Below are 72,089 nucleotides of genomic sequence, written 5' to 3'. Positions count from 1 at the left end.
AACCAGTTGTCCCAGCACTAGAAGTTACGGCTGAACCAGAAGAGGTCAAAGAAAAATTAGAGGAAACGGGGCTAGAAGTGGAGCAGTTAGTTGATGAGGAGACTGATACTCATACGAAGTACCAACCTGTGGTACCTCATACTCCGAGCTCAAAAACCGTGGAACTGTCACTCCTGCCTGAATCAGATGTTAAAGAGCCTAATGTGGAGGCAGACTCTTGCAGTGGTATGATGATATGTACACCCGATAAAGAGGGTGACCAGTCTAGTGAGCATATAATTTTCAAAGAACCAGGTAAAACCTTTAATGTTAATTCTTCTGAAGAACTGCAGGTAATTATTCCGATCACTTTCTCTCAACCGTTAGTTCGTAAAGAAGCAAATTTCCTGGAAACGATGTTGAATAAAGACCCATTCTTGTCAACACAAGAGGGTCGACCTGCACACAAATTGTTTGGTATTTTGACACGCATTAATTTATCTGAGGTTGATTGTTGTGCAGGTATGAAGACTGATCCACTGTGGCGGCTCAAATTTGGAGAACCGCCGATGCAATTTATAGACCTGCAGCCACCAAACGAAATTTCCCCTGAGCCTCCGCCAGACAATTGTGATGTTTTTCTTTCCTTTATTTTCCTTTTATTTTATCTTATTTTAGTTTTAGTTATTTTTTAGGACCATTTTCTCGTAGTTCGATTTTTGTTATTTTGCCACTCAGGTACGCTTTACTTTTCCCGTGCACAGTCCTTTCTATTTCCCCTATGCTTTCACATTGAGGACAATGTTCCATTTTAGTTGGGGGGGGGGGGTGGGATAAGCATTCGCATGTGACATTGTGCACGTACACGTACCGAGTTTTATATTTCAAAAAAAAAATCAAAAAAATCAAAAAATCAAAAAGAAAGAGAGAAAGAAAGAGGAGCACTGAGGAATTACATTGCACTATGTCATGCTTAACACTGTGTATACCCTTCACATACTCATGCATAACTTAAGAATGACACACTTGAGTCAATCATGCGTAGTTTTCTCTTTATATGATTTTATGACTCCATGAAGAATCGATTGGTAGTACATTCGTGTTAATTTGGCTATATAATTTCATGTATTTACACGGCATCTCACGAGGCCGAATAAATATATTCAAGTGATTCATTGCACTTAGGGTTTCCTTTGAGCACTGAGAGAGCACCCGTGGCGACTATGACACCTTATGAGATATCCTTGAGCTATTTATCGTCCTTTTGAGCATTAATATCAAATCAAAGTTCATGGAACTCAATTCTCTTTTTTTTTTTCCTGGATGATTGCTTGTACACTAGTCTTTGTTTTGATTTGCTAGCCTAGAGGTGACACCTAGTGGGGAGATAGAAACCTAGGTCTTGTAGCCTACTCAAAATGTGAAGGCTGAGCCACCCCTAGAGATAGACTTAATTCATAAACTCCTATTCAAGCTCAATTCCCATTGATGGTATGAAGATTATAAAAGAATTGTTATGGTTGTCCTAATTGATCAAGAAAAGATAGAAAATAAAGAATGAGTAGAGAAAAAAAGAAAAGAATAAGCAATACACATGCGCATGAAATGAAAAGTCAATGCCGGCCCAAATACATATCACAAAAAGTCAAGGACACGACACGTATTTTCCACGTACGAAGATTCTTCAACTGATTAATGCCTCAGATGAATTCAAGACAAGTTTGTGAGTAAGTTGATCTAGGGTGGTCTCAGTTGGATATGGTGAGTAGGTGAGAAGATGCTAGGGTGAAGGACACGACACCTCAAAGATAGGCTAGATCCTTTCCAGACTAGTCCACTCCATATACTTAGCGTTGTTCCCTTTAATATGTGAGATGCTGGATCGCGACACTCCTCCTCACATATAATGAGTGAACCCATTTTCTTTGAGTGTTCTTGAGGGTATACCAGTTAGGCCGAGTCAAAGCGACTGTTCTATAGGTGTCCACTGGTATCCTAAGTGTACTAAGTCACACACATCACACACACCTCGAGAGTTTACCTGTTTATACTCGAACTTATATGATTGCATTAACTCTGAATGTGCCACTGATTAATTTCATGAGAGTATACTGCTCTTAAATGACATATAAACGATGAAACTTGCATAAGTGACGTGCTTTGGAGTCGTGTGCATTAAATATGAACGAGCTTGTGTGAAATTCAGTTATGTTCTTATATGTGAAATGGTATAGTTATATCACATGTGCATTGATTTCATGATCACCGGAGTTTGTAGTTGTAGGCACCACCCTGAGATTCATTCACGTCATTTGCTAGAGACTAGCAAAACGTTAATTTGGGGGTGTGATTATGCGCCGAAACTGCGTAATTGGATGTTTAACCCGGGTTTTACGATTTATATTTTTAATTAAATGTCCAAAATTTTTCAATATTTTAATAAAGTGCCAAAATCATCATTCTTGAACTTTATTGCACTATTTATGAAGTTTTGGTAATTTTTTGTAGCAGGAAAATTCCCGGGAACCAAAACCGACACCTATTCGTATTTCATGCATAACTTTTCCGTCCGAGCTCCGATCAAGACAATTCAAATTTTTAGAGAAAGAGGAAAGGATTATCTACAACTTTTGTGTTTTGAGTTTTGTGAGATACGGGTTCTAGAAGAGTCAGATTTGTGATGAACAGAGAATGAAAAAAATAAAAAAATATAGCAATTCGGGTCTCCTATTCGGGTCTAGGGCTTTCCCCCCTATCCTATTTAACCCTTCTCTTCCTCTTCCTGCATAGGCAGCCCCCGGGGCTCCCCATTCTCCTCTTCTTCTTCTTCTTCTTCTTCTTCTTCTTCTTCTTTAGTTTGTTTTTTTTTTTTTTTTTTTGTTCTTTTAAATTTTGCTTTGCTCTCTTTCTCTTTTGTCTATTCTCTGTTCTCCTTCCCTTTATCCCTCCCTCTCTCTCGCTCAAACCTCTTTTGCCCATTGTTGCCGCAGCACAAAAAGCTCCTGCTGCACTTTGTTGCTCTCTCCGGCGGCCACCAATAGCACCAGCAGATCCGTGAGCCACTCTCCCGCTGTTCCTTGCTCCATGCCACAGCCGCGAACCAACCCACACACAGCCGCAGCTGCTGCCACGGCTCCGTAGATTTGTTTCTCTCTCTCTCTCTCTCTCTCTCTTTTCCTTTCTTTCTTTCTTTTATTTACTTTTCTTTGAATCTTGGAATATTGAAGAAAGTTTAGTTTTTTTTTTTTTTTTAATGTTATTGGAGTTTTCTTTCTTTTTGTTTAAGTTGAGTAATGTTGGGTATTTCATTATTGTTAAATTAATCTCTTTGTTTATCTAATTGATAGTTATTTTAATTTAGCATTCTTAATTAAATTCAGATATTTTTTTTGTCAAAATTCAATTTAGTTAGGGTCTATGATTAGTAAAGGTTGTGTTTTTATTGTGTTCCGTTATTGTTTACGTTTTTTTTTTTAATTTCCGTTGAATTCATGTTTGCATTTAAATTGTGAGCCTTGATTTGATCTCTTAATTGTGCTAAAGGTTCGATTTTTAGTAGGTTCAGTTTTTTTTTTTAGTATGTGTCTAGTTTAGTTTCCATTGTGTGTTTTTAATTTTATGTTCTAGGTTACCATATTTCATTAACGCTTGTCTCAGTGTTTCCTTGAGTGGATTAGAGTTTCCATTTTTGCTCTTTAAATTGAAGCATGTTAGTTTTAGGACTTTAATTTAAGTTTTTGTTTAAATCCCCAAAATCTTGAAAAACCCGATTCTGAACTGAGTTCAGTGCATTTTTAATTTTGATTGGGAGAACATAAAATCTGAGATTAAACGCATTCCCTGAGGAGACGATCTAGCCATTGGGCTTAATATTACACGACGTAACTCCTATACTTGGGATAGCTTCCGAGCTGCTCATTTTTCGGGTGAGTCAAGTTACGAGCTGTAAGAGGGTCAAAAGTGGGCTTTAAAGAGGAGGGCAGTTCATGTACCTTTGAAAAAAAAATAAAATCAAAAAATCAAAAAAATGAGATGTGACCCGACCATGCAGCCGGGTCATCTCAGAAGGTGAGGCACTGGGTACATATAAAGGAAAGACAAAAGAATGGAAAGAAAAAAAGAAAGGAAAGAAAAGCAAAGAAAGAAAGGACAAAAAGGAAAGGAATGGAAAAGTCAAAGGAGGGTTTCCTTGTGGAGGGAGTTGTGTGCAAGAAGAGAGGAAGGGGGGCAGCGTGCGCTGGGCTAGAGGGAAAGAGGCCGGACCATAGGAAAAAAAAAAAGATTTTTCTTGGGGAGAAACACAAGGGAGGCCAAACCACAAAAAGTTTTCTTGGGAAAAATTATTTTTTTGGGGAGCTTTCTTGTGGTTTTCTTTTGGGGGTGCTGCAGAGATACACACACAGCCAGCAAAGGAGAGTTGGAAGCACGCAAAAATAATATCTTTTCAGAATCGGAAGGCGGCGAACAACGGCGGTGTTCGGGGTGTTCGTGACGAGCGACGGTGGTGCGGCGAGTGTTGATCTTTCCCGTACGCTCCAAATTGAAGAAAATATGGTGAAATCTGTTATGTTGGATTTAATTTTCGGAATGAACTAAATTTTTGAATTCTAGGAAAACGATGTAGTCAGTTTCGAACTATGCTTGCTCTTTGATGCTAATCTGAAGTAGTTTTCATTAATGTTTGTTTGAATTATTCTGTGCCTAATGCTTTTAATTAACTGGCCATTAATTAAATGATTTTAGTCTTGTGATTTGCTACCGAAAGGGAGGATTGTAGGATAGATCTTGGATATTTCAGCGTAGGTAAATATAGAGATCGAAAGACTTGTATGAACCTGCGTAGCATTAAAAATCGAGGGTCTTACTGCATTCTTGCGTTATTAATTTGCATACTCTTATGTTAAATAATAAACAAAAATAGGTTCTGATTGACTATCGAAAGAAGCTTTTGGAAAAATTGGCGATTTGCTAACAAATAGAGAAAACGAAGTTAAATTAGCTAAATGAGTAAAGCATAGTGAGGAACTAGGTGAAATTGGTTTCCTAGAAGTTTTCACCATCATCAATTTGACACGCGGTATCCAGTTTTAAATTCTCCTGAATAGTTTATTTAAAGTAGCTTTGTTTAAATTTTGCAGTCTAAAATTGTTAATTTTTCTAAATAAAATCAAGGTTAGTAAAATTTCGGTACTTGGTAAAATTAAGACATCAATCCCTGAGGACGATACTCTACACATCATTATATTATAAAACTACAATACTGTGCACTTGCAGTTTGCACCGGTCACTATGGATGTGATTTGCCAGCGTACGGGCTGTGCTATGATATGATTTTCCGGTGTATGGGCCGAGCTATGGATGCGATTTTTCAATGTACGGGCTATGCTATGATTTGCCAGCATACGGGCCGAGTTATGATAAAATGTTTAATATCGGCATACGGGCCGATGATTTTCATGACATATGTATATATGCAAAATGATATGATTGATTTGATAATTAATGATATGAAATATCCATGTATCACAGTTTTAGTATATGTTATATGATATCAGAACCTGGTTGGTTTGGTCTAGGCTAACACTTGCACGATACTGTTGCTATGTGTCCATAGTCTTCGTGATCATGATATTTGTGTTAATGCCACTATACAGAGTGGTGTGAGATTAGATGGTCGATGTGGTTTTTAAGAAGTGTGTGAGAGCCTCTGGTGTACGGGCCAGGTTAGTTAGACCCATTAGACTTACAGACTGTACTTTTGACTTGGCAGTGGTCGGCCAAAAATTGTCAGGTTTCGCCTTCGGGCCACACAACTCAGTCATGTGGGGGTAATACATGACAACAACCAACTAACCTACCAGAAATATTTTTGTATTATTATTATATGAGATGAAATATGTTTATGGAAATGCAGTATATTCTGCCATGTTTTAATGATGTATATATGTTTTCCCATATTTGATATAACAGTTATTGAATATGTTCTGTATGGTATATGTATGACACCGAATACTCATGTTGCCACACACTGGTATTAGTTTATTGCCCTTACGGAGAGGTGTCTCACCCCAAAATTTTATAAACTTTTCAGAAGCCCCGATAGGAGAGCGGGAAAAGCCCCACTGATCTAGAGCTGTTGTCTACCCCTTTTGAAGGATAAGTTTCAATAGGGACAGTTGGATTTTGTGGAAATGTCCCTAGACCTTGTTTTTGGGATGTATATACTGAGATACAGTGGATTTAGTGACTCTGGTATTTGTGGTAATGAGATGGATGTTTTTGTATTTATAATATTTTGATTATATGTTTTCTGCTGCTTAGGCTTCCGTTTTGTGTTCTGATGTATCCCTGGTACCCACGGGTCCAGGTAGACTATGATCTACTGAGCTGGAATATGTGATATTGATTTTTTTTATTATATATATATATATATAATGTGTGGAAATTAAGCAGGTCGTCACAGTGAACTATGGGTTTTTCATTATTACAGTTTTGGGAAAAAGGGGCGACGAGCTGCATCCTTGGTTTTGTTGAAAACTGTGCGTATATGTTGATTTGTACTGGATTATTGGGATGGTCGTGCGTTGACTTGTTTAAACTGTATTTGTTTGGAAAACTATGATTTAGATTACCAAATGGGTGTGGTTTGTTTGGTTATATGAGCATGCATGTGTGTATGATATGTTGAAATGCTAGTAGGAACGCAGTTCCGAAATTGTTCCAGGTACTGAGAGTGTCCGACTCTATATCCGAGGGCGTGATCCTAATTTGGAAAATCAGATCGAAGGGTGTGGATCCACCAGTTAGCGTCGGTACGATGCCATGGGAGTCGGGGACTAGCCATGTGCCGGTGGTGCCGTGTTTGCAGGTTGGCTACGGGCCAACGCCGTATGTCGCGGGCTGGCTTCGAGCCAATGGGTGTGACGACACTAGGATTGTTGATCATGTGTATGTGCATGTGTGTGTGTATGCACTGTGTAGTCTAGTACTGGATTATATTTAACTGTGTGTATGTTGCATCATGATAACACTCAAATGTCACACACCGATATAACCTGTGTTCTTCCTTACTGAGAGGTGTCTCACCCCTGCTGCACGTACATTTTTACAGGTCCTTCGAGTAACTGGAACTAGCGTCCTGGTGTAGGGAGCGTAGTGGCCGATGTACTATGGTTAGCGCTAGGTAAGCGCTAGGACTGTAATTTGGTGGGTTGCCATTTTGAGATGTATTTGGGCACTCGTTTGTACGTTTTGTTAAAGCCTGTTTTTGCTCTTGTATAGACTCTGGTATGGTACTGCATGTATATATAGAACGACCTTTTTCCGCTGCGTATGTGATTGTGTTTGGATCTGTTTAGGGTGCCTGGAACCCCACGGGGTCGAACCCTCATCCTTTGTACTGTATCGTTGGTGATTTGTATGATACAGGGATAGATTAGATTACATTTTCACCCTTAAGTCCCATTTTGGGGTTCAGGGCGTGACAAAAGGAGACCACCACTTCAGAAGTGTCAAGTTCAAATAATCTGGAAGTGTTAAATCACAGGGCTAATGCATCGACAAAACATGAGGTATATGACTCTTACTCTAGCTCAATTGATGATTCGTGTGTTGAATGCTGTGTTGTTTCATGTGCTGAATAATCCATTGAATGTGGTGATAATTCTCTTATTGATGCACTTGATGATTCTCATGTAGAATATCGGAATATATTATGCGATGAATCATCTGTTAAATTTTGTGATAATCCTACTGATGACATATGCAATGATTCTATAATGATTGTGTTAAATTTTGTGATAAATCATATGTTGAATTATATGATGAAAGCCTGCTCTTTAACGAAATACTAGAAAAAGCTTTATTTGAAATGCAAAAGCTTCTAGGTAGGATACCTAAACATAAAATCTTCCCGAGAAATGAAAATAAAAAGGTGGCAAAAAACTTAAAAGAATTAAAAGTATATCATGCCACTCTAGAGAGGAAAAAGGTTGAAATATTTTTGAAAATCATTTGCTTAAAAAGGAAAACTGAAGATTACTCTAAAATGGTTTTCAAATTCACAAGTGAGGAAGATCACCAGAATAAACCCATAGGAATCAAAAAGTAAAATCATTTCAAAAGGGGTTCAAAATTGATACGTAAAACCCATAGTCATTCGTCTAGCTCATCTTGTAGAAACCGAATAAATAAGCGTAATCTTTCATGCATACATAAAATTTGCTTATTCTATGAAATGTTATGGCACATTCAATTTACTTGTCCATCTAGAAGTGCCAGAGGCTTAGATACAAAGATGACGTGGGTAGTTATAAAAGCAAACCCCGTAGGACTTAAAGTGAAATGGATCTAAATTAACATTACATAAATATTTTTAATCTTCCTTGGTTCCTAGGTTTAAGGGGTAGTGATGACTATAGGCTCAAGAAGTGGTGAATGCTTAAAATTCCAACTCTTAGTATATGTATTTACTATACACTATTCCCATACTAAGAGTCAAAAGATAACCAAGTCAATACAAAAAAAATGAATAAAATCCACTTTCAAAATGGATTAAGCATTTTTGCTTGGTAAACAATTCAAAATGCTCAACTCACACTTAAATGTAAACACCTTAAGTTAAGCAACTGTTGTCCATTAGAAAAAGCTAAGCTTTAGGGAATTCGTCTTGCCATATATCATTTTACCCTAAACTCTTGAATCAAAATTGAGTCACCACTCTAGGCTTAAAGCACTATTGACCATAAATGACTAATATATATTGAGTGCTTGTCATCAAAAGACATCCTTTCTCAACCAAATTAGGGGGCATCTACTAAGGGAATCAAGACTTTATCTAGATATCATAAAAGTTTCCCTTTGAGTTTAAATTATGAATCCTCTATTTTGATTTATCTCATCCACAAGAAATCTTTACCATACCACGATCACATCAGGCAGAGATTTTACTTACCATTGGATTGTATCCTTGCCACAATTCATGATCTGACTCACTCTAAAAATGAGCAGCTTAGAGGCTATTCCAAGTGTAGGAGTTCTGTCATGTAATATTTAGCCCAAAGGCCAGATCGTCTTCTCAGGGAACGCAATTTAATCTCATATTTTGCATAGCTCTAATCGAAATAAGAAACAAAAGTCACTAAACACAGTTCAGCTTCGGGTTTTTTGAGATGTTGAGATTTTCTTTTGACAAATTAAAGTAACATGCAATTTAAGCTATAAGTTCTAACACGCACTAAATTTAACAACAAGAAATGGAAATCCTACGTTTAATCAGTCAAGAATTGAGATCCACGTTTGAACTTCAGATAAAACTAAAAACAATAACTTAACGCACAAACTTAAACATGCAATTAAGAAACTCAATTGAACGGAAAAAGAACTAAACTTTAACGCAACCAAGAACGAAATTTTAACTCTTTAACAATTAACGATATCCGGAAACACAGTAACAATTCAGACTTTAATTAAACTACACTTAAATTAAATAAAACTCAACAAAATTTGAATTTTAAAGAAACCAACTGATTTAATTTCTAAAGAGGATTTTTTTTTTCTTTTTGTATTTTTCTCTTTTTTTCAAGAAAACAAACCAAATGTTGATCAATTAAACAATTAATGTAAGCAAAAAGTAAATCCAATACTAATATTAATTAAGGGAGGATAAAGTAATAAAATTTAATAAAAACACCCAACCGATAATTAAAAAATAAAACATTAAAGAAAACTCTAATAAACTAACAATATTCAATAACTATTTAAACTACTTAAAAGAAATAATAATAAAAAAGAGGAAGAGAGGAGTTTTGTTGGCCCGTGGAGAAGAGAAGCAGCAGGAAGAGCAGCGACAAGGGGAGAGCTTCTTGGTTTGCACCACAGGCACGAAGGAGGAGTAGCAAGAGCTCTCGGCGGTGGCAAGGCAGCAAAGGAGCAGCCTCTCGGGTTGGTGGGTTCTCGGCAGCACACAATAGCAGTGGGGAGTAGTAGGGAGGCTTCTAGTCCTCGGGTTCGTGCAGCAACATAGCACAGCAAGGGGGAAGGCGTTGCAGCAAATAGGGAGAAGAAGAGAAGGAGGGAAGCAAGAGGGAAGAGAGGAGAGAAAAGGGAGAAAGGAGAGTTAGGTCGAGAGAGGGAAAGGGAAGAGAATAAGGGAGAGAAAGAGAAGGGAAACCGAGGGGAAGAGAGAGGAGAGGAGAGAGTCAGAGAAAAGAACAAGAGTTGAAAAGGAAGAGGAGGAAGGAGAGGGAGAGTGAGCGAGAAGAGAGTTCTAGAAGAGGAGAGTTAGAAAGGAGGAGAGTTATGGAGAAGGAGAGTTAGGGAAAGAAAGGGGTTAGTTCCTGTGTAGTGAGGAGAAAAGAAAAATATAAAAGGAGAGGGGGGCGCCACTGCCCTATGCCCTACACCCAGTGCACGGAGGACCCAGCTCCATGGCCGTGTCAAATCAAAAAATATTTTTTTTCTTTTTTTTCTTTTCTCCATTTCTTATTTCTTTTTTCTTCTTCGTTTTGTTTCCTAGTGAACAAGCCCACTTTTGACCATTCTAAAACTCGTATCTCTCAAAGCTTAAAACATGAAAGTTGTAGATAATCTTCTCATATTTTCACAACATTTCAAATTGTCTTGATCAGAGCTCGGATGAGAAAATTACGCACAAATTACGAAGTAGTGTTGATTTTAGCTTCCAGTAATCACCCTACAATAAAAAATACCAAAAATTTATAATTTAATCAATAAAATCCAAATATTATAAATAAGACACGATGTTGAAACATTGAGAATAATTAGGTATTTAATTAAAAATATAAGTCTCAATGCATGAATTAAACCACCTAATTACGCAATTTAAGCACGTAATCATGATCATATCTAAAGGATACCTTCCAATCACCAAAGAGCTACAGTCAAATATAATCATATACTCATAGCTGCACTTTGTCAAAAAGGTGTGGACATATTAACTAGCATGAGAATATTTTGAAAAAATGTCCTGCTACTTCTAAAACACTCTTCTGAACTTAATAAAAATTTAACTATTAAGAGTATTTTTCCTTTACTTCTTTCTCAAGATCTCAAATTTTAAATCAAATCAGTTAGAGCTTCATATCCTTAGAATTGTGTTCAATGGCTAAGATAATTGCTTAGGTTTCAATTTAGATGAAGAATCATATTTCAAAGGAAACCTATACACGAGTAGTATAAATGGAAAGTCATTTGAACGTGTGTCTCTCACACATTTTGAGATTCATAAGAAAAGAGGCAAGGTAGGCTTATGACCTTGAAAAATATTATGTGTGACTTTTTGGTCCAATGAGGCTAAAGCAATCATAGCCAAGCTTGAATCATTAAAAATATTAAGATCCTTGGTTTAGACATTTAGAGATGAAAAAAGCATAAAATGATTAAGTGCATAACTCAGGGGGAGCATTTCTTTTTCATAACTATTTATATTAGATGCTCTAATGATTATAGTTTATATGCCTTAATGAATAACAACCTGTACTGAACTCAAATCTAACCTCTGCTCTTTACTATTTATATTCTTTAATGGATAGAATATATTTTATGAATTGTTAATTACTTCTGGATTGCATGCTTGTATTGAAAGCCTCCTACATGGCGAATGCAGTTGATGTGAATTGCATGCTGGTAATAGAACTTAGGTTGTTGTATGTTATGTACGATCTATCTTTTGAGAACAACTAGTTATCAGGTACAGGTTTTATGGGAAAATGTCCGATTTACAGACGACATGTTGCTGAAATTTCGACAAGAATTTTCCCAAAGTAAAACCTTGTACAAAGATGATTATGATGCAATAAATGTTAAAATCTTTTTGAAAGGATAAGTGAAAGCTAAAAATATATTAAACTTCATCCTAGCATAATCATCAAATGTTTAGAAAGGCTCAGCTCCATCCCTATAGAAAGAGCACAAATGATCTTCATGCATCACTTTTGTTTATTGAAATATTGAGGCACTTCTCGAATCCCTAAACATTTTATCTGGAACTTAAAGCTTTATGATTTGATATGGAATGTTCTTGGGACATAAACTCTATAGTATGCCTTAATATATATTCTCTGATGCATCTATGGTCTATAGGGACAACTATGCTAATCAGGCGAAAATTATAGTTGACAAATATTCAACATAGTTGATTTAAGGAGTGCAAAAATAGTTGCTTATACTACTAGGCATAATCAAATAAATCTCTGATTAGTATAAGCATTTCATTCATCTAAACTATGTTTTTGATCGATATGGGGAGCATCAAAAATTAAATCCTATTCTATTATGCTCTTCAACATGTTTAGCTTAGATCTTAAATGAATTCTTTGTGCCATGTGCTAAAATGTATTGATTTCATTGAAAATCTGTAGTTTATATGGATGCTTTTGTCTGGCTATATTAAGAATGTTCTTAAATGCTTAACCAGATGAATGTTGCTTGCTTGAGCTTAAAAAAATTAATGTTACTTTTTCAGCAAGCACCCCGAGTATTTCTTAAAAACATCAAAGGGGGATATATATTTATATACACATATATAAATATATGTACATTTTTATTTTACTTTTTTCACAAGAAATAGTTTTACGTTAAATATATTTTATTTCTTGCTTATATGCTTAAATGCAATATTTTTAAAATAGTTTAAAATTTTTACATGCCCTTTTGCTGATGCCAAAAGGGGGAGAATTGTTTGAGTAAAATGTTGCATATATTTTATACTCACAATTTGAATGGTCTGAGCTTAAGTGTGCATTAATGATTGAAACTAAATGCATAATTAATTTTAAATGTCTTCTTTATTGAATATGCTTGTGTTGTACTGTTTATCTTTCAACCTTGCATATTCTTAGGGGGAGCCTTTTTAGGCTAAAGCCCATTTTACTCCGATGCGTTTGTCATAAAAAAAAAAAAGGGGAGATTGTTGACTTTTTGAGTCCGATCCCTAGTTTTGATTATGAAAAACTGCATGTTACTAATGTGTGTGCCTAAGTACTTGAATAGGTTAATCATTCAGATCACACACATGAAAGTGAAGTGGAAGCCAAAAAGGACTTAAAAGCACATTATCCTGGTTGATTCCATGAAAAGTCAAAAGTAAAAGAAGAAGATATTTGTTTTAATTGTATATGTATTTTTGTTTCATTATTTGGTCCGTAATAATTTATGGTCTGTAATAATTGCATCACATGCATAATAGGTATTTATGCTCATGAGCGTAGATTGACCATAGGGAACCAAATGACCATAGGGCACTCTTCAGTTGACCTTCGGTCGACCAACGCCATATTTTTAGGGTTAGCTCAAAGACCTTAAAGAGACCCTAAGTCCTTGCATAATCACCTAGGAAAATCCCCTCTATCCTATAAGTCATCATCTATGCAATAAGGGGTAAAATTATGACTTAGGTTCCAAAATGAAAGGGGTTCGGGTGACAGAACTTGTGCGTTCAAAACACCTCGGTCGACTGAACGTGTGAAAAGTCAAAATGTTGACTGAAGGTCGGGCAACCGAACAGAAATGAACTGAACGTTCTCGGTCGACCGAACTTTTATTACTGACTATACCACCTTCCCTGGGTGTCTGAACTTCACGTTTATTTTGACCTCGGGTGACCCAATGTTGAAGTTCGGTAGACCAAACTTAGAACCAGGTGACCGAATCTTGAGCACTTTGAAAATCGCCTTGGTTCAGCCACCCGAACTATTCACCGGGCACCTAAATGCATAAAATGCACTTTTCATTCTATGAGTGTGCGAGCGACCTACCCTATGGTTCAAGAGACCGAAACTTTTGGGTTGCTCAATTTTTTAACTGCGGTAAAATGGGATTATTTGGGTGAAACTTGTTTAAAATATTTTTAATTATTCCCTCCATATCCCAATGACCATTTTTTTTTTTATCAAATACTATATATATGCATTCATTTGGACAATTTAGTGGTGATTAAGAAAATCATTAGCCATAAAATTCTCTGAAATTCTTTTAGCTCATACTACTCATTTTGAACAAATTCTTTCAATCTTTCAAAATATATATCCTTACTCTCCTCACTCTTTGATTTGAAAAACTATTCTTGAGGATAATCATTTGTTTATACTCCTTGTTTTGCAAATAGATTTCAACTTGAAAAGGAGTTTGAACTTTTGAGTATTGTGCATATTTCCATCCATTTTCAAGCATACAACTCTCATCTTGCATAATCTTTTAAAAATTATATTTGAGAGTTAGCTTAGAGAGTTTTTCCCATAGTATTTTATATTGATAAATATTGATTGGGCAAACTCTAGATTTTCTTAAGGTCTTGCATCTTCATTGCAAATATCTAAAGCTTGCATATTTTTATTGATATATATATAGATATCATATTTTTGCAAGATTTTATCCTAATCTTTATTGGGCATTATATTGGAAAATATTTGTTTAGAATATTTGATTAGGTTTCCCAAGTTCCTTTGATTATTTGTTAATTATAATATCTTGAATCAAAGGTCTTACTCACACGTATATTATTATACACAAATTGTTGTGTGTTGATATTTCACTTGACCAATCTCACCTGAGCATAAATACTATTATCTATGAGTGCATTGGTTATTGTTTGAGCGCATCAGTGCATATCTGCTTATTATAGAAGCACTGTAATTGTACATGTTGATTGTGCTCAAATTGTTATATCTGTTGTATTCCCGACGTGTGGTCGGAAAAGGGAGACATGCCCTGTGAAAAGTCCCAAAATTGCTCAAAATCGGTTAGGAGAGTGCCGGATTGGTTTAGACCCGGTTAGAAGAACTAGGTGCACCAATCTGTAAGGTGTTGTAACGATGTCACTCCACCCGCAAGTGAGCAACTTAGTGGAATCCTCTTACTTGTTAGCTTAAGGTGGGGATGTAAGCTGTATTGGCCGAACCTCGATAACATTTCTTGTGTTTGCTCTTAAATTCCTACACTTTAGTTTTCTGCACATGTATGCTTAAATTTAATTAATTATGAATGTGTGCATGATTTAAATACTGTGAATGATTATAAAATATTTGGACAGACCCTAGGTTGTGGTATACTGTTGTTGGACTAGTTGAACCTAGGCATAAATTTTTAAATACCCAATTCACCCCCCTCTTGGGAATACACCAATTCCAACAATTGGTATCAGAGTCTGGTGGCATTGACTTAAACGTTTTTTCTAAAGATAGGGATGGCTCATGTTGGTGTATCCCCATTCGATGTGGGATGATCCCTTTCAGAGCCTCCACGGTTTAATGGTGTAGATTTTATGGTTTGGAAATCAAGGATGAGCGTTTTTATAAAATCTAGGAATTGGAGGGTGTTGGCCTAACAAGGCTTATGACTCTTATTTTGATGATAAAAAATTAAGAGAATTTAATATGTTTCAAAGTGGTAATGTTTCGGGAATAAAATATTAGAAAGCTCAAGATCAAGTAATCACAAGAGTACAATGAAAACATACAAACAAGTGATTCAAGCAAAGCTTAGATCAAAGTGTTACAAATCTCAAAGTTTGAAAAATATCATGGGAGCTCAATTAATGTTGAAGCTCAAGACAAGATGGACTCAAAGCAAGGACATACATGAAGACTTCAAGAATTAAAGGATTTAGAGTCTTAAGGAAGTCTTATGTGATTACTTCAAGTAAAAGTCAATATAAATGCATTGAAGCTCTAAGGTTAATTACTTGGACCTAGATACTTTTTGAAATACTTGGAAAATATTTTTATAAGGCCAAAAGTTATTTCAAAAAGATTAAAATTATTTTTGGAATGAAAATTACCAAAACAGGATTTTCCAAATTATGTTATTTTTTCTATATCCGCATTGATGAGTATTTTTTTCTATCCAAAACTCCTTATCTTAAAAAGTATTCAACATGAAAGTTGTGGGATATTATTGTAGCTTTTTGTTGATACCAAAAATGCCAAATTTGGAGTTGTATAGAAAAATTTATGAACAAAATACTGAAAAGTGCTTGAAGTAAACAGAATGGTGATAGGCGCCTTAGCATAGCCAGACAGGCACCTGCCGTGTCAATTGAGGCGACTAACCTCATTTGGACCAGAGCCTGCTAGTACATTGACTTTTAAATAAAACTGAGACAAGCGTCTAACCCTGTGGGATAGGCGATTGTCATTTGAGAGTCTTTTAAAAATTACAAATGGGACAGTTTAAAAAATTGGTTTCTTGGGCTCGAAACTTTTTGCAAATTTGAGAAACACTCCAAGTAAACTTGGGGAATAAAGAATTAACTTTTTAAACTCTATATATAGCCCCCAAGGCAAAGATTTTCATTACCAAGAAATATTTTCAACAATCAACACACTCTCGAGGGCTCTAAATTCTCAAAGGCTATCTTGCTCACATCTTGCTGATCTTTAAATTGAGTTTTTGCTGAACTTCCTACACCGAAATTGAGCATCAAGTCTGAATCTTTCAATCATAGAAAGATTATACTGATGATAGATTTACATTGAACTTCAATTTTATTATATTGAGATTTACATTGAAGTATATTTTGTGCTTACACTTGTACTAACTTGCTTTATCTGAGAGAAATTCTTGTACACAAACTCTTCTTCTTGTTTCTTGTTTCTTGTTTCTTGACGGTTAAGAGCTATTGGATCATTGTAACTAAGCGTGGGGTATCTCTTGGAGAAGGAGCTCCACCCTATTGAAGGAGGGATTGTAACGGTGTGTTCCACCCGTAAAGGAACATGTTAGTGGAATCCTTAGGTTGTTGCCTAAGGCGAGGACATAGGCTGGGTGATTATGCGTTTAAATTGTGTAATTAGGTGTTTAATTTATGCATTGAGACTTACATTTTTAATTAAATACCTAATTACTCTCACTATTTTAACATGGTGTGCTATTTATAATATTTGGGTTTTATTGAGTAATTTATGAATTTTTGGTATTTTTCTATCGCAGGGCAATTATTGGAAGCTAAAACCAATGCTACTTCGTAATTGGTGCATAATTTTCTCGTCCGATTTTCGATCAAGATGATTTGAAATGTTGTGAAAAGATGAGAAGATTATCTACAACTTTCATGTTTTAAGCTTCGAGAGATATGGGCTCTAAGGCGATCAAACTTGAGCTTGTTCGCTGGGAAACAAAAAGAAGAAACAAGAAACAATAATAATAATAATAATAATAATAATAATAATAATAATAATAATTACCTTGATTTGACCTGGTCATGCAGCCAGGCCTATGTCCTTGTGGTGCACTAGGTAGGTTGTTGGGGGTCTCTCCCTCTTTTTAAAATCTCTTCTCTCTTCATAGCATGGCCACCCCCGCCCCTCCTTCTCTAACTCTCTGAACCTCTTCTCTCTCCCTAACTCATTCTCTTTTCCCTTTGTTGACTCTATGAGTCCAATTCAGTTTTTGATAATGACAAATCACTTGATATTTGATCTGTATATTGAGTTTGTGAACAGGACGTATATTAAGCATGCATGGAAAGATAACGAGTCATGGAAGCCATAAAGTAAAGCTGATACATTTTGGAAAGCTCCATGGAAATCAAAGAGTACAAGAATCAAGATGCAAGCGGCAAAGTTCAAAGATCATCTTGGGAATGGGTACTTAGAACTCATGTACTTACATTTTCGTATGATTTAATTTGAGGCTCAACATAAATTAGAATTTCTTTAGGATTCATGCATTTCATGTATATCATTAGGGAACCTTCATGGACTTAGAAATGTTTTTGAAATCATGGAAAATATGTTTTATAAAAGGCCCAAGAAAAAGAGCAAAGCATTTTTTGAAATTAGAAAAAGAAAATAAAAAAAAAAGGCGACTTCAGTAGCCTGAACTCACCCTCAGCAGCCTGAAGAATTTCTTCAGGAGCTTTAATATTAAGTTTGGTAGCCTGAAATATTAATGGGAAACACAGCAAGTTGGCCCAGGCTCTTCGGTCGCCTAACATTGGGACCTCAGGCGCCTAAACCCACTTTAGGAGCCTGAACTTCCCTCTTTAGGCGCCTGACTCTACATTCAAACTTGATTTTTAAAAGGCTTAAAGGACTTTGATTGCCTGGGCTTTTACCCTCAGGCGCCTGAACCTGTGGGAAATTTAAAAACTTGTTTTTTATTAAAAGAACTTGCGAGCTATTTCATTGATCCAACGGCTGAGATCAATCCTAAGGGTTAGACACTATATATACTGAATATCTAAACCCTAGAACAAAGTCAAGACACACAACAAGAGAAGAACCTATCTCATTGCAAAAAATATAGAGAAACTTGTGCTGATTGTTATACAATTGCCTACACTTCATTCTTCATTCATCTACTTTGGGCAAATCTACTTCAGAAATCAAAGGGCATTCATTCACTCAATTGATTTTCATTCTAGTACTGAGGTTTGATCATTCAAGTTATTATTTTTCAATAACTTCTCATCTCATTCCTTGTTCTTGATTATCATTAGAAAAGTTTTGATCTTGAGTGTCCAAATACGTATAAAAATTTGTTTTTAAAAAGATCATTACTTGAGAAAGTTTGTTAGTGTTTGGTTGATTGGTTTTTGATTCAAATATATATATATATATATATATATTGTTCATAGAGCTTATTATTGAAAAATCTATTTTGATTAAAAGGTTGATCTTGAAAGTGCATATACATATACATATTTATTTTAAACAAGATCATTACTTGATTAAAGGTTGTGTTGTGATTGAGTACTTGAAAGAAAACTTTGTATTGTTGATTGACTTAATATTCAAGACAAAGTTTTTATTAATAGGTTCAAATCAAATATATTTGTGCATTTTTGCAAAGTGAACTAAGAACCCTAGTATACTCCAAAACATTTTAAAGATATCATTACGTGGGAGTTTTGATTAAAGAGGGTTTGTGTGTTGAAGCATATCATACATAAAACGATTGTATCGTTTTCATACATTCATGAGCTTCAAGTTTAATCATATGTTAATGTGCTAGGAAATTGAATTGTACTCACAAGCTTTTGTTAGAAGCATTGTTTTGAGTATAATTTTTCAGATTCTATTGTATACACGGCTCAGGTGTGTGAACTGGTGTGTGATGAGAGAGTTGTATCTCTTGTAAGCAGCGGAATAGGAGGGAGTTGTGCCTCTCGTAAGCAGCGGATTGTAAGGGAAGCTCCGTCCCAATTTAAGGAGCAGGGATTTAGTGAAATCCTTGAGTGGTTGCTCAAGGCGAGGACGCAGGCCAAGTCGACAGAATCTCGTAAAAACCGTGTTTGTCTTCTCTCTTCCCTTTACTCTTTATTTTCAGAACTGCATTTAAATTGTGTATATTGCATGTATAGGTTAGATAGCCTTACACATAAATAATTGAGTAACAAGAATTCATTGGTAAATATATAAGAAGGGTTTAAGCGGTAAATAAGTGTCAAAGAATTTTTTAAATACCCAATTCACCCCCCCTGCCTCTTGGGATTACACCTGATTCAACACCCTTCCTCCCTTTCTTCAACTCTCCCTACATAGTAGCCCTCGTGCCCTCTTCCTCTTGACTTCCTCTCTCATCCTCTCCCTTCTATTTTCTCTCTTCTTCCCTCTCTTCTCCTCTCATCTTCTCCAGTCTTCTCAACTTTCCTCTCCTTCTCTCTTCTTCCCTCTCCTCTCTTCTCTCCCACTCTCGGTTTCCCTTACCCTCCTTCTCTCTGCTATAGCTGCTCCTTCGCACCTGTGCTGCCCCTTCATACTTGCTGTTGCAACTTCATCAAACCAAACTTACTCTGTTGTGTTGTGCTATGTTACTGCACAAACCCGAGGACCAGAAGCCTCCCTGCTGCTCCCAGCTACTGCTGTGTGTTGCCGAAAACCACCAACCTAAGAAGAATATCCACGGCTTGCTGCTGCTGCTATAGTTCCTCATGGCCAACTACTCTTCCTTTCTTCCCCTTTCCTTTTCTCTTTCTTACTTCTTTTTTCATTTAGATTTTTTTTTTGTTCTAAGCTTTTTAATCATTGAATAATTGTTATGTTTTTAGTGAATTTTAATTAAAGTTTTAATTTTTACTCTTGTTTGGGGATTATTATTAAGGTCTATTTATTCTCTTTTTCTTCTTATTTTAATTATTATCTTATTAAGGTTCAATTTTTGCTTGAGTTATTATTTTGTTTGATTAAAGTTTGATTTGGTTCCTTGAAAAAAAAAAAAAAAAGGAAAAAAAAGAATAAATACAAAAATAAAAAAATATATCTTCCTTAGGACTTAAATTAGTTTTCTTCTTAAAAATTAAATTTTGTCGAGTTTTATTTAGAATCAAGCTCGTTTAATTAAAGTTTACTTTTGTTAGTGTACTTAGTAATTTTTAGTTGTTAAAGTTCTAATTCGGTTTAAGTTCTTAATTGCATTAGAAATTTGGTCATTGTTGAATTCGTGTTTGAATGAGTTTATTTTTAATTGAATGCTTAAATTAAGTAGGGTAGTTATCGCCTTTAGTTTTTATTCCAAAGTTCAAACGCGTGTTTCAATTCTTATTCAGCTATTAGACGTAGGATTTCCATTTTTCAGTGTTAAATGCAGTGCGTGTTAGGACTCATAGTTTAAATTGCATGTTCGTTTAATTTATCAAAAGAAATCTCAAACATCTTGAAAAGCTCGAATCTGAATTGTGTTCAGTGCCCTTTTGTTTTGTTTTTTTTTTTTTTTTCTGATTGGAATTACGCAAATTTTGGAACTAAACTACATTTCCTGAGGAGACGATCTGGCCTTTGGGTTACATATTACACGACAAAACTCTTATACTTTGGATAGCTTCCAAGCTGCTTATTTTTAAAGTGAGTCAAGTTTTTAGCGCTGTTGCCGGGGAATGTCAGTCTTAGTTTCAAATTAGTGTTTTTCCCATCATTTTAATTTTTCTCATGGAAAAGAAAAGAAAAAAAAATTTTGAGTTTTGAAAAAAAATATGGCTGCACCTGCATCACGCACGCTTATGGATTTTTTGCAGCCCACACGAACCACACAATCATCTTGCATCATATTGCCTGAGAATGCATAGAACTTTAACATTAAGCCTAAAATGATATCTGTGATATCTCAATTTTATGGGATTGAGTGAAAATCCGTATCAACATTTAACTTATTTTGACCTTGCATATGTTACATTCATAGATGTGGTTGCTACTAATCCAGCAATTAGATTGCGTTTATTTCCTTTTTCATTAAAAGATAAGGCTAAGACGTGGTTTAATTCTCTTAGACCTAATTCTATCTCTAGTTGGGCTGATATGAAAAACAAATTTCTGCATAAATTTTTTCCCTTACACGGCACTCAATTTTGGCAAGAACAGATCAGTCGATTCAAGTAAGGAGTTGATGAGACATTTCATGAAAGTTATGAGAGATTTAGAGATCTGGTTAATATGTTTCCCCAACATGGATTTGAATCATGGTGCCTGGTCAACTATTTCTATACTGTGTTGACTCCTGAATCGAAGCAGTTTGTTTATGCTATGTGTTTAGGATATTTCTTTGACAAGGAGCCTGATGAGGCATTGGATTTTCTGGATCATTTAATTGATTATGCTCAATGGTGGAACATTAGGATTGACAGAAGACTGATTGTAGCTCAACCATTGAGAGCAATACATGGTGGAGAGTGGAATGAACTGAAAGATGATTTTTGTGTTGAAGCATGTCTGGCTGAACTCACTAGAAGAGTGGAGGCTATGGAGATAGAAAAGGAGCATAGTACAAAGTAACTTTGGAATCAACCTTCCTAGTCCTATGCAACCCCTTATCAGTCGTCATATCAACAGGCTGCTTTTCAGCATCAATATTAGCCACAAACAGATCTCTTAGAGCTTTGTACCTTCAGGATTTTAATCTAATGCAACACCTGCTCCACTAGAGAGGTCTCTTGAGGATGCCTGTCAACAGTTCATGCAATTTCAAGTCACAATAAAAAATCAGTACACTCAGGCCATAAATGAATTGCGGAACGCCATTAATGAGATGAGCACGCAATTGAATATCCTAGAAAAAGGGAAATTTTTGTAGAACCTTAGCCTAATCCTCAAGAATACCAGCATCCACGGCAACAAATACATAATATTTCTCTTGAGATAGCGGAGGCCGTTATTACTTCGAGAAGTGGAAAATAAGTTCCCCAAGCGAAGATACTCACTGACAGACCAACAGTTGTCCTGACACCTAAAGTCATAACTGAGATAGATGAGGTCAAAGAAAAATAAGAGGAAGCAAACCCAGAATTAAAGAAGTCAATTAATGTGGATACCGAGACCAATAAAGAGTACCAACCTGTGGTACCTTATGTTGACCTTATAAGTCATATCTTGTTTTGATTATGACAAATATTCTAATATTTAATGATTGATGAGTTTATGTGCAGGATCAATTGGAAGTATCATATGGTGCATGCACATGGGTTTAAAAAAGACGAAGACTCGAAATGTTTATTCATTGTAATTTATATTTATCATTTTGGGTCTGTAATAGTAACATAGGAAAATGGTCTGTAATAATTAATGCCTTACCTGCATGGTAGGATAGATAAGCTCAAATGACCATAGGGAAACCAATGACCGTAGGGCACCAGTCGACTGACGCCAGATTTTTAGGGTATATACTCAAAAGCCTTTGATCGACCATAGAACCCACAATATTGCATGTAAATGGCCCCCATAATCTTAGTGTTGATTATCATATGAACAGGGGTAACTTAATAAAAGGAAAAAGATCGAAATGCACGAAAACGGCATGTTCGGTCGACCAAACTTCTACATGTAGAAACCTTAGGTCGACCGAACCTCCACCTGGTAACCATCTTGACCCTTCGATCGACCGACTAGAAATTTTCTCCAACATCCTGGTTGACTGAACCTCCCTAGGGTCAACAATTGACTCTTCGGTTGACCAACTAAAAAATGAACTTCAATGCTCTAGTCGATTGAACATCCTCGAGAGAAGCCCCAACCACCTAATCAACAGAACTTCATAGTTCAAAATCACTTGGTAGACCGAACCGCACAGAAATGGAAAAATTGCCCTTGGGACCCTTAGTTTGGTCAACCGAACTCTCAGTTCAAATTTCTCCTGGTCGACCGAACTTTGTCACTTGGTCAACCGAACCTCAAGTCCAGTTGACCAGTGCTCTTGGGTTGGACAATTATTTTCACCGTGGTTAAATTTTTTAAATGGGGTTAACTTTGCTAAAATGTTTTAAAACAATCCTAATAATACTCTACATGTCCTGAACGATTATAATTTTGGGAAACTCTATAGATACCCCCTCATTTGCAAAAATTAGTATATGATTAGAAAAAACAATTAGCAAATTTTCTCTGATTTTCAAAAAGCTCTATTTCTCACATTCAAATTTCATTTCTTCATTCTTACTTATCCTCATTGCAAACCTTGCTAAGTAAGAGTGCTATTGTGAGTTTTTGGTTAAGCTACACTCTCGCTAGTTCTAGTTGATTGAGATACATTTTTATCCGAGAGTAAGCTTGAGTTTTTCTAGGAGACTTCATTAATAAGTCTTCCGTAGGAAAAATTCGTAGAGCTTGTGAGTTTTACATCATCATTGCAATACTTAAGAGTTCGTATTGCTTTTTGTTTGTGAAATACATTTTTACAAACCGTTTTCAAATATCCCGTGTGCTTATTTTTGAGAAAAATACTTTTGGGATATTTTCTTGTGAAGATCTTTGTTATTGTACCTTTTGATTGATAATATCATCTTGACACAAAGATCAAATAATTTTTACAAACCGATTTCAAATATCTTGTATGGTTTATTTTGAGAAAAATATTTGAAGGTATTTGAAAGTGTGCTTGAAGATAAACACTATTTTACAAATCAACTTCAAATATCTCTTGTGATTTATTATAAGAAAAATATTTGTTGAGGATATTTGAAGCATGCTTGAGATCTTTGTTGTTGCATTGTGATTGATACTATTATGTTGACACAAAGATCCTTTCACATACACTCTTATGAACTGATTGTCATATTTGCATTAATCTTTTAAAGTAGACATTAAGATTACACTGAGCTTATCGTATCTTATCATTTGATAGTGCGCATTGATTTGTGATATTGAGCTATACTGATGTTCATATCTCCTTATGAAGTAGCGTATTTCCATGAACAAAAAATTTCATATCATTTGTTGTATTCCAGGCGTGGGCCTGAAGAAGGAGATTAGTACTGTGGAATAGTTCCAGATTGGCTTAGACCTGATTAGGAAAGCTAGGTGCGCCACCCTAATAAGGCGTGTTGTAAACGGTGCTGCTCCACCCGTTAAGTGAGCTTATAGTGCAATCCTTATGTGAGTGTGCCAAGGTAGGGATGTAGGTAGTATTGACCGAACCCTGATATCATATCTGGTGTTGATTTTATTTTTCGCAATTTACATTTTGCACCTGTATGTTTATGTTTATTATTTGAATATTTGTTTGGGATTGTGAATACGTAGAAAGACCCTAGGTTTGTGAAATACTGCCTACTGAATTAGCTAAACCTAGGAAGAATTTTTAAATACCAATTCACCCCCCTCTTGGGATTGTACCAAAGCTAACACCTTATCCTCGGAGATTGACAGCTGTGGAACCGTCATTCCCTACTTGATTAAATGTCAAGGAGTGCAATGCTAAAACAAATCCCCGTAGTGGCAAGGTGATGGGTACACCCGATAAAGAAGGTGAGCAAACTGGTGAGAATTTAACTTTCAAGGAATCAGGTAAAACTTTTAATGTTAATGTTTCTGACAAACCAAAGGTAACTGTTCTGACACCTTTTCCTCAAAGACCAGTTCTTAAAGAAGTGAAATCCCTGAAAAATGTACTAAATAAAGATCCCTTCTTGCTAAAACAAGGAAGGCAATCTACACATGTTTTGTCTGGTACCTTAGAACATATTAATTTATTTGAGGCTAACTTTTGTGCAAGCAACAAAATAGATTCGTTGTGGAGACTCAAATTTAGAGACTCACCAGTTCAATTAATAGACATGCAACCACCAGATGAAATTCCTCCAGAGCCTCCGCCAAACAGACTGTGATGTTTTTCTTTCCCTTCTTTTCATTTTATTTTACCCTATTTTATTTTCAGTTAATTTTTAGGTACATTTTTATATAGTTTCATTTTTTCTTTTCCATTACTTCTCCACCCAAGTATGTTCTACTTCTCTTGTGCACATCTTTTGTATCTCCCCTATGCTTTCACATTGAGGACAATGTTCCACTTTAGTTGGAGGGGTGATAATTTGCATGTAACATTGTGCATGTCTACTTGTTAAGTTTTGTATTAATTAATAAAAAAAAAAACAAGAAAAAAGAAAGAAAGAAATAAAGAGTATTGAAGATAGACGATTATACCATGATTAACGCCAACTTATACCCTTTACATACTTGCATATAACCTAGGAGCTACACACTTAAACTGTATAGTGGGTTATTTATGTGTAGTTTATCTTTATATGGCTAATCTAGGAATTGTAACTCTATGTAGGTTGATCAGTAATTCATTCATGTTAATCTGGCTATATAAACTATTGTGTGTACATGGTATCTCATGCGGCTGAAAATACACGTTCACGTGACTTGTAGCACTTAGGGTTCCTTGTGAGCACTAAGAGAGCACCTATGGCGACTTTGACACTTTGTGAGGTACTGTTAAGCCTTTTATCATTCTTTTGAGTTTTTTGACATCTGCTTAAGAGTTTATGAAACTAAATTTTCTCTTTTTTCTAGATACTTTTTGTATACTAGTCTCTGTTTTTGACTTGCTAGCCTAGAGGTAACATTTAGTGGGGAGATAGAAACCTAGGTCTTCTAACCTACTCAGGATGTGAAGGCTGAGCTATCCCTAGAGATAGACTTAGTTCATGGACTACTGTTCGAGCTTAATTCCCATTGGTGGTATGAAGACAATAAAAGAAGCATATTGATTGTCCTAATTGACGATGAAAAGATAAAAATTAAAGAATGAACAGAAGAAAGAATAAGAAAAATAGAAATGCACATGAAATGAAAGGTTAATACCTGCTCCACATAAATACTACAAAAAAGTTAGGGACACGACACATGTTCTCCACAAATGAAGATTCTTCAACCTCTTAATGCCTCAGATATATTCACGCCAGGTTTGTGAATAAGTTGATCTAGGGTGGTCTTGGTTGGACATGGTGAGTAGGTGAGAAGATGTTAGGGTGAAGGACCCGACACCTCACAAATAGGCTAGATCCTTTTCAGACTAGCCCACTCCATATATTTAACGTTTGCTCCTTGCAATATGTGGGATGTTTGATCGTGACACTCCTCCTTATATATGATGAGTGAACCTATCCTTTTTTAGTGTTTTTTAGGGTATACTAGTTACGCCGAGTCAAAACGATCGTTCTGTAGGTGTCCACTGGTATCTTAGGTGTAACGAGTCATATACATTACACATACCTCGAGATTTCGCCTATTTATACTTGGATTCATATGACTACATTAATTCTGAATTGTACAACTGGTTAATTTCATGTAAGTATACTATTCTTAAAATGAGACTTGCATTAATGACTTACTTCGGAGTTGCGTGCATTGTATATGATGAGCTTGTGTGAAATTTGGTTATATTCCTATATGTGAAAAGGCATGGTTGTGTTGCATGCGCATTCATTTCATATTTGTTGGAGTTAGTATTTATGGATATCGCCCTGGAATTCATTCACGTTATTTGCTAGAGACTAGCAAAATGTTAGTTGGGAGGTGTGATTACGTGCTTAAATTGCATAATTAGGTGGTTTAATTCATGCATTGAGGGCTTACATTTTTAATTAAATACCTAATTAATTTCAATATTTTAACACAATGTCTTATTTATAATATTTTGGTTTTATTGAGTAATTTATGAATTTTTGGTATTTTTTTTATCGCAGGGCAATTATTGAAAGCTAAAATTGACGCTACTTTATAATTGGTGCACAATTTTCTCGTCTGGATTCCGATCAAGAGGATTTGAAATTCTGTGAAAAGTTGAGAAGATTATCAACAACTTTCGTGTTTTAAATTTTGAGAGATACGGGCTCTAAGATGGTCAAACTCGGGTTTGTTCACTGGGAAACAAAAAGAAGAAAAAGAAGAAACAATAAAAAAAAAACAAAATAATAATAATAATAATAATAATAATAATAATTATCTTGATTTGACTTGGCCATGCAGCCAGGTTCGGGTCCTCGTGGTGCGCTGGGTAGGTTGCTAGGGGCCTCTCCCTCTTTATAAAATCTCTTCTCTCTTCATAGCAAGGCAGCCCCCACCCCTCCTTCTCCAACTCTCTGAACCTCTTCTCTCTCCCTAACTCATTCTCTTTTCCCTTCCTCCCTCTCTTCAACTCTCCTTACACAGTAGCCTTCGTGCCCTCTTCCTCTCGACTCCCTCTCTCATTCTTTCCCTTCTCTTTTCTCTCTTCTTCCCTCTCCTCTCTTCTCTTCCTCTCTAATCCTCTTAACTTTCCTCTCCTTCTCTCTTCTTCCCTATTCTCTCTTCTCTCCCACTCTCGGTTTCCCTTACACTCCTTCTCTCTACTATAGATGCTCCTTCGTACCTGTGCTGCCCCTTCATACTTGCTGCTGCAACTTCATGAAACTAAACTTAATTACCCTACTGTGCTATCCTGTGTTGCTGCACAAACCAGAGGACCAGAAGCCTCCCTGCTGCTCCCAACTGCTGTTGTGTGTTGTCGAAAGCCACCAACCCGAGAAGACTATCCACGGCCTGCTACTGCTGCTATAGCTCCTCACGGCTAGCTACTCTTCCTTTCTTCCCCTTTCCTTCTCTCTTTCTTACTTCTCTTTTCATTTAGACTTTTTTTTGTTCTAATATTTTTAATCATTGAATAATTGTTATGTTTTTAGTGAATTTTAATTAAAGTTTTAATTTTTACTCTTGTTTGGGTATTATTATTAAGGTCTATTTATTCTCGTTTTCTTCTTATTTTAATTATTATCTGATTAAGGTTTGATTTTTGATTGAGTTATTATTTTGTTTGATTAAAGTTTGATGTGGTTCCTTGAAAAAAAATAGGAAAAAAAAAAAGAAGAAAAAATTCAAAAAGAAAAAATTTATCTTTTTAAGGAATTAAATTAGTTTTCTTCTTAAAAATTAAATTTTGTCTGGTTCTATTTAGAATCAAGCTCATTTAATTAAAGTCTGAATTTTGTTAGCCTACTTAGTATTTTTTAGTTGTTAAAGTTCTAATTCGGTTTAAGTTCTTAGTTGCATTAGAAGTTTGGTTATTGTTGAATTTGTGTTTGAATGAGTTTATTTTTAATTGAATGCTTAAATTAAGTAGGGCAGTTATCATTTTAGTTTTTATGTCGAAGTTCAAATGCGTGTTTCAATTCTTGTTCGACTATTAGACGTAGGATTTCCGTTTCTCTGTGTTAAATTTAGTGCGTGTTAGTACTCATTGTTTAAATTGCATGTTCGTTTAATTTATCAAAAGAAATCTAAAACATCCTGAAAAGCTCGAATCTGAATTGTGTTCAGTGCTCTTTTTTTTTTTTTTTTTTTGATTGGAATTACGCAAATTTTGGAACTAAACTACATTCCCTGAGGAGACGATCTGGCCTTTGGGCTACATATTATACAACTGAACTCCTATACTTGGGACAGCTTCCGAGCTGCTCATTTTTAGAGTGAGTGACTGGGTATAAGTCAAACCTCGTAAAAAATTCAGTGTCACTCTCTTTCCCTTACTCTTTAATTTTCAGCATATTTATTAACTACGTAGTTGATTTAAATTTCTTGATCATAAATACTACGTAGATTGGACTTTAAATAAACTAAAGATTAATTTGTTTTGGGACTTGTGGAAATCGAAATAGTGTATGTTGGTTGATCAATATAAATTTCGGAAACCATAAGGGGGTATGTTGATCGGTTAACACCCAAAACCTATTAACTGAAAGTTTATTTGAAATTTAAATTTTGGAAAGAGTGTTGGATGCTATATTACTTATCATTTTGAAAGACCAATTTCATTAATACAAGGCTTAATTTCTGCAAGCATTCATATTCAAAATTTGATATTTAATCACTAAATATTGATAGTGTTGCAGTTCATACATTAACTTGTGTTTGGTAAATCAATTGGTTGATTTTCATTAAGAATCATTACTTTGTGTTGATATTGAATCAATTCATTAATTGAGTGTGATTTGTGATTGACCTATATAAGTATTGAATATCAAATCATTCTTGTGTGAATGCTAAATATAAAATAAGTTGGGAATTTATAAAAGGAATTAAAAGAAAAATTTAATAAGCCCAATTCACCTCCGCCCTCTTGGGACTAGACTTTTTAGAGGGCCTAGTAGGTAATTGATAAGAGAACTTGTATGCAAACGAATGAAAATGACACTATTTTAGTGCACGCAAATTCATATGCCATGGAGATTCTATATTGCGCCTTAGATTTTATTGAGATTATGGCATGTAAGAGTGTGAAAGATATATGGGATGAGGTGGAAAGGAAATATGGAGAGTCCCGGGAAAAACAGACCACCACTTCGAAAGTGTCAAGTTCAGATGATATTGAAGTGGTAAATCACATCGCTAATGCATCGACAAAATAGGAGGTATATGAGTCTTACTCTAACTCGATTGATGATTCATGTGTTGAATGTTGTGTTGTTTCATGTACTGAATCATCCATTCAATGTGGTGATAATTTTGTTATTGATGCACTTGATGATTCTCATGTAAAATACCGGAATATATTATGCGATGAATCATCTGTTAAATTTTGTGATAATCCTACTAATGACATATGCAATGATTTTATGTAATGATTGTGTTAAATTTTGTGATGAATCATATGTTGAATTATATTATGAAAGCATGCTCTTTTTCAAAAGACTAGAAAAATCTTTATTTAAAATGTAGAAGCTTTTAGGTAGGATACCTAAACATAAAATCTTCTTGAGAAATGAAAATAAAAAGGTCGCAAAACAATTAAAAGAATTAAAAGTATATCATGCCACTCTGGAGAGGAAAATGGTTGAAAGATTTTTGAAAATCATTTGCTTAAAAAGGAAAACTGAAGATGACTCTAAAACCCATAGTCATTTGTCTGCCTTGTCTTGTAGAAACCGAATAAATAAGCATAATCTTTCACGCATACACAAAATTTGTTTATTCTATGAAATATTATGGCACATTCAATTTACTTGTCCATCTAGAAGTGCCAGAGGCGTAGATAAGGAGATGGTGTGGGTAGTTATGAAAGCAAACCTCGTAGGATCTAAAGTGAAATGGATCTAAATTAACATTACATAAATATTTTTAATCTTCCTTAGTTCCTAGGTTTAAGGGGTAGTGATGACTATAGGCTCAGGAAGTGGTGCATGGTTAAAATTCCAAATCTTAGTATATGTATTCACTATACACTATTGTCATACTAAGAATCATAAGATAACCAGGCCAATACAAAAATTGAATAAAATCCACTTTCAAAATGAACAAAGCATTTTTTCTTGGTAAACATTTCAAAATGCTTAACTCACACTTAAATTTAAACACCTTAAGTTAAGCAACTGTCGTCCATTGGACAAAGCTAAGCTTTAGGGAATTCATTTTGCGATATATCATTTTACCCTAAACTCTTTAATCAAAATTAAGTCACACTCTAGGCTTAAAGCACTATTGATCATAAATGGCTAATATATATTGTGTGCTTATCATCAGAAGACATCATTTCTCATCTAAATTAAGGGGCATCCACTAAGGGAATCAAGTCTTCATCTAGATATCATAAAAGTTTCCCTTTGAGTTTAAATTATGAATCCTCTAATTTTGGTTTATCTCATTCACAAGAAATCCTTACCATACCACGATCACATTAGGTAGAGATTTTACTTATCCATTGGATTGTATCCTTGCCACAATTCGTGATCATATCTAAAGGACACCTTCCAATCACCAAAGAGCTACAGTCAAATATAATCATATACTCCTAGCTACTTTTTGGGTGTGGACATATTAACTAGCACCAAAATATTTTGAAAAATGTCCTACTAGAAACACTCTTCTAAACTTATAGAAATTTAACAGTTAAGAGTATTTATCCTTTACTTCTTTCTCAAGCTCTCAAACTTTAAATCAAATCAGTTAGAGCTTCATATCCTTAGAGTTGTGTTCAATGGCTAAGGTAATTGCTTAGGATTCAATTTAGATGAAGAATCATATTGCAAAGGAAACCTATACACGAGTAGTATAAATGGAAAGCCATTTGAACATGTGTCTCTCACACGTATTGAGATTCATAAGAAAAGAGGCAAGGTAGGCTTATGACCTTGAAAAATATTGTTTGTGACTTTTTGGTACGATGAGCCTAAACCAATCATAGCCAATCTTAAATCATTAGAAATCTTAAGATCCTTGGCTAAGACATTTAGAGATGAAAAAGCATAAAATTATGATTAAGTACATAACTCAGGGGGAGCATTTCTTTTTCATAACTATTTATATTAGATGCTCTCATGATCATAGTTTATATGTCTTAATGAATAACAGTCTATACTGAACTCAAATCTATCCTGTGCTCTCTACTATTTATATTCTTTAATGGATATATTATATTTTATGAATTGTTGATTACAACTGGATTGCATGCTTGTATTAAAAGTCTCCTACATTGCGGATGCAGTTGATGTGAATTGCTTGCTAGTAGTGGAATTTAGGTTGTTGCATGCTATGTATGATCTATCCTTTGAGAACAACTAGTTTTTAAGTACAGGTTTTATGGGAAAATGTCCGATTTATAGACGGCATGCTACCGAAATTACGATAGGTATTTTCCCAAAGGAAAACCTTGTACAAAGATGATTATGATGGAATAAATGTTAAAATCTTTTTGAAATGACAAGTGAAAGCTAAAAATATATTAAATTTCATCCTAACATAATCATCAAAGGTTTAGAAAGACTCAGCTCCATCCTTATAGAAAGAGCATAAATGACCTTCATGCATCACTTTCGTTTATTGAAATATTGAGGCTCTTTTGGAATCCCTGAACTTATATCCAGCACTTAAAGTTTTATGATTCGATATGGAATGTTCTTGGGTCATGAACTCTATAGTATGCCTTAATATATATTTTCTGATGCATCTATGATCTATAGGGACAACTATGTTGATCAAGTGATAATTATAGTTGACAAATATTCAGCATAGTTGATTTAAGGAGTGCGAAAATAGTTGCTTATACTACTAGGCATAATCAAATAAATCTCTGATTTGTATAAACAGTTCATTCATCTAAGCTATGTTTCTAATCGATAAGGGGAGCATCCAAAATTAACATGCACATCCCGAACATGAAATGAAAATGTTTGGATTTACGTGCTCATGCACAACTTCGATATGAAATGTGAAAAGATTTGATGACCTCAAATTGACTTGTCCTTGAGGGTTTGATGACCTTGAATTGAAAATGACCAACACGGGTTGTTTACTCTCGCATCATGAACACGTGTTACGCGCGTGTCTCACTAAAAATGAACTGTTGGATTGGTTGACTAGTCCACGTAGATTGGTTGACTCATTTTTATTTATTTATTTATATTTTTAATCCTATTTTATTTTCAAAAAAGATTTTATAAAAGTTTATTTGAAATCAAAATTCCAAAAAATAGGAAAAATTAAAAGCATAAATTTTTATTTCAAGAAAATATTTAAAACATTTTAAAACTTTTTTCTCTTTATTTAGGGTTTTTCAATATAAATTTTTTTTATTTTGAAATTTAAATATACTTTTTAAATAAAATGTCTTCCTGTTTTCTTCTTAGGATTTTCTACTATCTTAGTTTTTTTAGGTTGATCTGTATTATTTATTGAATTTTACTTCATGTATAGATAGTGGTTATTAATTGATTAAAAAAAAATTTGGAAAATTTAAATAAAATACAAAAAAAAAAATCCCAATTGATATCTAGTAGGTTATTTGAGTTTTAAAAGTGTTTTGGGCATTGCTGTGGGAAAAAAATAGGTTGGTAGATTTAAAAAATAATAAAGGAAATGGGCTCAAGGGTGTCTTCACATTTTGCACATGGAATGCTGCTTCATTTAATTTTGATTTGTCACTACATATTAATTGAAGTTGGAATGGTGTTTGGTTGTGTAATAGTCTTGTCAAGATTAGATGACAGGCATCTCAATTACTTCCCTGTTGCTTCTGTTGCATATGTTATTGCATGTATGACATGAATGGTGTGCTTGGAGTTGTGGCATGATGAGTTTCAAAATTGTATTTGAGTTTCGACTGAATTGAGATGAATAAAATACAAAAGAACACTAATTAATCAATTGGATAATGGTTGTCACAGGGGAAGGCAACAGCGTACTGCTTAATGATTTTTGTTTTTTTTTTTAAAGTTGAGGAAGTTTTACATTCCAAATTGGAATACTATAGGAATGACAGATGGAACAATATAAAAGGAAGGACAATAAAATTGTATAAAATGATAATTCATGAGTTGGTGATTATAGATGACCCGATAGATACTAGAAGAATAGGTATATAAGGGGTGTTAGTCACGTAATTGAATTCTAGAATTTCATACTTTAATGAATTGCTTCATGTTCATTTACTTTTGCTTGATTTAAGAATTTTATGCCATTGTCATAAAAATTTTATCGCATGAACTTTCAAAAACAAATAACTTTGCTTACAAACCATTGATTTAAAATGGGTTAGCCCAAAGCTCACTCTTCAGAGACACCAAGCTTAGTATCTTACACAAATGACAGTGGCAAGAGATCGTCTCCAAATAAGATTCTGCACTTCCTTTCATAATAATAATAATAATAATCTAAGAAAGACCCAAAATAGTTCTTCACTTCTGGAATTCCAAGACGGTATAGAAATGGTCGACGTAGAATGACCGGAATCGAGCAAAGCCGGCGGCGAGGCCGAGCTGCCGGAACTCCTCCTCGGTCCTGTGCTTGCCTTTGGCCCTGTAGATTGTCATCACAAAGATGTCTCCTTCTAGGAGGGCCCGCGTCCTACGACTGTCGTCGGAATCCCTCGGCAGCACCGGCTCGCAGGCGATCAGCTTGCCGCCGGCGGGGAGGGCGTCGTAGCAGTTCTTCATTATCACTTTGCATTCGTCATCAGTCCATGTCGTCAAAACCCACTGCCATGCAGGAAAATAAGAATAATTACGAAAAAAAGAAAAGGAAATGTTAAGAGCTTCGTGCAGAAATTGATGGGTTTGGTGCAGCAAGAATCTAGAACACCCAAATAGAAGAAAAAGAAAAAAGAGATCTAGAATTGATGGGCGACATTCCTAAAAGGGACCTAAGAACCATGGAGAAGAAAATGAACCTGGAACTAGAAAGCTTGTACTGAAAGTGTAGAATAATAATTGGACATCAAGTGAATTAATTGATCCGTCTAGAGATTTACATTTGCAAAATTTTTGGATCTCTTAACAAGCTCATCATGGGTACTTCATTAGTTTTAGCATAATTTATTTTTTGAAATTATCAGTATTCATTTTAAATTAGTAATCAATTTCTTTGTCTATTAATATAAAATTATCTCATTCTTGAATTTAGATAATTGCCTCAATTAAAATAGTTTGCTAACTATTTTTCTGTTCAAGTGATAAACATAAAAATGGTTCAAAAAGTTACTAAATTATTTAAACTATAAATGGTTTTACTAAAAAGTATCAACCTAATATAGTAATAAAAAGTAAATAAATAAATTTTAAAAAATCTAGTTCTCCAATATTCTTTATCATTTCAAATTTGTTACCACCTCTGCAGTGCAAAAATGCTATTAAAAGAAAATAAAATTATGAAAAAGGAAAGATAAAATGGAGTTTGATAAATATAATAATTTTCTATTTTAGGAGCTTCAAAAATTATAATCTTTTGTGAAATTTTAAAATATTTAATATTTAAAAAAAAAGTTTTAAAATAGAAAATATTGTCACTTAAAAAATTGATACATAATAATCACACATAACATGTTCTCTTTTTTCTTGAATCAAATGACCTCATTTTCTCAAAATTTTGGAAGGAAAAGAAGACAATAGCTATTAAATCTTACCACAACCAATGTCAATGCTATACTTATCTTTAAAAATGAACATGATTCAATAAATATTCATTTTTTAACTATAAAACGATTAATACATTTATAGTATTAATAATAATTGGTAAAAATCTATAGATCTAATATTTAGGGAAAAAAAAGATAGCATCTGTTTCATTCACATGTCACTACAGACTTCACCAATGAATTAAATTCTAGCTTAGCTTCAACATATATTACTTCATTTCTAATTTTCCAAATATGGTAGATGGTAGCAATCTAAGTTCTTCTTCTGCGGCACCTCCATTTATTTATGAATATACCCTCACTTTTGATAGAGGAATACCGTGATTACAAGATAAAACAAAAGGGAGAATAAAGAAAAACCCTCCAAAAAAAAAAAAAAACCAATACCAACAATCAACCAAATTAGGATAACAAAATTAAACATAACTAACAAACAAGATAAAAATATAAACACAACCAAAATCAAAACAAAATACACCAAAAGAAACTCTAAAGTTGAATTAACGACGAACGAAAATGAGACTCCACCTATCCATCCGAAGAATTCTTTTCAGATAACGTGGTAGAAGGTGTTATTTTTCATAGATTACATTGTTTCCCATTTCTCATTCTTTAGTAAGAAAATCAGCCACACTATTGCCTTCTTTATATTGATACATCACTATGACATTCACTCCTTTTAGCTCCACCACGAGCTCCTCCCAAAATTCCCAAAGATACCACAAAGTACATCTACCTTTCCGAAGCCAATCAATTACAATTTGCGAGTCACTTTCAATAATCACATTAAAATAATGCAAACGTTTGTATAAACGAATTCATTTCCTGATTACTTTTAATTTCACACTATTATTCGTACCATTGCCAAAAAAATTTGAAAAAACCGCTTTTACCATGTCATGGCAATCTCGAATAATTCTTCCACCTCCTGAAGTACCCGGATTGCCCCTATAACTCCCATCACAATTAAGTTTTATCCACCCGACTGGAGGTTTAACCCACGAAATAATTTTTCTAGGCCTGTCGTAAACTCCCTGATACTTAATTTGAAACTCATTAAAAATCTTAGTGTCTGACTTCTTCAATTTTTGAAAAGAATTAGTGCTCTCAGCAATAAAACTAATCCAGAATCAAACACTTCTCCACATCTGATATGCACTTTGATAAATTCCTTCTATTCTCGCTTTACATCTTCGATTCTAGAGGCACCACGTAATCAAACACAGAATCAGCCTGATTAAAATACCTTTAATAGATGATTTTTGAGTATAGTGGAACCAATTTGCCATTTTATTTTTTCAGGGAAGGGATCGTTGGAAAGGAATCCCCAACGCCACACTAGCCCGACGCCAAACCTCTAAAGTCACCTCACCTAAAGAAAGAATATGATCAATGTTTTCCTGACTTTTCTGAATGCAGCAATCACAAGCTGAAGCCATCGATATTCTTTTGGCTTGAATTCTATCATCTACAGCCAAGCATCTAAATCAGGCTCTCCATAAACACATTGAGATTCTTCTGGGCAATAAAGAATGCCAAAACTAGTCATTCCATACAAAATTATCACTTCTACTCCTCACTGCCTCCCAAGCCTTTTTTTTGCAGAAAAATTACCATCAGGGGCAGGCTTCTAGACAAAAATATCCTGCCACTTTTACCCGTCGGCACCTAGTGCAAAATTTCCCTTATTTTATCGGCACTAACCAATTTCAGTACTAAATCAGAGTTCCAATTATTATTGAGTCAGCAATCCTTAATACACAATTTCTTATTCAAAATATCCTCATTGCTCACAGATAACAGGTCTGATGACAGCCACTCGTCAAACCAAAAAAAAGAGTTTCCACCTCTCACCAAAATTTTAACATTATCCATAACTTCTGGAGTGGTAGCCATAATTGATTTCCAAAACCGAGAGTCATTTGGTCTCCCCTTCCTTATTAATAAATGATCATTTATGCAATTTTTAGCCCTGAAAAACCTAAGTTATCTTTTCAACCTCCTTTTTTGCTTAAAATTCCCATCTTTTAACAATTTATCAATATTACCATTCCAACTCTCAACTGCACCACTTAAACTCAAACTGAACAACCTTTAAAATAGAATAAAAATTCAAGGAACGAAAGCTCTCTTGTCTTTTGATTAGAGTTGCGTAATCAATAGTAACTCTCATTTACTTTCTCCCATTTCTTTGCTTTTCTAGAGTTGACAATCTATTCAAACTAGCCAACCAACATATAAATTCATGTTTGGGGATACCATGTTTAGTCCATATAATTCGAGCCTAGTCCTTTGTATTCTGTATCTTGATAAAATTGTAAGTTGTAGCTATAGAGAAAACTCCGCTTTTAGTTGAAGTCCAACTAATAACATCATCTGCTAGGGAAGCAAAGAAATTGATATTTAAAACCATTTAATGGGCACTACTTGATAATCACCTCATTCATCTCCACGCACCATTATGAATGAATTTTTCTAGTTTTTTCAAATTTAAGAATGCCATGCTCAAATTGAAACTGATCTCCATAAAACTAAAAAGGGGACTTTGAGGATGCCAATTGTCAAATAGAAGATAGATATCACTGTCTGAATTAATTAACTTTGAATTTTATAAGAGCAAAGACAACAAATCTGAATCTCAGTAACTTCCTCAAAAGCCAAGAGTCAATAAGTTCCCAAATGCTCGATCTTGTAAGTATGAACCCATATAATCCATAAAAACTACTTTGAACAACATATTTGCCACAAAAGCTTCATTAAAACAACTTTGCCACAATTAGTAATAATCTTTAATCCCAAACCTCCCTTATCAATGGATTTACATACCTCTTCCCATTTAACCTTGCAGGAATTAGTATTCAAGTCATTACCTTTCCACAAAAATGCCATGAACTTCCTTTCAAGATCAGTGATCGCTCCCTTAAGGAAATGAGTTGTTGAAGACCAAAACATTTGAATGTTTTACAGAGCATATTTTACTAGTTGTAGTCTTCTAGCATACAACAGTTGCTTAGAAGTCCATTTATTAATCTTCTCTGAGATTCTGTCCAACAAGACTTCACAATCCACCCTAGAAATCCTTTTTGTAACCATTGACCCTAAATACCTCCAAGGATCTTGCCTAAGGAAAAACCCAAAACATGTTCCAAAGACTTTGCCTTATTTCCACTCAATCCGGAGTAAAATAGTTCTTTGAAGCATAGCATTTAAGGCCTATAATTTGATAAAAGACTTGAAGAATATGCTTGATACTATTAGCAAAATTGATGTACCCACTAGCTAGGATTAGCAAGTCATCAACATAGCAAAGATTCAATAAACCAATTTTTCTGCATCTTAGATAACAGAACAATTTCCCTTCTTTAATAGTATGCTTCAGAGTCTAGTCAATATTTCCATAACCATAACAAAGGCCTAATTCCCCTCATCCCGCAAAAGAAACCCTTGATACCATTTATCAAGATAGAACAAATAGGAGTAGCAATACATATTCTAATCCTGTCAGTGAAAATCATTAAGAGTTTATACATGTTCGAGTAGATTAAAAATAGCTTCCCAAAGCACAAAATCAGAATTTTTCATCAAATCAACCTTCAAGCAATCCTACCTTGCCTCTTGGTAAGGTGATAGCTATTTAAAAGCTCATGAGACATTAAGTAATTGTCATGAATAGATCTGCCCTTAATAAACATTTCTTGATTAAAATTAACAAAATCTCCAATACATCTCTGCAATCTATCAGCTAGTATTTTAGTAACGCAATTGAAAATGAGATTACAACAAGCAATAAGCTTGAAGTCTTTTTCTCAAACAGTGTGTTTTCCACTTTTGGGACTAAAGTGATGAAAGTAGAATTAATTTACTTTTTTTTTTTTTTACCATCTTGCAATCTCTAAAGAAAGATAGAATGGAAACAATAACATCTTTACTGATAATTAGCCAACAAAATTTGGAAATTTTTGAATTAAACCCATCTAACCTAGGAGCTTTATTATCAAAGAATGGAAAAAACACCTCTAATTTTCGATAACAAATTTTCCTAAGAGATTTTTCTAGTTAGGACTCTAGGAAAAGTTGATAATATCTCTAAGATACTCCTAATTACAATGTTGTACATTTTCGTCTTTCTTTCCCAGCAAATTCTATTAAAACCCAAAAGTTCAAAAGAAATTCTCTATAGTTCTTTCTCCCTTTGCATTTTCCAAAAATCTAATTTGTGACTTAATTCTTTTATCATTCACTATTGCTAAAATATATTTATTATTCTTTTCCCCGGGTTTTAACCACTTTTCTCTAACTTTTTGCCTAAACAATTCCTTCTCAGCATTGTAAAAGAAAAGAAACTCCTTCTTTATACTTTTGTTAGGGTGTGGCTCATATTGGTTAGGCAGTCGCACCACCCAGCAGCTTATGTTGATTTTGCTAAGAAGACTAGCAGCCCTCCACCAAACTCTGCCTACTATGTTTGAAATTGCAGCCACCTCTATTTGACTTCTTCCCCCTCCCCCATCTATGTATAAATATATGTGGGTTGCAGTGTTGTATAGGGGGTTGAGAGTTGTGTTGTCGTAGAGAGGTGTGGTGGTGTGTAGAGTAGTGTGAGGCAGAGTGTGTGTTGCAGAGAGAGAGAGAGAGAGAGTCGAGTTGAGGGCAGTAGCCTCCACCTCATCGTAATTCTCCCGGTTATAGTGGACTATGTGTTTTTCCATGGACATAGATCACAGTGGATCGAACCACGTAAATCTGGTGTTGTATTATGGTTGTGTATTTTGCTTGTGCGATTGTTGCTCGTAGATCCACCCCCCAACAATTGGTATCAAAGTGAGGTTGGAGCAAAATCGTCGAATCAGAGCAAAATTGTCGGATTGGAGCCTCTGCTCAATAGCTCAAAAGTCAGTTTTGAGACCACCATCGCATTCCTCTCATCAAAACGAAGCCAACGGCAGTAACCGAAGCTCGAATGGAGCTTAGACGACATTGCACGTGCTTGCACGCATCACCAACGTTCGAAGGATGCTGCCATGCACCCTCACGCACCGATAGGTGATCAACAGGTGGGCTCACGTGCCCTAACGTGCCGATAGGAGATCGAAAGGTGGAATCACCCGCTCCCACGCACCGGCGATCGTCAGGCAAGCATCTGGAGGTTGAAGATGCTAACGACAACGTGACATTAGCTCACCACATCGGCCGAGATTCGCGACACGTCAGCTGCCATGTTAGCATGTGGCCCCCACATGGCTATGTCAATAGATGGGCCCCACTGAAGGTGGGTCTGGTGCCCCGTCAGTAGGTGGAACCCATAGGAAGGTGGGCCCTACAGTGCAACGTCAGTAGATGATGTTAAGTAACAGCGTTAGTGACTATTAACGGTGTCAGGAATATTTCGTTAGATGAAGGAATATTCCACTAAGTTTGACCGAAATTGACCATTTTGACCAAAAGTTTGACGAGGCTTTTTAAAGCCATTTCGTGTATGTTTTTCGAACGAATTAAACCATTTCTAGGTTTTCGGTTGTTCCAAAGACATTGGCAGTGTCCGTTTTGTGAGATTCAGAGCAGAATGGCAAGCGTTGGTACTTCAATATTTGAGGTGGAGAAGTTTGATGGGAAAAACTACTTCAACTTGTGGCAAAGCAAGGTGAAGGATACTTTGGTTCAACAAGGCTTGATCAAGCCGTTGATCGGAAGAAGCTAGATGATATCAAAGATGATGATTGGACCGAATTGGAGATGAAGACGATCAGCACAATCCGATTGTGTCTAGAAAATGAAGTCAAATATTCTGTGTTTGACGAAACCTCACCAATGGAGCTCTGGAAGAAATTGGAGGAGAGGTATATGTCGAAGTCCCTTACCAATAAGTTGTTTCTGAAGAAGAAACTTTATCAACTCTGAATGAACGAGGGAAGTAGTCTTTTTTATCACACAAATGATTACAACAAGATTTTGACCCCATTGTTGAGCCTCGGCATAAAAATTGATGAAGAGGATAAGGTGCTTCTACTTTTGTTGTCTCTACCAACTTTATTTGATGGTCTAGTAACTGCATTGCTCGTGGGGAAGGATACCTTGAAGGTAAATGATGTGATGACATCACTTCAACATCCTGAGACGTTAAGAAAGTCGATTGTGACTTCATATGAGCAAACTTTGGTGGCTAATAGTGAGAAACAAGGAAGAAGCAAAGATCGAAATCTCGGAGGTAAACAATGGCGTTCAAAATCAAGAGGACAAGATATGAGCGAAGTCGTATGCTATTGGTGTGATAAAAAGTGGCACTTCAAGGGGGACTATGAAGATCGAAAACGATACGAAGAAGAAAAGAAGACACGGGATGGTGTCAATGTATTGGAGCATGCCACATGGCATGGTAATGATAAGGTCCTTGTAACGACGAGCAGCTTATATTGACAAATCAATCAAAGAAATTTACATTGTCGATACTACAAGAAGTACAATAATATGAAGAGGGAGTGCTGAAAATTGATGAGAAAGAACATGAATGCTCGTAGCAGTCCAAACAATGATGGATGGGTTTTGGACTATGAGAGTTCAGTTCATGTTTGTTTTAAGAAAGAATTTTTTTCATTCTTTCAAAGAAGTTTGCGGTACGGTATCACTTGGTGATGGATCTTCATGCAATGTCAGACGGATTGGATCTGTGAAACTGAAGATGCTTATTGGAGCGTTCCATATTTTGGATGACGTAAACTTTGTTCCAAGGATGCAAAGAAATTTGATCTCCCTTAGTCGGTTGGATTCTAAGGGTTTCCAAATCTTTGTCGTAGGTGGAGCTATGGAGGTGACCCGATGTGACTCAATGGTATTTACTCAGAAGGAGTCTTGTAAGTTGTATCAGTTGATGGGAACCACAGTGGTTGGTGGTTTGACCTTGGATGATGATAGCTGCACATTGTCAGGAACAAATAGATGAGTTCGGTTTGTCGATAAAGAAGGTGGTGCTCTTTGCATTGTTAAGATGTTTGAACCAAGCTATGAAGATTTTCCTTTATTGAGTTCGTATCAAGGCGAAGATGTGGACTTGGGAGTTTATACTCGCCAAGGTGGAGATTGTAAGGGTGTGGCTCGTATTGGTTAGGCAGCCGCACCACCCAGCAGCTTATGTTGATTTTGCTGAGGAAGACCAGCAACCCTCCACCAAACTTTGCCTACCATGTTGAATTGCAGCCACCTCTGTTTGACTTCTGCCCCCCTCCCCCATCAGTGTAAAAATATATGTGGGTTGTAGTGTTATGTAGGGGGCTGAGAGCTGTGTTGTTGTATAGAGGTATGGTGGCGTGCAGATTAGTGTGAGGTAGAGTGTGTGTTGTAAAGAGAGAGTTAGAGTCGAGTTGAGGGCAGTAACCCCCTCCTCTTTGTAATTGTCTTGCTTATAGTGGATTGTATGTTTTCTCATGGACATAGGTCACAATGGACTGAACCACGTAAATCTGGTGTTATATTGTGGTTGTGTATTTTGCTTATGCGATTGTTGCTTGTAGATCCACCCCCTAACAACTTTCTCAATAGTAGGGTCCAATTTACGAGATAAAACCCCAGCTTATACAACTAACAACTTCCTCCTTAGCAACACTAACCCTATTACTTATTTTACTAAATTATTTTCCACGAAAAGATCTTAATCTCTCCTTCAATGGCTTTAGTTTCATTGATAAAGAATACATTGGGGTGCCATTATTTAAAATATTCCAAGATTCAACATAGTTTCCAAAACCTTTTCATTAATTGCCTTACAACTTTTGAATCTAAATGAGGTTTTGTATTTAAAGGCTTCTGCTTGAATTAACCCAACCTCCCCAAGAGCAAGATAAAAAAATTCCAAGTACCAAAAACTCAACTTTTGCAAAATGATATTTTTCAATCACCTTATCTAAAAATTAAACTCTATCAAGTTTCGTTGAAAGAGAGAGCTTTAAAATGGGAAGGATTTGATTTGCAAACGGTTAAAAATGGGAAGGATTTGAAACAGAAAGTTTGATGAGATTTGAAATCCATGGAAAGCATGAGAGTTTCTAAATAGTAATTTTGAAGGAAGAAAGCTTTCGAGAAAGAGCTAGGATTTCATCTTGGGCCAAATAAAGAAGGCTCTAAAATAATTTATTTTTGGAAAGATTTTAAAAATTAGATTTTTGGGACAAAAGGACATGAAATTGCTCTCATCACTCTTGTTAATGAATGCACCTACTTTCCTCAAGCATACTGTCTTAAGGAAGGAAGGGAAGAGAAGAAGCACAATACTGAAGGATTCTCTCACTTGTCCCATCATAAGTCGAGATAAAGACATTGAGGTCAACATGACAACATCTATACTTCTAAGATGAGACCAAAAACAAAAGAAATGGCTTTTAAATATCTTATTTAAACAAACCAAGTCAAATACGCATGGAAAGAGAAGAGAAGAACAAACATGCAAAGTAAGGGAAAATAATCTAGACAAAAAAGGAATTTTCTTTTAAAAATCATGCAATTTTCATCAACTTTTGACTTTTATGACTTTTCCTATTTTATTGGATTTTTTTAGATTTTTCCTTTTTTTTTTTTTGAAAAATTTTACACATTTATTAGAATTTTATTTGATTTTCTTTTATAATTTTTCACACATAAAAATAAAAATCTCCTACTTTATTAGCAATGAAGCAATATAATCAGTGCTAATAGTAATTCTAATACTAACAATAATAATGATAATGATAACATTATTAATAATGTTCACATACATAAAGGTTAATACTAAAACTAAAAGATAGCTCAAAATAAAACCTCGAAGCACCAAAAGATTACAAAAAAATAAAAATAAAAAATTTAATTTTCTTATTTTTACTATATTTTTGTGATTTTTCTAGTATATTTTTTATGGTTTTTCCTTGGATTTCGTCTCATCTAAAAAAATTCAAATAAATAAAAACAAGAAAAACGGGTGGACTGGTCCAATTACACTGGACCAATGTCGTTTCACTAATTAAATAGAACATGGGGGCCACCCCTTCCTTGTCTTCCTCATGGAATCCCCTCTAGGGTTTCCTGCAATTATGCAAGAGCCGGACCACCCCAAAGCCTTCCTTTGGTGTCACCGTTGGTCACAACCACAACGTCTGGGGCTTCTAGGAAGCCTCTGCTACTGCGACGCACTGCTAGTGCTGCCGCAAGCCCACGTTCTTCTTCACTGCAGCAGGCCGGAGGTCGCTGCCATGCATGCCATTAATGGTGGCCCCGGCTCTCACCAACCGTCATCCTCCCGTCACTATCACCAGGCGACATCCCCAGGGGCCCCTCTTTCACCCTCTCGTTTATGGATTTTTTAATAAATCAATTTTTATACTTTAAAACTCAAGCATCAGATTTTAGACCTTGGATAGTAAAATTGGATAGTAAAATTCCCAATAATCCATAAGCATCGGGGCTAAATTAAACACCCAAACATCAAAACTTCAAAACCAACTTTCCAAATCAAATCCAATGCTTACGAAGTAAAATTACAATCCTGTAGTTTAAAACTTTATGCACTACACATCAAAGGAGGAAAGAGTACAATACTCAAAATCCTAGTTCATGCTTGAAATTATCAATCCACTCATATCATGTGTGACCTTTGGAAAAGCATGCTTTATAGTATTTATCTCATCATAAAAACCCTATTTTGAAACAAGTATGATCAAAGCTAGAACATATTCATAAATGAGGCGCATATCTTACAAAATATATTATGTCAAAAGAGCAAAAGAAATCCAAACTTCTGATTTCAAGAGGAATAATGAACAAGACCAAACTTTGATTCCAATGACTAAAGAATAAACCAATCTCGGTTTCAAAGATAATGAGAAGTGGCCAAGTTGGATTCCCAAGAGCAAGAGAAGCTCCCCCTCTCCTCTTGAACATGACGTTTATCTCCACCCCCCCCCCCCCGGCCGGCGCAGGGTCGGGTGGTTAACATGTGCTCTCTCTCCTTCCCCTCTTCTTGAACACATATTTCCCTCCCCTAGGGGCTATGGTTTAGCAAAAAGTTAATTTCTAAGAGTATCCTTGGAGGCAAGGAGACTCGCCTCCTTGCCTTATACAGTTTTTGGAACCTAAATAAAACCCAATCTAATTAATGAAAGCCATAAAGTCAACATCAATTGCCAAAAATTAACACCTCAAACTAACTCAATTATGCAATTAAAAGCCAAAACTATTCTCAAAAGGGCCCAAAGTCCCCTACAAGCACATAAACCAAAGAGGAATACAATCTAGTCAAAAAATGGGCATTAACAGTGCCCCTCTTTGACCAATGTTTTCACCCAAAAGCATTAGATAAAACAAAAAAACAAAAGACAAAAAAAAAACAAAAAAACAAAAAAACAAAAATGTCCATTTTGACTATGAGGCAGATATCAGATGAGCTTACAATTAAGCAGCCTTGGATCATTTGTAAGTGTATGGTGCTCTACCTTGGATGAAATCAGAACAAAAATTGAACAAAGATCATTTCTAGGGATTTCATACCTTATTGAGAATGCTATCGACGAAAGACATGAAGATAAGAATTGAATCATCTGTAGGGGTTTTGCCTTTGCCCTACCTTAGACGGATATGAAAATAACATGAGGATTACCTTTAGAAATTTCATACCCTACCAAGGATGATATTGAAAGATTAAGAATCGAATCATATGTATGGATCTTGCTGCCTTGCCTTAGATGATTTCAAAATAACAAGAGTTGAATAATTTGTATGTCTTGTTTTTGACCTACCTTAGATAGATTTGGAAAACAAGAGTTGAGTCATACATAGGGATCTTGTTTTAACCCCACCTTAGATGGATTAAAAAAAAAAAAAGAATCAAATCATCCTTAAGGATCTTGTTTCATTCTTACCTTAAATGGATTTGAAAAATAAGAATTTAATCATTTGTAGGGATCTTGTCTCTGCCTTACCTTAGATGGATTCAAAAAGCATAAGTTGAATCATCTATAGGGATCTTGTATTTGCGTTACCTTAGATGGATTAAAAAAAAAAAGAGTTGAATCATCCGTAGGTATCTTGTCATTGCTCTACCTTAGATGGATTTGAAAAGCAAAGAAAGACCACCTCTAGGGTTTCCATACCCTATCAAGGAGGATATTAAAAAACTAATAATTGAATCATTCGTAGGGACTTGACTCTACCCTACCTTAAATGAATTCAAAAGAAAATGTAAAACATTGCTTCCTTACTAGAAGAAAAGTCATCTCATTGCCCTTGCTTATTCTTCTTTGGGTGTGGCCTATGCTTGTGTAATTTTGACCTTTCTTTTGAAGACTAAAAGAATTCAAACATGCATACAATTTCAATAGACGTAGTTATTAATCTATTACACAATTATAACCATGATTTGTAACAAAATTAGACGAATGGACAACTTATCCATCTCTTTTTTGATAGAATAATGGAAAAAAATGGGAGAAAGAATTCGACGCTACTTACAAACGATATTGATTGCAAATGACATCTCACTAACTATACTAAGTAGGTGGAAAGAAAAACCTCTTTGACATTGAAGTTGTATGATTGCTTTTGAATAGTTTGGGCACTCGATGGTCACTTCCTATTTCTAATAAAAAAAACTACTTAAGTATAATTCTTTGAAACTGTTTGAATTACTCTGAATAGTAGAATTGCTCTTAAAATGATTGCCACCGGGCCAAAAAGGGATACAAATTGATTCTCACCTATAGCTGGCTCCTATATGCAAGTTCCTGATACAAGTTTTCACTTAGCTATATAGGAATGGCAACAAAGGATGGATCTTGTAAAAGTGCTAAGACTCATGTGAAAATGATAATCTCTGGACGAACTTTACACACAATGAAACGTGGCCAAAAGGCTACAAAACTATTCCAAAGAAAGATTTATAGGCTTAACTCCTCAAGTTTATCCATGTACTCTTTAACAATCTTAGTTATCGATGATTTGGACTAAACCTATTATTGAATAATAGGTTGCCTATGTGCCCTATGTGGGATCAAGTACTTATGTAATTCACTCCCCTTTTCAATGGAGAAAAAAGATGATAATGCCCAATCAGATAGGACTTTGTTGATGATTGTAATGGGGGTCATAGTTTAGGGTGAGACAATAAAGGATGTAATGGATTAAGACAGAAGAACAAAAAAATGGATTCATAAAAAATAGCCACTTATGCCTATGGACCCAACTTCACTGGGTACCAAAATAGAAATTTTATTTCTATCTATGTACGTAAATAAAAGGAAGGGAAAAAAAGTGCCACTTAGATAGTGCTTGCTAAAGGCACATGATTGGTGATAAGTCAAAGTTTGTCTCCCTCTAGGCTAGAGATTATGGATTTGTAACCTATGGAGACAGTAATAAAGGAAAAATAATCAAGGGAGGTGTTATTGGGGACAATTCATGTACCTTGATAGATAATGTCTTAAACTTCTTACTAGTTGATGTTTTGAAACACAACTTGCTAAGTATCAGTCAATAGGGTGGTAAAGGTAAAACTAGATTCTTCACAAAAATAGGTCGCTTAGTGAATAATGTTGATAATAACCTAATTTTTGACACTCCCAGAGAAGGTAATGTTTACATTGTGAGTTTGAGCATATTCTGTAAAGACTGATGTCTTGTTTTTATACAAAATGATCTATATCTTTGGTATAAAAGGCTTGGTCATAATAATTTCAAATCAATTTTGATTGCCTCCAGACATGAAATTGTGAAAGATTTGCCCCTCTTTGATTCTAGTATATCTCTTATTTGTGATGCTTGTTTTAAAAGGGGGAAAAAGGCTCTTTCAAATCCAAAAATGTGATTTCCACCAAAAGACCTCTTAAGCTATCACATAGTGATTCTTTTGGACTTATGAAAACCTTGAGTAAGGTGGTAAAAGATATTGATTTGGTTTATATGGGTTACAAAACTTTCCATAATGGGTCATGTGGGTTTAGTTAAAGCTTGTTTCATGGGGATGGGGCCAATTTTAGGAAGACTAGGGTTAGGTTAAGAAGTGGGCATGAGCAAAGGATTCACTTGAGGATGTATTGTGAAGGCTTTGGGAATGATTAGTAGTATCGTTCAGTCCTTCAAGGAAGAGATTTAGGTCATTAGGAGTGGGCCCTCAAAGTCTACATACTGAAGATCCTCTTATGTTCCATCCATTTTTAGGAGCACATTCATGATATTAGAGTTATCTCCTTCATGTAGTGCTAGGCCACCTTCTTATAGGTTCCTTTTGTGGTAAGATTTGGTTGGATTTTACCCTTTTTCCCTTCCTTTTCTTTTAGGTATTCTTGGTACTTTTTGTTCTTGGTAGCTAGGATTGCAAACGAGCTACATTTCTTATGAGCTACTCGGTGTTCAACTTAAAAATGACTCACTCGAATTCATTCATTAAACTAAACAAGCCGAACTTGACCTCAAATCTTAAGCTTGTCAACTAAACAAGCCAAGCTCAAACCAAGTTATACTCAACCGACTTTCTAGGATCACGAGTTGGCTCATAACTAACTCACTGAGGCAACTCGTTTACTAACTTGTCACTATCTCATGAGATCATGAACTAACTCATATATTAGGCTCGTTAAATATATGATTTTTACATTTTCAAATATATTTATCATCAAATTATCTTTGTAAGTATAACCTATCTTTAACTAGCTTATTAGCTCAACTCATTTAGCAATTTAAAATAGGCTACAGTCAAATCGAGCATGAGCTTAAATTCAAGCTTTCAAGCTATACTTGAGCTTGATCAATTTTTTTATTAATGTGAAATGAGCTTTAGTTGAGTTAACCTTAAGACATGCCTAAGTTTTATACAAGCTAAATAAGCAAAGCTCAAATAACAAACTTTAAGCTCAATTTGAACTCAAGCCAAAGTCGAGTGCTTTTTCAAGCAATCAAGCCAAGCTTAAGATGGTTAAAGCTTGGGTTGGCTCAACTCATTTGCAACCCTATTGGCAACTAAGTTGGTGCTGTTAAAACTTGGATAAAGGTCAACAAATAGGTCTGAGTATACCAAGCATTAAGACCTCAGAGCTCTCATATTGATGGAAGAGAGAGAGAGAGAGAGAGAGAGAGAGAGAGAGAGAGAGAGAGAGAGAGAGAGAGAGAGAGAGAGAGAGAGAGAAAGAGAGAAAGAGAAGGCATACATTTTTTATTATGCCAATGAGTCCACGATTGCAGCATAGCTAGTTGGCTTTCTCATATTTGAAGTCAACCAAATGACTCCTTAGCCCTCTATGTTGAAGAAGAATCTTTCAGATATTGGCTCTTTGATGTTAATCTTTGTTCGTAGCCTTATTTTAGGCTTCTCTCCATTTTATCCTTCTTCTATGTCTCGATTTATGATGTTTTATAGCTACTTTTTAATTTCGTGACCATGTAAATGTCATAGCACACTTCAAGGATGCCTTCAACCTTCACCTAGAGTGCCACCTTGTCAAATTGTATTTTGTTCAGCCTCACAAAGGGGTCATCCATTGCACACAATCAAAGTTCAATGGTCCAAAGGCTTCTGTTCAATACTTTCCTCCAATCTCCTTGCTTTTCAAAGTTAAAGATAAGGTTGCATTTTGTCGCGACTAACATAACCATGTCTCCTTTAATGCTTCCACAGTAGTTTGCATATTTGCTCTACTCAGTGAATAGGCACTTACTAGACATCGATGAATTTTTCGATGGTTGCATATTACCATTGCTTGGTCTGTTTCCATTTGTAGTTGGTTGTCAAGTTAACTAGGCAACTCTTCATGTGTCAAGGGGTGTGTTCCTCCTCCACTTCAATTAAAATTTTATCATCAATGTCCTTTCTCCAAATTTCGTCTCCTTAATTAATAAGAGTTTGATGATCTTTTGCACTACTTTGATCTTCAAAGTAGGCCATGATGTGTTCTTAACATAATGATAATAAATGGGCTTCGGGTATTGAATTTGAAAGACCTTCAATTAGGAGGATCTCATGGAGAGGAGTGATGATGGCTTATATAATAGTAATATGGGTACTAAACACTTGTTAATCAAGGGGAGGCTGTTGAAAATTGAATATTAGAGTATTACCAAGGGGGCTGCTTGGGTTGGGCTTATTGGCAATGATTATTCTCAATTACCAATGCACAGACCAACCTTTGTAGATCATAAAACGAAGAAGATTAGGGTATGAACAAAGAAGTGGTTAAGGCACTTGAATAAAAGAAGAGATGGGGATGATGGTGAAGAGGTGGGTGGATAGATTGAGTGTAGGATTTTGACTACTAGTAATAAAAGACAAAGGATGAGTAGGGCACGAAGGATGTTTGGGTAGGATATTCTTGCCCCCAGATGGATTGGTTGACGCGCAAGGATCCAAGTGGGGCAAAGTAGGTTCTTCCAAAAGGAGAACCTCACTAATATATAGAAGCTTTACTGAAAATCTTGTATACCCCTCATAAATATACTAATATCATACAAACAATTCTACTCTTTGCATCACATTGATACAAACAAGTCTTAGTCTAAGAAAGATGCTATTGCTAATTCAAAAAATACTACTGATTTTTCACACACAGTTGGTCCCAAGCTTGGGTAAAGGAGGAGGGTTGTGTTACGTAAGTGGCAACCAACATAAAATTAGTCAGATCACTATGATATGAATCCTTACTGAATATTTGCTAGGGCATCCCTTGCGAGCAACACGTTGCACTTTTACCACTCGCGTGTAGAGAAAAGTGGGTGAGGGTGGGCTAGGTCGTCGCCCCAAAGCGACGCGCCATGTTGGTGCCCGAATACAGTGTCAAATATGCGAGGGTCCTGCATCATTCTGGATGCGGGCAGGTAAAGACATTAGTTTAGGAAACAAGCATTTGATTAACAACTTGGAATATAGGGACATTTATATGTAAAAGCATAGAAATTGTGGATACAATGATCGGAAGAAAAATTAATATAATTTGCCTTCAAGAAACTAAGTGGGTAGGGGAGAAAGCTAGAGAAATTGATAAATCAGGATTTAAACTTTGGTACACTGGAAAAGAAAAACTTAAGAATGGAGTAGGAATTATAATAGACAAAAACTTAAAAGATAGCGTAGTTGATGTAAATAGAGAAGGGGATAGAATTATAAAAAATCAAGATGGTATTAAAACAAGAGATAATAAATATCATTAGTGTATATGCTCCTCAAGTCAGCTTAACAGAAAATCATAAGAGACAATTTTGGGAAGATATGGATATTATCATATAAGGCATACTAGGGATTGAGAAAATATTTATATGAGGAGATTTGAATGGACATGTTAGAAGGGATAATAAAAATTATAAGAAGATACATAGAGGATATGGATATGGAGACAAAAATGAGCCTGAGGAGATGATCTTAGACTTTGCTATGTCATATGATTTTAGTATAATGAATACTTTCTTTAAGAATAAGAACACTTAATAACCTTTAAAAGTGAACAAAATAGAAGTCAAATGGATTTTTTTTTTTAATTGGGAGGGTTGATCGTTTATCATGCAAGGATTGTAAAGTTATTTCCGGTGAAAGCTTAGCCACACAACATAGAGTATTAGTGTTAGATATATGTATTAAAAAATGGAAGAAAAATGATAAAATAAACTAGTGTAAGAGAACTAGGTGGTGGAACCTAAAAGGAGAAAATATAATAAAATTTAAAGATAAAATTATCAGAGATGGGGATTGGACTATAGAGGATGGGATAGATACAAATACTTTTTAGAATAGATTAGCTAGCTCTATTAAAAAGATAGAAAAATAGATTTTAGGTGAATCAAGAGGAAGATTCTCGAATAGCAAAGAAAGTTGGTGGTGGGATAAAGATGTACAAAAAACCATAAACATAAAAAGAATTTGGTATAAAACATGGCAAAAATGTAGAAATAGAGATAACTTTGAAAACTATAACGAGACAAGAAAAGATGTAAGAAGGGGAAAGAGATATATTTAAACTTGCTAAAGTTAGAGAAAGGAAGAGTAAGGACTTAAGAAATGTAAAATGTATAAAAAGTGAGGATGATATTGTCTTGGTTAAGGACGAAGATGTTAAAGAAAGATGACAAGTTACTTTAGTAAGTTGTTTAATGAAAACAAAATATAAAGTTTAAACTTAGAATTGTCAAATGAGGAAAATACTAAAGATATGAGATTTATTCGCAAAATTAGACTTCACGAAATTAATTTTACACTAAAAAAAGATGAAAAGTTGGAAAGTTATGGGACCATATAACATCCCAATTGAAGTTTGAAAATGCTTAGGTGATAACAAAATTATATGTTTAACTAATTTATTTAATACAATTATAAAAACTAAGAAAATGTCAGATGAATGGAGGAAAAATACTTTAATACATAAATACAAAAATAAAGGAGATATTCAAAATTGTAATCACTATCGTGGAATTAAACTTATGAGTCATACGATGAAATTATGAGAAAGGGTAGTTGAACGAAGATTAAGGTTAGAAACTGTTGACCTCATTGGTCATATCCCATTTTAATTATGATAAATATCTTGGTATTTAATATTTGCTGAGTTTGTGTTTAGGATTAATTGGTAGTATCATATGATGCACATGCACATGAACTTGAAGGGAAATGAAGACCCAGAAGATTCATTTTATTGTAATTTATATTATATTCAATTCAGGTATGTAATAGTGAAGTAGGAATGGTCTGTAATAATCTGCATATCATGTATGTAGAAACTATAAAACTCAAATGACCATAGACAGAGGTGACCGACTCCAGGTTTTTAAGGCTAAGTTAAAAAGCCTTGCCCTTACAAAAAGCTTAGGTCCTTGCATATAAACGTAAGATTGTCCCCATATCACATATATTATCAGAGGAAACAATTGCATTGAAATATGACATGAAGGGCCAAAATTGTGAGGATTCGGGCGACTGAACCCCTTATGTTCAAAACACCTCGGACGACCAAACCCTTGACCATTCAAAAGGTTGACTTGATTTTGGGCGATCGAACCAAAAATGACCGTAGCGTCCTTGGACGACCGAACCACCATTCTGACTTTTCCCAACAACTCGGCTACCCGATCTTCATGTTCAAATTTACCTCAGGCTACCGAACACATGAGTTTGGCAGACCAAACTCAGGACTAGGCGATCGAACTGTGGTCTTTTGAAATCGCATTCAGTTCAACAGACCGAACCCTTATTCATGTACCTGAACGTTCAAAATGACTTTTTCTATTGTGTCTATTCAAGTGACTGAACCAAGGGCTAGGCACTCGAAACTCTCGGGGTTGCTTAATTTTTAACTGTGGTAACTCGGGTTAATTAAGGGTAAAATGGTTTAAAACAAATTTAATTTTCCCCTCTATGTCCCAACAGTCATATTTTTGGTAGAGGCTATATATATACCCTTATTTGCAATAATTAGCATGTGATTAGAGATTTTAATTAGCAAAATTTCCTCTGAATTTTTGAGGGCCCTATTCCTTTATACAAACCCCATACACTCATATACTATCCTCCTTTTGAGAAATCAAAGCCTTGTGAGTGTTTATTTCATTATTCTATTGTGCTAAAAACTCTTGTTGTGTATTGCATATTTGTTTTTCGATTGAGGGTTAAGCAAAGATTTTTCCCCTGATTTCATTAAATAAATCTTTGGTTGGGAAAAATCTTATAGTTAAGTGAGTCTTTGTATTATTATTGCAAGACTCATTAGGGTTTGTATTTTTGTGTGTGTAAAAATATTTTTACAAGCTTTTGCTTGAATATCTCTTTGTACTTTGATATTGAGAAAATTATTTTTGAGATATTCTAAATTTCCATAGGTACAAATCTTTGAAACACTAAACCTTGATTAAGATTTATCTTGACTTAGTTTCAAATATTATCTTGTTAATACACTTTTGTACTTGATTAAACATTGATATTAGATTGAGTGTTATTGTATACGTATTGCACTGAGCTTATAGTCCCTATCTGTTTGAGATACATTGATTAGTGCTTGTGCTTAGTGGTACATATCAGCTTGTGTAAGAAGCATTTGGTTGTACGCAAATTTTCATATATTTGTTTTATTCCTGGCATTGACCTGAAGAGAGAAACTAATCCTGTTGAATAGTCCCGGATTAGCTTAGATCTAGTTAGGAAAGTTAGGTGCACCATCCTGATAAGGTGCGGTTGTAGGTTGAGGTCAGCCTTATTAATTAACCTGGTTGTAATCGGTGTCGCTCCACCCATTAAGTGAGCATTAGTGAAATCCTTGTACTAGTGAGCCCAGGCAGGGACGTAGACAATATTGATCAAACCCCGATAACATATCTAATGTTAATTTTATTTTCCGCAATTTACTTTCTATACCTATATGTTTATGTTTATTGTTTGAATATTTGATTGAGTATATGATTACATAAAAAGACCCTAGGTTTGTGTATATATACTGCTGCTGGATAGTTTAACCTAGGAGATAAATTTTTGAATACCCAATTCACCCCCCCTCTTGGGAATACACCAAAGTCAACAGAAACAAAGGTATTAGAAAATCAATTTGGTTTTATGCCTAGGAGATCTACCAGAGAAGTTATATATCTTTTAAGAAGATTAATGGAAAAGTTTAGGAAAAAGAAGAGGGATTTGCATATAATATTAATTGACCTTGAGAAAGCATATAAAAGGATACCCAGGGAAGTTTTATGGTGGGTTTTAGAAAAAAAAAAAAAGTGTACGTAGTAGGCATACTAATACCATTAAGGATATGTACAATGGAGTAATGACTAGTGTAAAAACTATAGATGGAGAAAATAGAAAATTTCTAATCAACATAGGTATACATCAAGGATCTGCTTTGAGTCTTTTTTTTTTTTTCACTTTAGTGATGGACCAATTGACTAAAAATATTCAAAAGGAGGTTCCATATATGGTGTATGTTGTTTGCATATGATCAATATTGTATTAATTAATGAAACTAGGGACGGAGTAGAGGCTGAGTTAGAATTATGAAGAGAAATTTTGGAATCTAGAGGCTTTAGGATATGTAGAAATAAGACAGAATATATGAAATGCAATTTTAGTAATAATAGGAGGAATATTGGAGACAAAGTTTAACTTGATGATGAACAAATAAATAATACTTGTAGATTTCGATACCTTGGATCTATTATACAAGCTAAAGGAGAAATTGAAGATGATGTAATGTATAGAATTAAAGCAAGTTGGATAAAATGGAGAAGTGCTTCAAGTGTATTCTGTGATCGTAGAATATTTTTAAAATTGAAAGGAAAATTTTATAGGATAACTATATAATATCCAAAAAGTAAAAGTTGCTCAAATGAGAATGTTTAGATGAATGAGTGATATAACATTGAAAGATAAATTAATTAATGAATATATTCGTGGTAAGTTAGGTGTAACTCTTATAGAAGATAAGATAAAGGAGGGACAACTCAAATGGTATGGACATTTGTAACGTAGGCCACATAGTACACCCGTGATGAAGAGTGAGTTAGTTACTATGGGGGGCAGTAAAAGGAGTAGGAGTAAAACTAAAATAACTTGGGGAGGAGATATTGAGTAAGGATTTAATATCCCCGAATCTGTTAAAAGAAATAATTCATAATCACATAAATTGACGAAAAAAGATTCATATACCCAACCCCACTTAGTGGGACTTAAAGTTTGGTTTTATTGTTGTTATTGTTTTTTAGATGAAAAATAAAAATTAAGGGGATAAAGTTTTCATTTAATTTTTAGTATCAATAGCATCTCTATTTTAAAATTAAAAATTACTTCCCATGATGTCATAGGTTGACATAGGACAAGGAAGCATGTCATGCATTTTTAGTTGTAGGAGCAAACAAATAAGGCGCGACTTCGGAGTATTTCCCCGTTTTATTTTTATTTTTTAAATATATTAAATAATACATTTTCTCGAAAAATATTTCTCGGAATAATCCTGACATAATCTCGTTACTTGAAGTAACAAGATTTGTCATGTGTCATTCTTACAAAAAAATATTATTTAATATTTTTTTAAAAAAAATGAAAAATTGGGAAATAAATTATTCTGCGTAACTTATTATGCAGAAGAATTTATTTCCCGATTTATCATTTTTAAAAAATATATATTAAAAGAATTATTGCATAATAAATTGAAAATTTGAACTTTATTTAAATTACCAAATTTAATTGTACCTGAAATTAATATATATATATATATATATATATATATATATATATTGACACAACAAAAAAATTTACTTTAATATTTATTCAATATAAGATTTTTTATCAATATTAATATCAATTAAGAAAAATACTTATTATTAACACTGTAAAGCTACGAGCAGTAATTTCAATATATATTCAATACTAGATTTTTTTGTGATAAACTGCATCTTTACTGTACAAAAATGAATAGAAAAAAATAAAAATGATACCATAATTTAAATTCTAATTATTGAGATTAATTAGGCGGTTTGGCGTCACTTAAAATGTTCCAAAAGACCCATACATATTAAAATTATGAGTACTAAAAAAAATAAAAAATAAATTAGGGGATATATTAATTCAATTAAATTATCAAAATTTGGGATTTTTTTAAAAAAAAATTAAAAAACCAAAGCAATGCATACAATGTAAGAATTACACATAATTATATGGATATTTTAGAAAATTTCAAAATAGTGTAATATATATATATATATATATATATAATAATAATTTTATAAATGATTTTGTATTTTAAAATTTGAATAAATATTCATAACTTTTTATTATTATTTCTTAAAATAATAAATATAAAAAGGGGAGAGACACAAATGTTTTCTTAAAATAAAATTTATTTTAGATCGTCATAAATACTGTCTTACCCACGGTCAACGGTTAGTTTCAAATAATTATTATATATATAAATTTTCCAGTCATAGGACGGGTATAGAAAGTTTCCCAAAACATTCCCGATTTATAAATGCTAATTACTCAAAACTAATAATAAATGCTAAATTTATTATGTAGAAAAATTTATTTCTTGATTTATTATTTTTTTAAAAAATATATTAAAAAAATTTATTTCCTAATTTATCATTTTTAAAAACATATGTATTAAATAATTTTTTTTTTTTGAAATGACATGTGGCAAATCTCGCTCCTTGAAGTAGCGAGATTACATCAAGGTTATTCCGGAAAACATTTTTTCAAAAAAAATATTATTGAATATATTTTTAAAAAAGGATAAAATGGAAAAAAAACTCCGCGACTTCGACTTCATGTTTATTTCCAATTTCAGCTCATAACCATCATGAGACCTTTAGTATCTTAATTCTTTAAAAATAAAAGAGTAATATTATATTTACTTATCAAACATTTAATTATATATATATATATATATATATATATAATCCTCATAAAATAGCAAATAAATAAAAGAGTGATATTCAGAAAATAAACATAAAATTTGTAAAAATACAATAATGCTATTCATGATAGACACTATATAATATCACGAGCGGGACGTGAAGAAAAAAAAGAGAAAATGGGACAAGATAAAACTAGAAAGTAGAAACTACATGCTATGATATGAATCCCGCGAACAACATTTTTCTTTAAAATATTGTCTCAAAAAATAGAATAATTTTATAAGAATTCCGATACCATGAACATGCTTCAAATAAAGTAAATTTTAAATGAAATGAAGAGACGAACGCACCTTCATGAAGATAGCGTCACCGGCTGGAACTGACTTGAACATATCACCGCCGACGTGCTTGACACCTGCCAAACAAACAAACAACAGAGAAGACACCGTCCCATCAAAATCCCTACGTTCCTGCGTCGGCTTAACCAAACCCAAAACAGCACTCGCCCCCAAAACCATTACTCCTAAAAACTGGAACACAAACCGGCGATTTCCCGAGCTTTCGCCACGACTTCCGGCAAATCAAAGTTGATCCCTTCTCTCACATTGGGGTGCTTCTCTAGGATCATTCTCAGGGAATCCCCTGCACTCCCACCCACATCCACCACTCGCTCCGCCCCAGTGAACCCGTCGTAGCCCTCCATCATCGCCCTTAAGAACGGCACCGATACCCCCGACATCGCCCTCTGCATCAACCCGTTCATCTCCGGCTCCTTCCCGTAGTAGGCGTACGCCGGCTCTCCGTTGGCCTTCGCGAACGGCTCCGTCGTGGGGTCCATCACGGCCTCGTGGACCAGGCCCCACGCGCGCATGAGCGCCTCCTGGTGGTGCTGCAGCACGTACGGCGCATAAGACAGGCCGTCCCCATCGGTGACGAGGGTCTTGCCGATCTCCGTCAGCGAGTAGGTGCGGTTGTCGTCGCCACCGTCGTCGGAGGCGGTCAGGTGCTCCTGGAAGACGCCGTAGGAGGCGAGCATGCGGAGAAGGCGCTGGACGTTCTCGGCGTCGCCGCTCGAGGAGGGGAGGACGCGGCGGAGGATCTGGGCGGCGGAGAGGGGGGTGTTGGAGCCGCCTTGCCAAATGGCGTCGGGGACGTTGAGGCGGACGATGGCGTTTAGAGACATGGGAACGCTGATCATGTTGGCGAGTTCAAGAATGGCCAGCCTCGCTTCCTTGCTGGTCTCTGCAGTCTCGCTCGCCATTGGATCTCCGTCTCCGTGGTCGAGTGCTCAATTGATTTTCAAAAAAAATTAAAAATTAAAAATTAAAATAATCAGTCTGTAATCAACGGGACGCGCGGAAAATTATATGAGAGGAGCAATTTGAAACTCGGGCAACGGCAAAGTTGTGGTCTTCGAAATTTAATTCTAACATAAGAAGAATAACAAGGATTAATATGCACCTCACCCCATTGTTTTTCCATCTTAATAAATATCTTATTATTCATATTTCCCAATAAAAGGGCATCATTCCCTTTTATTTGGAATACACACATTACATGCTTGTATAGACATAAAGAGAGAGATATCTTGTATAAGACCGAAGATATTTTGTACAAGATTAACTCCAAATCATTTTGTAATCTCTCCTGATATAATGAAGTTTTTTATTTCATTTGTCCGCGAAGTAGGCATAGGCTAACCACATAAATTTCTATATCATTTCTATTTATTTTTCTCCATATTTTATAACACATTCTCAGTACGGACTCTAATTATCCGAGATATTTTTTAAATTATATTTAATTTATTTCTTATAACTTTTACTCGATAAGAGTATAATATTCTCCAGAAGTGAACTTTTAAAGTTAAAAGAATATCAATCTCTAAAAGAGATGGTAAAATAGTCTTCACGAAAATGCTATATATTTAAATCTCTCATTTATATATTTAATCTTCCGAAGAAATAGATCTCTTGAAGATACTATATATCTAATCTTCAGAAGAGATAGTAAATATTTACCTCCTCAAGAGGATATATTTCTAACCTTACAAAAAGATGTTAAATTCGATTTCCTGAAGAGGTGAAACGTTTATTCTTCATATTAGGTAGTATATTTAACATCCGGAAGAGGTGGTAAATTATTACCCAATTTGATATTGTAATTTGGAATCATACTTTAAAAAATACAAATGGAGAAAAATAATATAATGTTCTTGAAGAAACATATTTAAGTATCCTTGAAGGGTGTAAATAATATTATATTATTATCTCAGTTTTATTTCAATTTTTAGATTTTATTTTGTAAATTGTCTTATTATTGTTAATTTATTCAAATGTCAAACTTAAGTAAAGTTGAATTTGTTTCCTTTGATATAAAAAAGGCAACAATTATTTATCATTAATTTTTTATGTTGATATCCATTTAAATGTAGTGAACTTGGGAAATAGTATTGTAGATGGAAATACCGCATCCGCACAAAAGTTATGATCTTCTTTAATCATCATTTAGATGAAAAATTAAAGACTGAATACTTCACCGTTAAAGACTCACTTATCATATGGAAAAATTTAAAGGACTAATTTGAGGAACAAAAAACTATGATTTTACTAAAAGCTTGATATGAATTGTTGCACTTGAGGTTGCAAGACTTTAAAATAGTTAGCAAATATAAGTGAGCTTTGCATAAGATTAACTCGAAACTAAAATTATGTGGTGAAAATATTACCGATGAAAACATGCTAGAAAAAAAAAATTTACTACTTTCTATCCCACTAATGTGCTCCTACATTAGTAATATAGGGAGAGGAAATTTACTAAATTTTCTGAATTTATATCATGTCTTCTTTTTGCAGAGTAAAATAAGGAGTTTTTTTTTTTTTTTTTAATGAAAAATCACCACAGTCGTCCAACTGGTTCGACCCAATGATGTGAATGGTGTATTCCCAAGAGGGAGGAATGTGAAATTTTAAAGATTCCTAGGTCAGTTAATTACGTCCAAATTTCGGAGCACAAATAGTATTACATAACCTAGAGTCTTTCTAAACAATCTCAATATCTTACAAATGTTTAAAGCATGTATGTAAAACAATCCATACAATGAATAATCAAACATACATGTAGGGAAATTAAATAGCAAAGGGAAACAGAAATAAGACACAATATTTTTATCGAGATTCGGCCAACATTGCCTATGTCGCCGCTTCAAGCCAACTAGCTAGAGGATTCTACTAAATGCTCACTTAACCAGGTAGAGTGACGCCGTTTATAATACTCATTGCAAGGCAGAGTTTCCTCAGCTCATTTATGGGCGAAGCCAAACCTCTCCTTACAAGGCGGAGTCTCCTTAACTCAATTACCATGCTGAGCCAAACTAGTTCTCTTTACGAGACGGAGTCTCCTTAGCTTAATTACTAGGATGAGCCAAACTAGTTCTTCTTATGAGATAGAGTCTCTTTAACTCACCTAACCGAGATTGAGTCAAACCGGTACGCCTTACAGGATGGTGCACTTCCCATTCAGGCCACATCTAGAACACAAAGATATGCAATTTTGTTTTTCGTACTATTAGCTTTGGTGCAATCCCAAGATATGCAATCCATTAACAGCAGGGAATAGCTTTGGTGCAATGTAAAACATTCAATAACACTATTGGGAACTTGATCTATCAGGGAATAGCAAAATAGAGAGTGTATGAAAGTAATATGGGTTAAATGTGATTTGAAAATTTGAGAGAGTTTTTCCTTAATGATCTTACTAATCAATGCTTAATTTTGCAAATGAGAAGATATATATAGGCAAGGGCAAAATTATGACTATTGGGGACTCAATGGGCAATATTAGAAAAGTTTAAAATAGGTTTAGAAAAATTAACCTAGTTTACCCCTTTTAATTTTTAGTAAAAATTAATTTACTCCACGAGATTCGAGTGCCTGGCTTGAGGTTCAAGTGCCCAAATAGACTGACTCAAAAAATCACTTTTTAAAGGTTCAGGTGCCCGAAATTAGAGTCGGTTGGCTGAACCAAAGATAGTAGCATTCTGTCCGAAGTTCGGGTGTGCAAAGCTAAGTTCGGTTAACCGAACTCACCAATTCGGTCAACCGAGTCCATAATGAACATAAAGGTTTGGGTGCCCAGGTAGTTGAAAAGTGTTTTGACACTAGTTCAAGTACTCAAGGAAGATACGTTCAAAAAGGTTCGGGTGCCCAAACAAAAGTCAACAAGTTGACTTGTCTAGAGTTCAGTCGCCCGAAGCATTTTAAACGCAATGGGTTTGGTCGCCCAAACTCTCTCTCTCTCTCTCTCTCTCTCTCTCTAAATATTTTCAATTTAAGTCCATTTTATCTCAAATTTGATCCCATGGTTGTGAATGATAATGGGGACTTATTAGTTTATATGTGTTGGGACCTAAGGTATTTTCAAGAATGCCCAAAAACCTGGTGTCGGTCGACCGAAGGGTGCCCTAAGGTTATTCGGTATCTATGGTCTTGTTGAGAATTAAATCCTATCATGTATGCAGATGCATTATTACAGGCTATATAAATTATTACAGACCAATTAAAAAGGAATGCAAATACAATAGAGAATAAATCTTCATTCTTTCGATTCTTTAGACGCCATAAATGAAGCTTGATCTTCATAGTCCGTATGACTTGCTTAAGTTTCTACCAACAGTGCATGCTAAGGATAAACCTGTTCAAGAAGCTCAGTGCACAGGTGAGAAACATTGGTTTTGTCATAATCAAAATAGGATCAGATTCATAGAGTCAACATTCTCCTCCTTTTTGATGATGACAAAAATAATTTGCAAAAGTGGGCAAAGCCAACAGGCTCCCCTTAAGTATATGCATAGAATTTAAATTTGAAGTACAAACATATGACAAATGAAGACCAACTAACAAAAATTTTGCATTCAATTTTAATTGTCAATAAAGTTCAATTCTGATATGTATTTAGATGTATTTAGCTTTCTCGGTTTTGCATTAAGCATTTCTCCCCCTTTTTAACATTAGCAAGAAAGGGCTAAGGTAGGTAAGTAAAAACAAGACATTCAGATACAAGATTCAATTTTGGGAAAATTTTTAAATTTTCGGTAGCATGCCATTTGAAAATAAAGCAATTCCCAAAAATAAATTAAAGACCTAAATGATTACAAGAATAACTCATTATTAATGCATGTGTTAGCTTTACAGTGATCCCAAGAGGTGGGGGGTGAATTGATATTTTTAAAATTTAACCCCTAGGTATTCCTCCTAACAGCACTATGTTCACAATCCTATTGTCAATCTAGTGCAAGTAATATAAATATATCAGAAATTAAATAGAGCAGTTTAATTAATCACACAAGCACCAGAAAGCAGTAAAGAGAGGGTGATACACAGATATGTTATCGAGGTTCAGCCAACTGCCTACGTCCCCGCCTTGTCTAACCAGTACAAGGATTATCACAATACTTTGCTCACTTAAACGGGTGGAGCAGCACCTATACAAATCAGATTAATTGGCAAAGGACTGACCTCAACATTTACACCAATCCTTATCGGGTTGGATTACCGCCTCCTCAGGCCACGCCTGGAATTTCTCAAATATACAATCAAAAGGTACAATATAAGGGTGCTTTCACATAAGTAGAAATGTACCCTAAATGCGCACAATCACAAACACCACAGATGGTTCAAAATATAAGCTCAATGTGGTCTAAATAGTTCAACTCTCAAATATATTTTCTATCAGTGTAATACGTACGTGAGAGTGTCAACGACAATCTGTGTATTTCAAAATATTCAATCAAACATGCTCGCACAGAATATCAAGCAAGCCTCAAGAGTATCAATCAGCAGAATATCTCAATCACATAAATATGTATATGCTTGGACTACAAAAAATATATGTTCTTTGTTTTAAGCAAATAATATGTGAGTGAATGAATATTGCAACAAAGATATTTCACCTCAAAAACAAATATCTCCTCAAATGGTTTTTAAGATAAAGAACAATAGATATTTGTAAATGATTTTGAAAATATTTTTCAACCAAAAGCAAATACAAGCTTCTCAAGATGTTGGAACAAATATGCAATCTCAGAAGATCTAATAAAGTCTTTTTAGGATGAACTTATTAGCAAAGTCCCCCAAGAATCCTATTGGTTTGGCTCTCAATAAAAAATGAATCAATCTCACAACAATGAGAGAGCAAACCTTCCTATCTAAACACTCAAGAACACTTACAGATGATTTTAATAACTTTTGAATGTAAGCTAGAGTGTTTGGAGAAAAAGTATGAGCAGTAGAGGGTATTTTGCTTGAGAGAAAACTTTGAATTTCTTTTCTTAATTCACTCTAATTTTCCCAAATGAAAGGGTATATATAGACACCCTATGATTTTTGACCGTTAGGGACCTATTAGGAATTGTTAGAAAAGTTTAATGACATTTTAAACATTTTAACCCTGTTTAAAAATATTAACTGCCGTAAAAAATGAGGGCAACCTGAGAGGTACGGTCGACCAGAATGGTTTCGGTCGACCTGATATCATATGGTTCGGTTGACTAGGAGGATTTTGAACTAAAAGCTCGGTCGACCGAAAAGGGGCGATTTCCCATTTCTCTGTAGTTCGGTCGATCGGGCCATTTTGAACTGACTGGTTCGGTCGATCAAACTGTTGGGATTTTTCCCGAGGACCCTCGATCGACCAAGTAGTTGGAGTACAATTTTTGCTTGGTCGACAAAACAGTCAAATTGTTGACCAGAAAGGGTTTCGATCGACCAGGAGATTTTGAACTGCATAGGTTCGGTCGACCAGTGCCTTGGTCAACTGTTGACCCAGTCTTGTTTCGGTCAACTAAGGCAAAATGAACTGCCTTGACTAGTTGACCAAAAGTGCACAATGTGTGCATTTTGGTCTTGTTTCAATACACATTCACCCTATTCAAGTGCCTAGTACATGCAAGTGCAAAGGTGAGTGTCCTAGGGTCATTTATGTCCAAGATAGAGACACCGAAAAAGTCCGGTGTTGGTCGACCGAAGGGAAAATCCTAAGATTTTTCTACGGTCACTTTTAGTTTGTATTTGGTTTGAGCTTACGTAATAAACCATGCACGTGTTGTGCGTGCTTATTACAAACCAAATATCCTAATTACTATTACAGATCAATTTCCCTACTGAAAATATATATTACAACTGAAAAACTTGACTTGGTCTTCAAGCTTTATGCTTTCACGTGCCATCAATGTATCTTCTAATATAGATCTACACATAAACTAGATATTCATTAAATAAATGAGTATTTGTCATTATCAAAATCGGACGTGACCAATAAGGTCAACAACACGCAAGATATTCAATATACTCCAAAACAGTGCATATTGTGATTCAAATACATCCAACATTCATGATCAGTATGAAGCACACAACTCAATATATATTAAGAACATGAATGTAAGTGTTAGATTTGTTAAGGAATTTTAGAGCCGGAGAATTTTAAGTTAAGTTGTTCCCCCTAACAATTTGAAGATATGGTTTAATTGAAACGAGTTGCTTACACAAATCAAGATTCATTTCATTTTTCCTAAAGTATAAGCCATTCATTTTAAATCCTTTAACCCAACCATACTAATGATTTATCAACTATATTATGATTAGTATGGTCATCCCTATAGGCCACAGATGCATCTTAGAAAATATATTAAGGCATGAACTAATACTCATAACTTAGAACAATCCATATCTATTCATAGCCCTTTGAGCACTGGATATGATGTTTAAGGTTTTTCTGAAAAGTCTCAATATTTCAATAAACGATAGTAATGCATATAAGATCTTTAAGCTCTTTCTCTAGGGATGGAGTGTTGGCCTAGTTAGGCTTACACACTCTTGGTTCTAATAATAACGAAGTAAAGTTATTTAATGAATTTTCAAGTGATATGATTGCAAGTAAAGATGATTTTCTCAAATTACATATACCCTAACATGAAAAGCCTACAAGGATCAAGGAATAAGGAAAGTCACATATGTATACCAAAGATTCTCAATTTGCACTGGCAGTCGTCTGTCAAAACCCTGATAGTCGTCCGTCAGGCTTTTGATTTCAATTAAAATGCTTTTAATTTTCCAGTCGTCTATCAACTGGATTTTCCTCATTTCAACATGTTTTTGAGTTCTCTCTTTTTTGCTCAAATAATCTGGGAATATAAACTTGTTTAATCGTTGAGACGCCTATGTGTGTTCAGCTAGACGTCTGTCACCCTTCTGAGTTTGTTTTTAAAACCAAGTTGTTCTGCTAACAAGCGACTACCAAGTTAAGGATAGACGACTACCACCCTACTGAATTGTTTTAAAACTAAATTATTAAGGTGACATACGACTACCAATCTGGGGACAAACAACTACCACCTCTCTGCCTAGGAATTTTATAGTTATAATATATGGACAGACGACTTCCAGGACTTCACAGTTGTCTGGCTCACGACAGTTTTCAAATTTCCAACAGATATATTTTTTGAAATTCAAATTATTTGAAGCTTAAATAAATTTAAAACTTGGAAACTACTCTAAGTGAACTTGGGGAACAAGCAAGAAGTCTTTCTACCTCTATAAATACCCTCAAGGATCATTGTTTTAGACACCAAGAAATCAATTCAACTCTCATACTCTCTCAAAGCCTACTAAAGTTCTGAAAGTGTGCTCTCATCACTCACGAAATTCTCTAAAAGCTTTGCTGAGTTTCTCACTGAGTTTGTGCATCAAGTTGTTGATTCTTTCATCCATTAAAAGATACCTACGGTGATAAGTTTCTATGAGCTTCATTCTGAAATTCATGTTCTGAATTTACTGATGTACATAGTGTTTTAATTTGTTCTAATCAGATTTTTGAGGAGCAAGTTCTTTTACGCCTTATTTTATATCTTTGTAACAGGTTAATTGACGATTCGAGTGTTGAATCATTAGACCAAACAAAGGGATATTGTTTGGAGAAGGCAGGCTTTAGCCTTACCCAAGGAGTGTTTGTAACAGGTATTGTTCTGCCTGGTAAAGGAACGGTAATAGTGAATCCTTTGGTGGTTTTGCCAAAGGCAAGGACGTAGGCTGTATTGAAGCTGAACCGCGTAAAAAACCCTGTGTTCTTTCTCTAATCTACTCTTTATTTTCAGAAAAAGATATAATCTGTGTGGTTGCTTTAAAATTAAATGCTAAATGTTTGGTTGTTAAATAGACCGAAAGGTAATTTATTTTGGATTGATCAATATTGATTGCAGAAACCGAAAGGGACTACGTTGGTTGATCATCCTTAACTTATTAATCTGAAAGTTTATTTAAAAACTAAATATTAGGAAGAAGAATAATTTTGATACAGGGCTTATAACAAGTTAAGAAAATTCTCATATTCATACAGGGCAATTGTTACAAAGATTGAGTGATTGATCTTATTGTTTTAATTGTGATTGGGTTTATGTTTTGATTACTGCTATAACTCAAAAGAACTAAGACTAAGGGGATTAAAATTTTAAAATCCAAGTCACCCCCCTCTTCGGAAGCTATTCCAATTTCAATTGGTATCAAACCCTAGTTATAGTAATTCTTAACAAGAAACTATAAAAAGATCAAATGGCAAATATAGGAGTAGCACCCATCGGTGAACGCCAATCCTCAACCTGTTCACCAATATTATGTGGACATAATTATACATTTTGGAAAAAGAGAATGTAAATATATCTCCAACACATGGATAAGAAAGCATGGGAAGTAGTTATGGATAGAGACCTTATTCCCACTAAAATAGTAGATGGAAAGCAGATTCCAAAAGAGAAAAAGGATATGACTGATTCAGATTATAAAATGCTTCAAATCAATTCAAAAGCTATAAATAATTTATATTGTGCCTTAGATGCTAACGAATTTAATAGGGTCATGGCTTGCAAGACGGCTAAAGAAATATAGGACAAATTAGAAGTAACATAGAAGGAACTATAGATGTTAGGGTTAATAGGATAGATATTGACAAACGAATATGAAGCATTCAAGATGAATTCAGATGAAACAATATCAAGCATGTACACTAGATTTACCCACACAATCAATTCCTTAAGTGCCTTAAGAAAAACTTATACTACCTATGAAATGATTAGAAAATTTCTAAGAGGCCTTCCCTCTATATAGGAACCAAAGGCTACAGCTATCAAAGAAGGTAGAAACCTTAAGAACACCTCTTTAGATGAACTCATTGGTTCACTACTCACTTATGAGATGGCTTTAAAGGAAAGGAACCTTGAACCCAAACATAAAATATCCATTGCATTAAAAGCCTCTAGTAACAGCTCGAGTGAAGAGGAAAGTGAATCAAGCGATTTAGATCAAGATGAACTAGCATTCATCACTAAGAGACTAGGCAAGTTCTATAGGAAAAATAAGAGGTTTCCTAGAAAATTTAACAAAAATAAATCTAAAAAATGAGAGATAAGTAGAAAAGAAAATAAAGGTAAGAATGAACCTCCTATATATTATCACTACAAGAAACCAGGGCATATCAAGCCGAGCTGCCTGTTGATCAAGAAAGACAAGAAGAAAAAGGAGGAATCTATGAAAGCCACATGGGATGATTCAAGCTCTAGCGAGATGGAAAATGAATCAAGTAGACAAGAGATAGCAAACATATGCTTCATGGCTAATGACGAAGTGGTAAACCTTTACTATTCCTCTACAGAATCTTACAATGAGCCGTGTGATGAGTCATATGACAGCATGCCTTCCTATAAGGAATTGCAAGCTGAGTTGTTTTCTTTACATAAGAGATTCATAAAAATTTCTATGAGAAATATAACTTTGAAAGATCAAAATAAAGAATTAATGAAGCAACTTGAATCCTTCAAAACTATTGAAGAGGAAAAGGACTCTTGTATTAAAAAGTTAGAAGAGGAAGTAAATGAAATAACTCAAGAGTTAGGCAAAACTTATGTAGATGATTTGAATAAAAAGAATTTAGAGATAAATGAACTTAAGAAATCAGTAGAGGATAAGGAGAAAATTATATATAACTTCACCAAAGGAAAAGAAAATTTTGAAAAAATGATTGGACAACAAAGACTACATGGAAATAAAGAAGGGATAAGTTATAAAGGAAAAAAAAAAAAAAGGAATAAAAAATTATACATGGGATACTTTGTCAAAGAAGCCAAGCACTATGCTAGTACTTCTTCAAACAAAAAACATGAACACACCACTTGCTACATGTGCAAGACTAAAGGTCATGTAATGTTCAACTACTTTCTAAAAAGAAAGTATGTTAAAGTTCAAGGAGAATGGAAAGTCAATAATGGAACTAAAAACAACACAAAGAAAGTCAAAAGAATTTGGGTTCCAAAGACGAACACAATGAATCCCTCATTGTAGCTATGCTTTAGGACTGCACCATCAACGGATAAATGGTACTTAGACAGCAGATGTTCAAGGCACGTGACCGGTGATAATGTGTTATTAGTAGAAGGATTAAAACACAATCTTTTAAGCATAAGCCAATTAAGTGACAAAGGGTTCGAAATAACTTTTGAGAAGAAAAAATGTGTTATCCAAAATCCTAAGAACAATGAAACTGTGTTTATAGCTCATAGGATAAATAATGTTTATTGCATAAACCTTGAGAATTTAAACGTAACTTGTTTAGCAGTAATGAATGAAATAAGTTGGCTATGGCATAGGAAATTAGGACATACTAGCATGGACCTTTTATCCAAATTATCTAAGGAAAATCTTGTAAAAGGATTACCAAGTACTAAATTCATAAAAGACAAGATGTGTGATGCATGCCAAAAGGGAAAGCAAGTTAAAGCAAGTTTCGAAAAGAAAAAGTACACATCTATTAAAAGACCCCTAGAACAACTGCACTTAGACTTATTTGGTCCAACAAGAACCTTAAGCTTAGGAGGTAAACAATATGCTTTTGTAATAGTGGATGATTATTCAAGATTCATTTGGGTATTATTCTTAACAAACAAAGATGAAGCCTATGACATGCTAATCACATTATGTAAGAAATTACAAAATGAAAAGGGCTATAATGTAACAAACTTTAGGAGTGATCAAGGTAGGGAGTTTAAAAATAAAAATGTTGAAAAATCCTGTAATGGACATAGAATAAACCATAATTTTTCAGCACCTAGGACCCTACAACAAAATGGAGTTGTAGAAAGAAAAAATAGAACCTTACAAGAAATGATAAGAACTATGTTAAACAAAAATAATCTACCTAAATACTTTTGGGCAGAAGCTGTGAATACTGTGTGTTACATTATAAATAGAGTATCCATAAGATCTAGTATAGACAAAACACCATATGAATTATGGAAAGGAAGAAAACCCAATATTTCCTACTTTCATGTATTCGGATGCAAATGTTTTATCCTTAATACTAAAGATGATCTAGGAAAGTTCGATGCAAAATCTGATAAAGGAACTTTCTTAGGTTACTCAACAAATAGTAAAACTTATAGGGTTTACAATGAAAGAATTCTTACAATTATTGAATCAATGCACATAACGTTTGATGAATCAAATGATCATGACAACAAAATTAAGATTGATGAAAAAGAAGATATTTCACAAAAAGAAGAAGATATTAAAATAAAAGAAGAAAATAATAATGAAGCATCAAAAGAAAATACCATTGAAAATCTAGAGCTACCTAAATAATGGAGATATGTTAAAAGTCACCCAAAAGGCCAAATTCTTGGTGAACCATCAAAAGGAATAACCACTAGAGCCTCATTAAAAAATATTTGTAACCATTATGTATTCTTATCTCAAGATGAACCCAAGAATATAGAATAAGCCTTAAAAGATGATTCTTAGATTATAGATATGCAGGAGGAACTAAATCAATTTCAAAGAAGTCAAGTATGGGAACTTATACCTAAACCCAAAGATAAGTCAATCATAGGAACTAAATGGGTGTTTAGAAATAAAAAAGATGAAATTGGGGTAGTTATAAGAAATAAAGTTAGGCTAGTAGCTCAAGGTTATAATCAGAAGAAGCATCGATTATAAAGAAACCTTTGCTCCTGTAGCAAGGATGGAAGCAATAAGAATGCTTCTTGCCTATGCAGCTAATAAAGACTTTAAATTATACCAAATGGATGTAAAAAGTGTATTCCTAAATGGTTATATAAATGAAGAAGTTTACATTAAACAACCTCTAGGTTTTGAATACTCTGAAAACCCAAATCACGTATTCAAGCTAACTAAAGCCTTATATGGATTGAAATAAGCTCCTAGAGCTTGGTATGATAGACTAAGCAGATTCCTACTCCAAAACAATTTTTCAAGAGGAATGATATTTAGCACTTTATTTATAAAAACCAAAGATAATGATATGCTTATAGTACAAATTTATGTTGATGATATCATATTTAGAACAACTCATGAAGACTTGTGTAATGAATTTGCTGCAACTATGTAAAGAAAGTTTGGAATGAGCATGATGGGAGAGTTAAATTATTTTCTAGGATTACAAATCTAACAAGCTAAGAATGGAACTTTCATAAATCAAACTAAGTATATTAAAGACATGTTAAAGAAGTTTGATATGGAAGAAAGTAAACCTATAGGAACTCCCATGGGCACCTCAACTAGTCTTGACAAGGATGAAAAAGGGAAACAAGTAGATACCAAGCATTACTGAGGCATCATAGAAAGCTTATTTTATTTAACAGCAAGTAGACCTGATATCATGTTTCGTGTGTGTATGTGTGCTAGGTTCCAATCGAATCCTAAGGAATTACATCAAATAGCAGTGAAACAAATGCTTAGATATTTGCTATGCACACTAGATTTAGGATTATGGTATCCAAAAGGAACTGATTTCGAAATGATAAGTTATTTAGATGCAGATTATGCGGGATGCAAAATAGATAGAAAAAACATTAGTGGGACTTGTCACTTCCTAGGACACTCACTAGTTTCTTGGTTTTCAAAGAAACAAAATTCCGTAGCATTATCTACAGCTGAAGCAGAATACATAGCAGTTGCAAGCTGTTGTACTCAAACTTTATATATGAAACAACAATTAAAAGACTTCAAAATTCAATACCACACAATTCCCATAAAATGTGATAACACAAGTGCGATAAATATTTCAAAGAATCCAGTATCACATTCGAGAACTAAACATATTGATATACGTCATCATTTTTTAAGAGATAATGTAGACAAGAAAGAAATAGTACTTGAATTTGTCAATACTCATGATCAATTAGTTGATATATTTCCTAAAGCATTAGCTGAGGATCAATTTGTATTTATCCGACGGGAATTAGGCATGTTACATTTAAGAGAAGTTAACTAAAAGAGAAGAAGAACAGTTGTTCAGGGTAGACGACTGCCATATTGTGACGATCTGCTTAATTTCCACATTTTTTTTATCATGTAATACAATATCACAAAGCTCAGCAAATCATAATCCATCTGGACCCGTGAATACTAGGGATACATCAGAACACATAACAAAAGCCTAAGCCACAGGAAACATACAATTATAATATCATAAATACAAAACCATCCATTATAATACCAGAGTCATAACCAGTTAACCCCAAGAAACTTCTGATCTCCTGGATGTTCCTCTGACTAGCCTAATTCACTACTGCCTCGATCTTACTAGGATCCACAAAAATACCATCTCCAGATATAACA

The 72,089-nt window shown here is 34.6% G+C and overlaps 1 protein-coding gene across 1 annotated transcript; it reads right to left on the bottom strand.

Moving 5' to 3' along the window:
* Positions 1-33,635: 33,635 nt before the first annotated feature.
* LOC131168152 (nicotinate N-methyltransferase 1) lies at positions 33,636-58,870 on the bottom strand. Its single transcript, XM_058127403.1, has 3 exons — positions 57,955-58,870; positions 57,762-57,826; positions 33,636-34,150 (listed from the first exon to the last, which is right to left on the bottom strand). Exons 1-3 carry the CDS (start codon positions 58,670-58,672, stop codon positions 33,851-33,853), a joined length of 1,083 nt encoding a protein of 360 aa, XP_057983386.1. The 5' UTR covers positions 58,673-58,870; the 3' UTR covers positions 33,636-33,850.
* Positions 58,871-72,089: the final 13,219 nt, after the last annotated feature.

The sequence above is a fragment of the Malania oleifera genome, chromosome 11, assembly GCF_029873635.1.
Source record: "Malania oleifera isolate guangnan ecotype guangnan chromosome 11, ASM2987363v1, whole genome shotgun sequence".
Classification (NCBI taxonomy): Eukaryota; Viridiplantae; Streptophyta; class Magnoliopsida; order Santalales; family Ximeniaceae; genus Malania; species Malania oleifera.
This window is presented reverse-complemented; position numbering and strand designations above follow the sequence as displayed.

Bases quoted from the DNA above. Each gene is read 5' to 3' on its own strand.
- LOC131168152 (XM_058127403.1), bottom strand. From the start codon at position 58,672: ATGGCGAGCGAGACTGCAGAGACCAGCAAGGAAGCGAGGCTGGCCATT. The intron at 57,827-57,954 runs GTTTGTGTTCCA...TTTGTTTGGCAG, and splicing joins GAAAGCTCGGGAAATCGCCG to GTGTCAAGCACGTCGGCGGT. The intron at 34,151-57,761 runs GTGCGTTCGTCT...CCTGCATGGCAG, and splicing joins GTGACGCTATCTTCATGAAG to TGGGTTTTGACGACATGGAC.